Below are 70452 nucleotides of genomic sequence, written 5' to 3' on the forward strand. Positions count from 1 at the left end.
TCCCGGCCCCCTCACACCAGGCGACACGCACGTCATTCGGGTCAAGGCGCTGTCAGGAGGCGCGAGTGGCCGCACTCGTCTTCCCGTCACCGCCAGGATTGGGGCCAGGATTGGGCGGCCGCACCGTGGGCAACCGGTCCACCTACCGAGAAATTTCACGTCTTCGTAGCACGCTAGTGAAAATATTTCAAGGTCATGGTTTTGGCAAAAGATGAAGTACAGGTCTCGCGGGTTGTAGCGGTAGGTTTTGCACCTAGAAAATTTAGTGTACTTCAGGCTATACCTTCGTCGTCTTAAGCCTCAAGTGTTGAAGATGCGATCGACTGGTTGGGTAACAAGCCGGCTATGATCGTGTGAAATGGCTTCATCGTAGATCGATTAGTTTCTGAGATATAGCCGGAAATGTAAAAGTGCAAAACCTACCGCTTAATCTCGCGAGACCTGTACCTGTAACCCCACGATGGAGCATCAAAGTAAACATGTAGCCAATAGGTATAATATAATGATAAACAAACGTCTGCATTTTGTTAAACGGTTACCAATATAAGTCTTAACATTTTGACATTAATACATTATGTTACAACCGTCTTGTGAAACACTCACACAATAGCGAGAAAGCTTCAAAAATCCACGTACGTTCTATAAACTCTTGCAGTGGGACACGACCCGCGGGCGACAGCAGCCAAACAGTAAACAAACAAACAAACAGCACATCAAAGATTTTAGAGACAATCCGTGGGCGAATAACTGCAGGACTCGTCCAAGGATCGAGCCTTGGGGCACTCCGCAATCCAAGCATTGTGAACAGCGACAGTCCGCCTGCTATCACAGCCAACTCTATCGCTCTATCATAAGATTATATATGCTCCTCGATGATATTAAACTCTGAACTAGGAGAAGGTACTGATAGACTTAGAAGATACACTTTTTTGGCATAATGCCATGATCTAAGCAGGCAATAAATTATCGGGAAATAATCATGGAATTTTTTTGTTTGGGTGATTTGTTTAAATTATTTTATGTTTGAAACGCAGGTATTCATTGATAAAAAGCTGTTATATTTCGGCATCCAAAAGGTGTTGTGTTTCACATACCACAGCAATGCGCAATGCGACATAGCTATCCACTTGGGGAGCCGTTGTGCGCCATTTCGTCAATCCATCATTCTGAAATTACTCGGACACTTGGAATCTTCCAAATGACGGCTATCGTTAAGGATCCGTGCCCAGTTCCACTGTGGCAGTGACCATTGCCTACCTTCATTGAAACGCTTCACGCATGCCATCTACCGCTAACACAGCGAAGCTTTGCAGTGCCCTCTGCACCGTGTGCATGCGTTGCAAGTTAGCCCACATGTGTTCTCAGTTACAATATAATTCCGAGACCTCTGCGCCATAAAAAGTGAACGGGTCATTTGTACTTGAGCCGGATATCAGGTAGAGGGATAAACGTTTCATCGGAGTTAAATTGGTGAGCACTTAATCGAAATGTCGAGTGTTATGCATAATTGGCTTTCGAAAATAATAAAAGGAACTACCTAATTGAATGGTGGCATTTACTCCTTTAATCGATTAGTGTTATAATCTTTTGATCGCCAAGAATCGAGACGGCGTAGATCTAAGATGAGGATAAGTTGAATTATAAGCATATAGGTACATAGGACATTTACGCATTTACATACATGCATCAAGTGACGGAGCCAATATCCTCACATCAACAAACTTTTATTTTTGAAACGTGTATGTTCATTAGTGTTGTCAATTTCAGAAAACGTATGTCCAAAGTCCGTCCAATGTCCAATGCTTACGTCGATTGTCCGTCCAAAAATGTCCAAGCCAGCCATTTGTCCAAAGATGTCCGACACCTACGCAATAGTTTACACTCAACACTGTTATTTAATTTACTTTTCATGTACCGTTACAAGCTCAAAAGTGTTAATCATATCGAAAGCTGAGCTTTCTAATAGCCAATCAATGTTAACACGACTACTTTTTAAAAATGTTGAGGTGTAGCAAGCGATTGTCCAAAGTTGTCCAAAGCCTGCTGCCATTGTCCAACCGAATTCCGAATTGGACATTGGACAAAATCGGAATTCCGAAGATTCAAGTTCCGATTGACACCACTAATGTTCATTGTTCCGAAAAAAAAACGAAGCTTCAACGGTGGCAAACGGGCTAAACAGTGTTTTTATAGGCGAGTGTGCAGCGAGCAGTGATGGAGCTCGAAGTAAACTTCATTGAATCCCTTTGGCTTTTGCAGCCTGCAATGGTCGAAGTCGACTCTAGCGAGGCCTTCACGATTGACGGCTGACCGACAGGCCCACAGTGCAGGACACGATGGACAAACCCGCCGGTATTTGGCTCCAGCCTGGATTACACCTACTCTGTTAGTCAGAGATTCGACAGGCCAACCACACGGCCATTCATCAGCTCATGTATGCCTAATGGCTTCGTGCACTTGCGGGTTTCGCTTGGAGGTCAGCAGGCAACAGCCACCAAGGTCGTCTCAAGAAATACTCAATGAAAACTTAGGTATCACGCATCCATGAATGTAAATGGAATGATGATTCAATTCGTGAGAAAATTCAATTCTTACACAGTGTGTCCAAATTGGTTTAGCGTTAGGGGGAGGATGTATAAAAAAGTCCTATGAGGATGTCGCTATTTTCAAAAAAACTCGTCTTCAGTGTCATTTTAGGTGCAGTTTTTACAAGTTATGTGGAAAAACTATACCTGACGTCAAGGCGTCAAGCTCTGGTGGAAAGTAAAAAAAAAAAAAATCAAATATTGTCATCAAAGATGTTTTTAAAAAAAACATTGCATGCGCGACAGTACGAGTATGACGGTGCGAATCGTACATTGGAACATTTTTAGTCTTTATTGCTACACTAGGTATGCACTTTCACAACAAAAACGTTGTGATGATGTAATTTCTAAATTTCTAAGGATGTCATTATACTTTTCATTGGGGGTGACTTTTCCCGCAACATTACCAATTTGGCCACACTGTTCTTATACTGTTTAATTGTTTTTAGCTTGACTTCGCCTGTCAGTGGGGCTTGACCCTGTTGGTGATTTTGGTAGATAAACAAATAAACAAATAAACAAAATTGGTGGGATGGCTTTGTTGAAAGCTGGATCTGTTGTCCCGTAGAAACGTTAAGTGAGTGCTAAGAGCATTTTCCGGACAGCATATTTCTTCCCAGATTTACACACTGCCATCCGTAATCAAACAATGCTATCTGCTATCTAGTTAATCGTTATCCTCCTCAGTCCTCAGGATCTCCTCACCGCGCACACACCGGCTCCTCGGAGGTGACATACATGCTACATGAAATCTCTCCACTGATAAGCATTGGACATCAAGCGGTACCAGCCACTGCACTTGAACAGGACGACCTCACAGACGTCCTTACACCGACCATGCCAAGGGTGGCAATGTAGCAGACCGGCTAATTTGACCAGACAATGTCAGCATTACTTTTCTAGCTACCTGGGTCAGACGTTTCTTAACTTTGCTGGCTACCTGAACCGGACAACGTCCCCTCACCAATTACCCGCGCGAGCTCCTACCACTATCACGACAGCTACGCTCGCTGCGTCTGCTGCCATTGTCCACCGTGACGACCACCGGTCACGGTTCCGTAAACCCGTGCCTCCCCGTGACCCGTGCCGTGACGCGCCGGTCCGGCAGGCTGCGAACCCGTGTCCTCGGACTATCAGTCGGTATCTAATCAGCGCCGTGTCGCTGACAGCTCGTCGACAATGGCCGACGTTCGTTCGGCTCGCCGCGATACGACCCAGCTCTGCTGCTAGTGTTGCGAAGTTTAGGGGCGAACTGACGGGTGGGCGGAAGCCACGCCTTTCCCTGGTGTTCATAGACGACCCGTGAACTTCAGCTGTGAGTGTTATAATTGATTGTGGTGAATATAAAGAGGAAATAGCTCGAAGGTATTCCGATATTGGATTGCGCAGCGTGGCGGCTGGCGGCGCACGACAAGTGAAGTTGGTGATTGACGTCGGTCCATACTGATGATGCTCCCGTGTGGTCACTTGTGAAAATCTTCAGTGGTGGTCTCGTGCGGCAGATTGAAAATGAGCCAGTGAAGTGACAGAGTGTGTTTCTAACTCATAGACAAGCGGTTCAGACCTATGGTGAGCCAGTGAATTTCGTTAACCTGAGACGGAGCAAAATCGTCTGACAACAGCCCCAGATGGGCGAACGCCGAGCGTTCTAGACAAATCGGTCCTGTAGTGAAGTGCAGCCTGAAGTGACGTTCCGTTCATATGTGGAGCTGCCTGGATGCCCTAGTGGGCCCAGGATTATACAATAGTGTGGTGCGTTTGCAAGTCGCGAACCCCAGGTCCTGAACATTACACCGGAACCAGGGCGGTCCTTGCGGCCTCACACAGCAACTAGATGTGGTCCCTCTCCAAACGGTTCCGCAAAATGTCGCCTTCCGCCGTCGAATCAGAGGAAAAGGAGGTAAGAGACGGAATGAGAAAGAGAGAGAGAGAGAGAAAGTGTGAGATACATAGAGAGAGAGAGAGAGAGAGAGAGAGAGAGAGAGAGAGAGAGAGAGAAAGAAAGAGAGAGAGAGAGAGAGAGAGACAGAGAGAGAGACAGAGAGAGAGACAGAGAGAGACAGAGAGAGACAGAGAGAGACAGAGAGAGACAGAGAGAGAGAGAGAGAGAGAGAGAGAGAGACAGAGAGAGACAGAGAGAGAGAGAGAGAGACAGAGGGAGACAGAGAGAGACAGAGAGAGAGAGAGAGAGAGAGACAGAGAGAGACAGAGAGAGAGAGAGAGAGAAAGAGAAAGAGAGAGAGAGAAGAGAGAGAGAGAGAGAGAGAGAGAGAGAGAGAGAGAGAGAGAGAGAGAGAGAGAGAGAGAGAGAGAGAGAGAGAGAGAGAGATCGTTCTGACCAGGTACCGAGGTCTGCATGTGTATTAAGTTTCAATGACTTGCGTTTCTTCTCTAGGATGCGCGTCGCTTCCTCTAATCTGTGGTGATATGACACCTTCACACACGTCATGTTTCTGTTTCAGTGTAGTCGTCTGCGAGCAATCTGGATTACTTAAAATGATAAGATATTTGGCCATCCCAAAGCATTGCACATCATTGTAGATTGTGGTATGTATTTGAACCGTCAAAATGTCTGCGCGTCAAAACGAATCTCCTACTCACCCACTGTCATTTTTCGCTTCAGAATCTCGACCCTGAAGTGATCTTCACCAGAGAGCGCAAGATCGGCAAGGGGGCGTTCGGAGAGGTGTTTAAAGGCATTGACAACCGAACTGGCCGGGTGAGTGCGGAAACTACTGAATTTGAGCTCAACTACAGACATCTAATACGAATTCGAGGTAAAGAGAGGAATCTGAGCCTCAGCAGGTCCCTTCCCTGCTCTCCCTCCGCCGGGTTGTGACCATCTACCAATAAATCCTCATCTCCATGTCACGAGAACTGTGAAAACGAACTATTGTTTGTTACCAAGGCTGCATTCATCGGTCGGGCACAAGACACTATCTCCATTATCTTCTGCCTTTTAAGTCCAATCGATATAAGTAATTTAGGGTGTGTCGATAGTCGCAGATTCGCGTTAGACAAAGATATAAAGTGGCGCGAGCATGCCAAAACACTAGCACTGCAGTTGGTTTTGCGTAAAAATGCGATTTGACGAGGCTCGGGCAGGTCAAAGTTACAGCGAAGAAGTCGCAGTCGACGGTGCTGCCACCTACATTGCCAATAACGGGCACTATCATATCGTGATAATTGGGGTAGTTTCAAATGAGAAATGACTTCTATTTTTGTTCAAACTGCTTAAGAAGAAATAAAACAACTCGGAAACATACATTTTCCCAAATATCGCGTTCCATTTTTTCCTGTTGAGTTGTTAGGAAAGTGGTAAATTTCAAGGTTGACGGCTAAAAAACGAAACAGGAGGAACAAAGCAGGAATCACCAAGACGTGTACCGCGCCGATGCTGTAGATAAGGGGTGAGCAACAGAACCAGCATACCTAACGATTTTGATTAGTGATAGATATTTTTCTCTAAATGTAAGACTATTAGTAACTCAGGCAAGCCTTCTAATATAGGTATCGACAGGGTTACGGTAAAAGGTACAATCGATGGCACATTACAATTATTCTGAGTTGGGTAACAACATTCTTCAGATACCTACCATCAACAACCTCACTATCTCCTATATGGGAGCTATATCATCTGATTCCAGCGCCCTGAAAACAAACAGGTTATTACCAAAAATCTCTGTATTAGCGCCTACCGACATATGCTGAATGACGCTATCAATACCAGACATTTGTAAAAAAAAAGGCGATTCGCCACACAGCCCGCCGGCGTCTGAGGCCGCATAGACCCGGGAACAGGGGGGGGGGGCAGCGGGGGCGCTTGCCCCCCCCCCCAACTTGGGAGCCGAGGGGGCGGCGCCCCCTCAACATTGAGGCAGCGAGAAAAGGTCTTTCCTCCCTTTTCCGGACTTCTTTCCTTCTTGTTTCCTTTATACATCTAAACATCAACACGCGGCATTTTCCTTGCCATCTGAATGGTTTCTGCTGATAAAGTATCGATTTGACAACATCTGCTATTGTCATCCCGCTTTGATTTGGGCCTGACCTTGGCCATAAGCTTGGCAGGCCAGTTTTATACTGGACCATTTTGAGTCAACTTTGAGAAATGCATAACGTACAACGGTGATAAAATCGTTGCTATAGGTATAACACAGTTTACCCGCTCCGGGTGTGAGGGAGGGGTGTTGGGCAATGAGTGCACTGACGTGGCGCCCTCGGTATGGGATGGGATGCACGGGATACATTAGAGGGCCGGTATGGGATTAAGGCTCAGCGACACTAAGGGCTTATGTGGTGCCTTCGGTTATCGGCAGCACCCTCAGAATCACCGGCATAGGGCGCTCAGAGCCGCCGGTAAGGGGCCTTTAGAGGCACCGGTGTGGGGCCGTCATGCAGGTGCCGGTGTGGGCGCTCAGAGGTGCTAGTGTGATTCTCTCAGAGGCGCCGATGAGGGTCCTTACAGGCGTTGCTGTGGGCCCTCATAGACGCTGGTGTGGAGCCGTTACAGACGGGTGTGGGGGCTTTAGAGCTGCTGACGCGAACTCTCTACAAGCCGGCAGGCGGTCTCAGTGACCGGCAAGGGGTCCTTAGGCCGCCAGAAGAAGTCCTGTGGGGTCCTTAGAGACCGGCATGGTACTGTCAGACGCCGGTGGGGCCCTCAGACTCACCGGTGTGGGACCCTCAAAAGTCACCAGTGGGTGGCCTTCAGATGCACAGGTGTTGGTTGGGTCCTCAGAGCCGCCGATACAGGGCTTAATTTTAATAGGCACTGGTGTAGGCACTCAGAGTTGGGGGTGTGAAACCCTCAGACACCGGTGTGGGCCCTCATAGGCGCCGATGAGGGCCCCACAGTTGCCGTTATGGGGCCCTCAGAAAAATAAGTGTGGGACCATCACACCTGCGGGAAATGCCCCTAGAACTGGCCCCTCATAGGCCGGTAAGGACTCTCAGAGGCCAGTAACGGGCCTTTGGAGACCACCGAGGTGCCCTGAAAAGGCGCAAGAGGCGCTCAGAAGCCGGCGTGGGCCCTTATGGAGATCTTAGTGTGGCTATTTAGGGCCCATGAGGTGCTCTAACGAGCCCCATGGGGCGTCAGCGGTTTGACCTTCAGCGGTCAAATGGCGCCGCAGGGCCCCTCGGACCCGAAGGTCCCTTTGAACCCGATGGGGGGGGGGGTACGTATCCCCTTAGACCCCTAGCTACGCCACTGTTTCATATGCATCATGTCAGGTATTTTAGGCTCGCCCCCCCCCCACTTGAAAATCGTTCCCGGGCCCCTGTCTGAGGGGTTGAATCAGTGAGCCAGATTGCCAGCGACTCACCGCTGAACTACCGGGCATAACAAAACGGACGATGCGACATGACTCAGAGATCATCACAGACGCAACGACAAATGTAACCGAAGGCCATCTGAGCTCGTGCGGAACCCTCGTTCAGATACGTAATATCGCTATCTGCCACCTCGCAGTTCCCTTGTCAAGCCGAACTCATAGGCGGCGGAACGGGGAGGGCACCGCGGCACCGTGCCCCCTTTGATTGACATTTTAACATTAGCCCTATGGGCGTTGCATGGAAAGAATGGGAACTGATTCAACCCCTCAGACGCCGGCGGGCTGTGAGGCGAATCACCTTTTACAAATGTGGGGTATTAATAGCGTCATTCAGCATATGTCGGTAGGCGCTAATACAGAGATTTTTGGTGATAACCTGTTTGTTTTCAAGGCGCTGGAATCAGATGATATAGCTCCCATATAGGAGATAGTGAGGTTGTTGATGGTAGGTATCTGAAGAGTGTTGTTTCCCAACTCAGAATAATTGTAATGTGCCATCGATTGTACCTTTTACCGCAACCCTGTCGATACCTATATTAGAAGGCTTGCCTGAGCTAATGGTCTTTCATTTAGAGAAAAAAGTCCTTCACTTATTAAAATCGTTAGGCATGCTGGTTCTGTTGCTCACCCCTTATCTACAGGCTACAGCATCGGCGCGGCACACGTCTTGGTGATTCCTGCTCTGTTCCTCCTGTTTCGTTTTTTAGCCGTCAACCTTGAAATTTACCACTTTCCAAACAACTCAACAGGAAAAAATGGAACGCGATATTTGGGAAAAATGTATGTTTCCGAATTGTTTTATTTCTTCTTAAGCAGTTTGAACAAAAATAGAAGTCATTTCTCATTTGAAACTACCCCAATTATCACGATATGATAGTGCCCGTTATTGGCAATGTAGGTGGCAGCACCGTCGACTGCGACTTTTTCGCTGTAACTTCGACCTGCCCGAGCCTCGTCAAATCGCATTTTTACGCAAAACCAACTGCAGGGCTAGTGTTTTGGCATGCTCGCGCCACTGTATATCTTTGTCTAACGCGAATCTGTGAGAAAAACCCCTCTGTCGACACACCCTAATAAGTATGAAAAGCAAAGGGGTTTAGACATGAGTGGGGGTCTTTCCAACTGAGGACGTCGAATTTGATGCCGCGCTGAAAAAAAATAGATACCTACCTATGTGTGACAGTGGCAACTATCGATATTATATTCACGGTACACTATACAAAACGTTTCTTTTTATCGGGACACTAAACCACAACCCATATCTCAATGGCTCATGTCCTACGTAACTTCTGTATTGTTTTATGGCGTTACTTCATGATAAAAGTCAGTGTTATGACGCCTTTCAATAGTGCCGCGTTCGTTACAAGTCAATACTTGGAGAATACAGTAAACTTAGTAGGTACGATACATATTGCAAAACGAATTATAGCTTTAGAATGCTTGATAGGAAAACGTTTGATGTATAGGTTATTATCTTCCCAAACTGGCCTGGCATCGATGCGACTGGTTTGTTCTGAACATTGTTGCAAATTACAAGAGAAAATAAAAGTTATTTCCTGGACTTTTTGGAGGGTCAATTAATAAGTTGCGAAAGGATGCTTATAACACCATACATGGCGGTTGAAACAATATGACCATGGGACTTGAACTAAAACCCGCATGGGGTGTAGGTATGTCGGTTATTGAGCTCAGATAAATGATACTTTGGATCTTGTTGCTGCTCGTTTCTACACTCTTATTGTGCGTTTTCTCGACGAACGTTCTTTGCATCATTTTAGACGATTTTTTTTAAGACGATCGTCTTACATGTAGGGCTAGTTAAATCCTATCAGACGCATGCATAGGAAAACTGGGAAAATGTGTTATTGTAAGGAAAATTTACATTTTAGCGATGATTCATGATTTCGTGTTATGGATAGTAGACATTCTGTCCGTTCGTATGTTTTTGTTTGTTTGTTATGTGACATATGACAACATTGTCGAAACACATAGACATTCGTGACCATTAGTTTACGTCGTTATAGTGACTCTGTAGGTGACGCTGGCCCTCCAATCTCTCAGGTTGTTGCCATCAAGATCATGGACCTGGAGGAGGCGGAGGACGAGATCGACGACATCCAGCAGGAGATCACGGTGTTGTCACAGTGCGACTCGCCGTACGTCACCAAATACTTCGGTTCCTACCTGAAGGTCAGACCGGCGACAGCCCTTACTTCAATTGTGCGATATGTACTGAGCTGTTTGCTTACATGGGATTAAAACCTGACTTTTTTGGGCAGGTATATGTGGCTAGAAAGTAATAACAAAGGTTCAAATTTGAACAATTCTTTTGAAATAATAAATATGATTGATAATGTTTCCGTTGTACGACACGAGTATAAGTGAGATGCAAAAGAGATAAAAAACGATGATTACTTTACAGGTTATTTCGCTAACTTTAAATTCCATATTTAGTCAGGCCTATGATCTCACTTTCAGAGGATACATAGCATGATTAATGGATAATGTTTGCACAAGAGTAATGAACTATTCAAAATAAGAGGTAAATATCAAATAACTATATACCAAATATACCAATAACGATAAGCATTTAATTTGCCTGGTATACAAAGCGACTATACAAGGAGGAAAGGCCTACTTCTGGACTTGCAGAAAAAAAGAAACATATTGAGCATCCTTGACCGTTTATCCTGCTGTCTAAGATGCGATAAAGATAATTCCTATCTATGCTCGTCTGCAGGGCACCAAGCTATGGATCATTATGGAGTATCTCGGGGGTGGATCTGCCCATGACCTAATGAAGCCGGGAGTTTTGGAAGAAACGTATATCGCCATTATTCTGAGAGAGGTCATCAAGGGGCTGGAATACCTCGACTCGGAACGGATACTTCACCGAGATATTAAAGGTGTGTACTGTGTAGTTTATGTAGGTTTTGGTTGCCATTATATTTTTCAGCCGTAGCCGGTCAGTCGTAGCGGGTTGGTTACTGTGTGGGCGGTTATGTCGAGTCTCAACTGCTGCAAGTACAGTAAATAATTTAAATTATTTAATTTTAACTGCTAAATCATTCCAATGCTAACTAATATTTTCTGCGAGCAATTTATTCAACCTATTGTCTAAAATAATGGCTTCATGCTTTAACCTGTATTTACGCCCATTTTGTATGGCGGTATGATGTGACATCGGATTTCATAGATGGCGGATTTTGTTAAGCTTCGTTCTGTGCCACGAATCTTTCCTCCCCAGCGGCCAACATCCTGCTGTCGGAGTCGGGCGACGTGAAGCTGGCCGATTTCGGCGTGGCTGGTCAGCTGAGCAGCGATACCGTGAAGCGGCACACCTTCGTGGGCACCCCCTTCTGGATGGCGCCCGAGGTCATCCAGCAGGCCGCCTACGACTCCAAGGTGGGCATAGAATGTAGTGGTTCGAAGGATACAGAGAATATTGTCATGTAGAACGCTCTGTACTGTATAGGTACACATATGACATTTGCGAGGTACGCGTATAGGTGAAAATAGCCACATTCCATATTCCAAAGGCCTGGTAAATTTTGACGGCGCTTACGTTCTCACAGGCGGATATCTGGTCGCTAGGGATCACAGCCATCGAGCTGGCCAACGGCGAGCCACCCTTCTCCGACCTCCACCCGATGCGGGCGCTCTTCCTGATCCCCAAGAGCCCGGCGCCGCAGCTGCAGGGCGACTTCACCAGGCCCTTCAAGGAGTTCGTCGAGGCGTGCCTCAATAAGGACCCCGAACACGTGAGTTAATTATCAGCCTGCTAGGGATGTGATGCTTGGCCTTTATTTTCACGGTGCGGGTGTTATGTATCCAAAACTGTAATTTGTGCTGTAATGTTATGTCAATTATAGCAGACCTAGATATCCATAGTTGATTGTTATTTCATACCCTGATTCGTCATAATAAAGAAAAGATCTTGTTACTGCCGTTTTACGTGCAAAAAAAAAATCAACAATCCTAGTTCAGCGACGCAGAGTGAGTACTTAGGTACCCCGCCCTGCGTAACTGAGCGACATTACTGTCGATAGATGGCAGCACTATAGAACGCCTGAACGATGCTGTGCCGCAAGACATTAAATCCAGATCGCCGCACTAACGCGTAGCATTCGGAAGGGAGAGAGAGAGAGAAAAAAAAGAATGTTGGCATAACACGAGTTATAAAGGGGAGTAGAAGCTTGCCGTTCGATTGGAAAATATATCTTTGTATGCTATTTGGTGGTGGAAATATTTGAAAGCAAAAACTCGGAGCGTATGTACAGCCCTCAGCAGACTGCGTGGTAGGTATTCTTTTTTCGACAAAACCGGTAATAACTCAAAGATCATGTTATCAGTCGGTCGGAACTCACTGCAAGTAGAGGCACCATGCTCCACTCCTTCGATTGGGTCTATCACTAAACAAACTATATGCCTTGTGTGGCAACAAAATGCAAAAGTTTGTTTTCGGGGCAAATATAAACTTTTGGATTTTGTTGCCAAATTGCATGGAAAAGGAGTACGATGGTAATGCCAATCTAAGGTGCGGAGTCTCGCACGTTTTGCTGTTACGATTTCGGAGTGACCGATAGCATAGTATCCGCGTTATTCTCGGTTTTGTGGAAAAAAGAATACCTACCACGCAGTTTGCAGAGGGCTGTACCTAGAACTCGGGACTAATCCACGCGGGCTCAGGATTAATCCATTCCCTTCCGTTGTCACATATCCCTGTTTCGGCTTACGGGATCAATGTCATCCTGACCGGCAACCATGGTGAAAGTCCGGTTTGATAGAAGCGCATCCCACTGCTTCTGGATGACCCAGCGTGGCTGGGTGACCCGTCTCAGGAGTCAGGCAACGGGCTCAGCCGCGGAGCACCAACCGACGGTCGACTCAGCTCAATGTCACTGCTTTGTCATTTTATTACAATGCCCTGCATTGGTCTCAAAACACCAAAAGGAACCTAGATAGATTACAAAACAAACAAGCAAATAAATAAATAAATAAATAGATAAAAAAATAAATAATCAACAGATGAACAAACAAAAAGCTATCAGGGGCTGCAGGGGTCGGCCAAAATCAGAAAACACGAATATTTCTACATCATTTCATTAAACATGCATACAGCATAACATTCAGACTTTCAGAGATGCTTTCCAAACCAAATTTTATTAGATTCTATGTTGTTTGTGCTCGACCAGTGACAATATCTTGTATCGTGTGTTCCCAGCGCCCGTCGGCTTCTGAGCTGCTCCGCCACCCGTTCATCAAGAAGGCTCGGCGGACGGTGTGTCTGACAGAACTGGTGGATCGGTACAGACAGTGGAAACAGACGGCGCCCGACTCCGACAGCGAGGCCGACACCCAGTCCATCGGCCAGTCAGAGTGAGTGCCGAGTGGGTTAGAGAGTCTGTGAGTCGGCCAATCAGAGTGGGTCAGAGTCAGAATGAGTCACGGCGCTACAAGTCAGAGCTGAGACGAACCGCAGCTAATTAATACACATAATTAAATGTCAGTGCGGCTCAGACGAAAGTCAGCGTTCGACTTATGTGCTTATCTGAGTTGGAGAGACTTGGGGGGGGGGGGGGGGGTAACGAGGCATTGATTGGTGATGCCAGACCAAAGTTTTATTTTCCCGGGAAGCTGTACCCTCGCGACCTGACTCTGTCCAACACAAACATTCATTCAATGACATCAGTCAGGTCAGTCATTTGATGTCCAATGACCTGTTTCAGGGACGAGCTGTCGATTGACCTGGACCTGGACGAGCCGTGGTGTCACACGGTGGTCGGACCGGCGCCCCACCGCCCCGCTCCGCCTCCGCCGCCGCCCAGGGAGCACACCCGCAGCCAGGTGCTGCAGAGCGCCATCTATCCGCTGCTGGCTGAGGTTAGTGCTGCCAGTAGCGTGCAAGTGAACAAACTTGTCTAAATAGCATAGCAAAGCACTTCTCCGGTCGGTAGGATCGCGATAATGACTGATGAGACGCCGTAATCGTCTCTTTTATTGATGACGATTTTTGACAGCCCCTTTTATGTCGGAGTCTACCGGTTCACCTGTCCACGTGTCAGTGGCTGATGGATCTTTCCCAAACCTGCCGCGCCCCTCTCACCGCCCTCAGGGCTCTCTCTAACCCTCAAGGCCCCTCTCGCCGGCCCCAGGGACCTCTCTGTGACCCCTCACACCGCTCTCTCTCCGTTCCCAGCTGCAGCGTCGCCACCGGAGCCGCCTGCCGCCGCCGGGACGCACCTCCTTCTCCGGCCGCGGGGACGAGGTCGAGGAACTTCGCACCGCCTTCGAGCAGGCCGAGCGCGAGTCAGCCGGAGTGTCGGACCGGTTGGTGCAGCGGCTGCTACAGAAGCTGGTGCCCTCCGCCAGTCAGCAGCAGCTGCGCGCCAGCTTCCAGCGGCTGGTGCGGTGAGCGACGCAGCTGTTGGTGCTTGAAGCTGTTGGTGTTGGTCTCTCGGTGGCTGATCACAGCACCGTCTGGACTCCTGACAGTGCTGTCTTGCCCGGGAAGCACAGCGTACGGTGAGCACGGTATCCGAGTTTGCAGCCATGGTGGACCTCAGGTCTAGCCTCCCCCGCGGGACTGCGGAGTGCGCAGTCATTCTTGAGAATGAGCCTTTGGATGTAAGGTAACGCTACTGAGTGAAAATGAGCCGGGACCAGTGCATATGGCTGAGTTCAATAGCACGGCCTTACGGTGACAAGAGGCCGAAGCCTGTCAGGCCGTCTGGCACCGACAAATGTAGCTAGCAGGACGCCAATGGCCAAGTTGTTGAGTTCTCTATCCTTAGTTGATGCCTTGATAACTTGTGCATCGAATATTCATACCACATAACATTTGCTTTCCTTAGCGTGGTCATGATAAGGAATATTGATTGATCCTGATGAGATCGTGGCATGCTTGATCATAAACTAGTCCGCTTTTAATTCGATGTATTCAGCTATTGCTATTGTTCCCTCGCCGCGTTGTGCTGTTGCGTTCAGGCGTCAGCGGCTAGCACTTGTGCTTCGGCAGAGGTGTTGTGAATGTGTACTATGTACTGGGCTTCTCCCTTCCATACAAAGATGCACGAGGAAGGGTTGGTCTGTGATTACTCGGTGTCTTGTAGCACAAGTTTACGGTTGAAACCGAGCAGCACGAATGGCGTCTACTGCTTTGCCCAACTTTGGACTTTTGATTAGTCCCATACTGGTGACCATAGCGCTTAGCCGCTTAGGGTGGGTCATGAGCCACCCGCCACACACGGTTTTGTGCTCAGTTTGTCCGAATTCGATGACAAGCATCTGTTGATTTTACAGTCGTGACTATCCAGATTATATCACGGAGGTTGGTACCCGATGCGAGGTATGATTGTATGTAAATGGGCCATTGTCCGGCGCTTTCTGCATTGTTACGCATTAAAGTCAGCAGGAGCTTTTCGACGTGCAAACGTCGCTCACTGTGCAGTGCACAGCCATTGCTGAGATGTCAATAAACGTTCACTGTTCAATGCTGTTCTGACTGCCGCTGCTGTAGATCCATTCCTAACTGGGCTGATTGACTTCACAATAATAACGCTCATAGAAACGTGATGAAAGCCAGACTTAAAATAACCAATTTTGTCAATCACTTCCGTCCAAGCCAACAAGTTCAGTGGTTTTGTTGAAGGGTTTTCGTTCAAAACAACAAATCATTGTTCGTGAGTTAGTCACGGAATTCCGACGAGACGGTACACGGAATATAGTCATTCTCCATACCACGCCACGAATGCCAGTGTGTGACAGTGTATGTATATTGGATGCTCCGTCATCACACTAGGTATGTTCGGAATAGCACAATCAGAAGAACAAGCGAGTCGGCAACAACATGCACATAGCGCACAGCAGGCGGTCTCTTCAGTACAAACGGCTCCAAGCGGTACATTGCCGGGGGCGCCCCGTCTCAGTTACAAGCGTACGCGCACGTGCAACACACTTAACCACAGTGTCTACGGCTAAATTATCAAAAGGCGGCTCGGACAGGCGACCCACACGAAGCCGAACTAACGAATACAAAATAGTGCTGTGTCGTCCGTCCGTCCCGGCCAGGCAGCGGAGTGCTGCCTTCGAGCGGGCGGCCGACCATCGGAAAACCAGTCCCGTACGAAAAATAATCCATACTAGCCATGCGCCGCGCGGTTCGTAGGCCCACTGAGTGGTGAGCAGGCTGGCGGTACGGCCGACGGCGGCTGGCGGGCCGCACCGACCCCGGAGGGTCTCAGACGCACACAGACACGCACACACGCGGAGCGCCCGCATGTTGACACCCTCCTGCGGCTGTCGGATCGGCGCCGTGTCACCGAGCGGGTGACACCCGACACCGTCTCAGCCGCCGGCGGGCGCCGATAGACTCCGGGCATCCGACCCGTGCCGCCGCCACAGACCGGCCACACGGCGGGCAGAAGCGCCGCCGGCCGCCGCACGGCGGTCCCGTCCGACTCTGACGTCACCTCACGTCACATTCTGACGTCATACCCCGTGCGCGTCCGCCACTACAACAGCTGGCACTTGCACTTCCAGCACTTGGTGGGCTCCTTGACCTCTTCGTGGTTACCCCGTGTCAGTTCCGCCTTTCTTGCCGATATCTTCCGCATCAGGTCGAAGAAACACTGCAAAAAGGCGGCGTTAGACATCTCGAGAATCACGAGACAGCACAATCCCAAACAAAGACAGCACGGTACGTTATTTGAGAGCACGCAGACAGTCATGTGTTTATCTGCAGCTTGTCTCAGTGGAGTGTTGCGGGTGTTGGACCCTAGTCTCAAAATCATTTACTCAGTGGCATAGATCGAGTAAGTGATCTTTGATTTTGGGCCGTGTTCCATGTGAACCGACGATGCCAATTCGATTAGAAATAATTCATCGGGTCTAAGTCCTGCTGTTTAAAAGAGCTTAGTGATTAACATGTCCTCTATAAATTTCCTACAAGTGACCTTCCTCTCGGTACTCACCTTGTCCACGTTGTGGCGAGTCTTTGCCGAGGTCTCCACATAGGGTACGCCCCACTGGGAGGCGCGAGCGCCGGCTTCCGCGTGTGCCACGCGCCGCCGCTCCTCCAGGTCACACTTGTTACCGACCAGTAGCAGAGGGATGGTCTCGTCGTCTTTGACACGTAAAATCTGCTCCCTGTGCGGTCACCGGCCGGTAGAATGGTTATAGAGGGGCGACACAGCGGCTATTAGTGGTCTGCACCACAGGAGGCCGGTAGGAATACAGTAGCCAGTGTGGCAGTCACGTCACTAACCAGAGCACAACATTGGATGCATTGTATAAGGTACAGGTATATTTGGATTCCTTGTGTTGAGACTTGAGGATGGCATTGTGTGCAGTTAATACATGGGAATTACAAATACACGGATGCTCGTGCCGAGAAACAGCCGTTATGAAGCCGCACCTACAACTGGAGGGCGGCATCACCCGGGCTAACGTATTCGTCCCGCACCGCCTCATATGCTAATACGGGTAGGCGCGTCTCCATTGTAAAACGGCGACACGCGGGATCCTGGGCTGGCCCGAAGCTGGTATCGAGCGTGTAAAAGGCGGCCTCTAAACAGGTAGCTGGGCTGTGGGATTCCATTCAAGTTCGGGCTTTGGTCAGCTAAATAATGCGGAGTTCATTTCATTAAAAAAATGTGTGATAACTTAAGACTTCTCCACCTGTGAAACAAAACGATGAATCCCTCAGACAAAAAACAAGGGCAGGGCGCGACAAATGAATGTGACAAGTGAAAGTGCACTTCAGGCGGTAATATGATCACCATAACTGAATAATTATGCCAGATCAGCGGCGTCATACATGAGGTGTTTGGCATGAAGTGGGAAGACCGGAACGCAGAACGAAATATGCATTAGCGTAGAAATTCTATAAATACCCTATGTCTGACAGGAAGCCACTCGAATTGAGCTAGATACCCATAATAAGCAGCATTTGCTAGACGACGCATAAAGCTTGTGTAAAAAATGGGTGATGTAACAAGAAAACAATGGATAGAAAAGATAATTAGAAACCGTGGCACAAGTGCACGAAACATTCAGTAAACGGACAGGAAAGCGTCCAGCGTGTGACTTTGGATTGAACGAATAACAAATGAGAAATAGAATCGCAAGATGTACACCATTAGGACATAAACAGATAGCAAAAACCCGGGACTTTCTTAAAGATTGCGTTGCCGGCCGGGGGATCGATGAGCCACCAGTATCGGACAACAAACGGCAGCGTCGGGCTACTTTCCCGTTCTGTCGGCCGCCAGTTCCCAGAAGCTCTGAGTCAGTTCGGCACCGCCCGCCGGAGCCGCCGCGTCACCACAGCGGCTCACAGAGCAGCACCAGCTCACAGTGACGTAACAGAGCGAGCTGCACAGTGCACAACAGCGGCCAGCCTGCCCTTGAGCCGCACATAGGCACCCGGAAACTGTCCAACTCGGGAAGGAGCCTGCGCTCTGCTGTCTTCCACGGCGTCTCTACGGCGGCCGATTTTCCCGGTCACGGTGCATGGATCAGCTGTGAGCCGGATACCGCAGCATTCAGCGGCCGTGCCAGACCGGATGGGCCGAGATCGGACGATAGAAATTATGCAATTTACAATAAAATGGGTGAAGGGCAATGCATTTGACGAAGCCAATGCATTGCATATCAAATGCCAATTTTTGAAAACTAACACTTATAAAACAGTTTCACAATACTCTTTCTAAACCAAACGCTGCACATTTACCTTTTACTCTTCAACGCTAGGCATTCAGTCTGCATGAGATTTCAACGTCGGCGTTGCTGACATATTTCGTGTTATGCAAGGTGTCCACAATGCACGAAACGGTACCTGGCTACACGTTATGAACAAAATTAAGCCCGGAAGTAGATGCATACCTGAACTTCGCGGTGGCCAGAATAAAAAACAATAGGGAGAGGATGGTAGGCTGCAGTAGGCAGTAGGTACAGTCCACAGCAGAAGTAATGTGTGGTTTCAGTCATGGGTATGTTCTGCTTCTGAAGCCTAGGAACGATTAGCCAGACTGCAACGAGACTTTAAATGTAGCTTACATGTAATTTCACCCTTTCAGCTACAACTTTATCTATTGACGTCTTCTTTTCAATCAGTCCGCATTTAAAAATCGTCGGTCAAAGCCATCCGTTGAGATTGGTAAAACCACACATTACTTTAGCGGTGGGCTGTACGTCCTTGAACCCCTCCGTGGAATGGAAAAGTCAGAAGGCAGCAATCAGTACGCAGCAGGCGTTAGGCACGTACCTGAACTCCTGCGTAGCCTGGAAGCTCTCGTCCTCCGTTATAGAGAAGACGCAGAGGAAGCCCTCGCCACTCCGGAAGTAATTGTCCCTGGAAACGACAAAACGGTACGATTAGCTAACAACTCCATTTAAACACACGGGTCTTGAGCTATACCGTCCACACGCACTCAGACTAGCGCTGCACAAACACTGACTCAAAGCAGTGCTGTGGACGAATTACTGGCGAGGTTGGGAACACAATCATACCCCTCCCCTACCCTCCCGTCTAACGGGCTGGCGAACGCCGCCGGAAGTGAAACAGGCTTTTCAAATGATAATCCAGTTGGGGGACAGGGTAATAATGGCCAAAAGAGGTGCACGTTCTTTGGAACCGATGGTGGACATCAGATATCCGAAACGTCAGTACGTTCCCACTCATGTGCTTTATTACTCCAGTGTATCTAAGCATGCATCGTCTGAAGCTCCGGTGCACCATCGGGCCTCTGACCTCTACATGATATAAGATCTCTTGGCTTCTTGTAAAATTTCGACCAAATATTTCTTGAACTGAGGTCAGATGTCCACTGTGAGCTACAATTATAGCGTAAATTAGGCGTCGTACGTTCCAAACACCCGTCATAGTAATGTACCGTTTGAAACACTCGTAGCTCCAAAACTATCCCACGACTAATGACCCCAACGATGCTCGACGTTACAGATCGTCCCAGGGCTCTGACGTAACCCCAAACTCCCGTCGTTCGTTCACGTAATGTTGCAATGCAGCTCACTGCAATGTTCTCGAGTTAGCGGCGGGTAAGGTGACGGCACCGTTTAGGACCCAGGGCGGGCGGTGCCGTCAGCAGCAGCGCCGGATGTCGCCATCGCCGGTCCGCGTGTCGCGATCGGCTCAATTGTTGGACGGAATATTGGTGATGCATGACCGAGCTGCGGTCAGCCGAGGCCAGGGCGGGCGGCCCGATCGCACCGGCCGTACCGAGGTCCGTATCAGGAGCCCAGATATCCGACCAACGTATCGCCGATTGGCGGCGATAAGAGAGCCTTCGTGGGTGACCCCACGCAGTCGCGCAATCCACAGAGAGCAGTCGGAACGAGATATAACTGGTGGTTTAGATTAGGTACAGCCGTGATTTGGTCAGTATCAAATACAGACGGTAGTTTTGTCACGGCGCATGACCGGCGCGTGTCTAAACAGGGACGTCGGCTGGTAGCTTCCAGTCTAAACACTGTCGGTAGTTGTGAGCTGACAGATTCATCAACGATCAGTTAAACTGCTCGCGGGCACAGCTCATCTTCAGTCACATGATAAATAGTAGATGCAATAAGGTAATGATATACTACAGGCATTACGTAAGTTTTCACCGATTAGGTATGGAAGCGTAGGTGAGGAGCGTGTACGCACACCAAAAACTGAGGCGAACTAGTGAAGGACAATCAATACCGAAAAGTTACTTTGACACGGTACCACACAGCATGCATATGCATACCTTCTCAGATAATCTGTCCTGAGGTGGCCTTTAGGCCCACTGACAACGGTGTGGGTCGGTAGAAAAGCTGCATCTCTGCTCCATTGCCTCAAGATGGCTTTGCTGCCAGATTCGTTCGCTGTCTGATCGCCATTCTCATACCGTGATTCACGGAATCTTTGTCAGAATCAGTCACGTGATCCAGCCTGAAAATTGCTCTCCGTCACGTGATTCACAGCCTGATCACTACTCCCTGTCACGTGATTCTCAGCCCGAACGCTGTTTCAGTCACGTAGCTTAAACGCAACGTAATCCTCGTCTCAGTCATGTGATTTGTCAGTCAAGTGACTCGTAGTCACTGCACCGTTTTCAGTCGCTGTTTCGACTTAACATCAACGACCTCTTTCACGTGCATGGCCCGCGAACGGGTACCGAGCACCGACTTTAAAGAAGTTATTTGTGGTCCACCGATCTCATCTGCGCTCTCGGTCATGTGATTTGTGATCTCATCGCCGCTCAGCTATTTGTGAGCTGATAGTCAGCCATAGCTCAGCCAACAAAAAAAAAAAAAAAAAAAACAGTCCGATTGCGAGCAGCTGACGTGAGATAGCATCTTTGCGCCACACTAGGCATGCAAACAAACCAACAAACCAACCCGCAAATATACAAATAAGCGGACATCACTCTCAGAGCTTTCCTTGTTTTCATCATCGAATGCTACGCCAATGAAACCGACTCAGACGGCATGAAGCCGAAACCCCCACTGCCGGGTGGAGGATAGCCAAAAACAACACACAGGCAGACGACATAGGTCAGGCAGCCGTCCTAATGACTCCCGATGCCTGGAGCAGATCGGTAACAGAGCTTCACTGGAAATTCGGCTGAGCGGCGCCGGCTGGCTGGGATTTGTAGATTTAGATACCGCTGCTCAGGGGCAGGCACCGCGGACAAAGGCGGACGGAGGGGCGATGGGCGGGACTCGGGAGAGCAAGGAGGCAGGTGGAGGCCAGGGTTAGAGGAGTGAAACTTAACATTCCAGAGCTGAATTGGGTGCAGCAGGATGTGAAAACCAAACAGAATATATGGGTGTCCGTCAAAATTCGTGGAGATATGCTGTCCCACGATTTCAATAATGCCTCACGTCAATAAATGAGCTTATTTCAGCGTAACACGGGTCCGTACGCGAGATTTGGACATTTGATTGAAGAAAAAAAAATCATTGAAAAGGCAACAGCAAAGTGGCAAAAAAAAAATGGACATCTTTCCAAAACCATGCTTTTGTGTGCCTATGTATTTTAGCTTGTCCCACAACCTGCGAAAAAAATCTACAGAGCTGCTGTGTAGTTATTTTTAGAGATAATTGAGCGCGAGGGAGCGTTGTGAATAGCAAATACATTGAAATTTCTCTTCATGGTTCTTATTTTTTGGTTATACAATTTAGCAAGACTGCACAACGCAAAAACGTCTGTCCCACGGTTTTTGGCAAACTTTTTTCTGGGTCACGTTTTTTTCTGGGTCACGGTACTTAGCTCCTCATTCAAAACATTACGGACCGGGTAAGCAGGGTCTGCAGACTTGCATATGGTCCTATCCCGCGAAGGCGCAGAGAGCGGGGGCGGAAACTGAAAACTGTCAGTTGGGCTGGGCGAACCCAGGGGAAATCATCTCCTGCGTGCCATAAGATTTCTTTATTCTGGGTCACACGCCCTTGTGGCTTGTGACTGGTAAGTGTCGAAAAGAATCATAGCGTCGTGTTGCTGCGTGCTCAGGTACTCCAGATAAGATGTACTTGGAGATTAGTATTCGATAACAAACTTGCCATATTCGGAAAACTGTAAAAACCATTCCCCTGGGTCACGCATTTTTTTCTTCTGGGTCACGAATTTTAGCGTGACCCAGGAAAAAAATCGTGACCCAGAAGATAAATTCTGCCCACCTACATCATCTAGACATACAAGTCTTTCCGCCTACGTGAGGAGAAGGTCATTGCCGATAACGGGGTTATATCGCGCATGAGGCGAGTGAACGTATCTGGTTTGATAATGCGTGACCCAGAATATTTTTTTTGTTTTCTGGGTCACGGACCATTTTACGCGCATGCGCAATGGCATTTTTTGAACAATTTCAACTGTGAACAGCCTAGGGTGCATGGTTTATGAAAAGGTAATGATTTCTAGGAAATCAGTTGTGGGACAAATATCGACCCAAATCTCCACGAATTTTGACGGGTACCCATATACCAGAATAAACATCCGAGCAGAACAAAGAATGGTAAGCAAGGCAAGGAAGGTCTACATTAAATATTTTATCAGATGTATACACTGTACATTGTACAAGCCCTCTCCCTGCCTCTATCACACAATATCTGACTCAATGACACAGGTTTCAGAGTAATAAGGAAGCTGCCCTTTGGTCATCTCTGCTTTTGACTCCTTTCGCTACACACTCTGGCTCACCTGATGGCAGCGTAGTCCTCCTGTCCCGCTGTGTCCAGGATGTCTATCTGCACTTCCTCACCATCCAGCACCACCTTCTTACGGTACGAGTCAGCCTTGGTTGGCTCATAGTCTTCCACGAACTGGCAAACAAGCAGTGGTGTTGGTGGTTCAGTGGTCAACGGATTGGTGAGCACAAAACAGCGTTAGAAGTGGCATGGTCTACAAAGCACATTGAAATATGCCCACATAGTAGAATACAGCTTTTAGTCTGAGAACTCAGAACATCAGTGTGGACAAACATTAAAAATATGACATTTAGCATGTAGCAATACTAAAAAGCTGAAATCGAACATGAGAAATCCATTTTTCATAATATAAACAACTTTTGAAAATGCTTGTGACATTTTTCGTTTTTCAATTTTATTCCTTTTAATTTTTATTCCATTATTCCTAATATATTCATAGCAGTGCTGGATTTTGAACCTTATAACAGAACACACAGAACTTACAGCTAGCTGCTGAATCAAACATACCTCATCATACATGAACTGTAGGGTCAGTGCTGATTTTCCCACTCCACCACTGCCGACCATAATAACCTTGTGTAATGCAGGCTGAGTTACGCCCTTCTTGCCACTCATTTTGGCCTGAAAACAAACATCCATCTTTTGTTTTGCATCACTTATCCCCATGACATGCATCAATAACCAGAAAGTTGGCTTGAAAATAATCCAGAACCAGGGAAAGATATATTTCAGCCAGGACTCAGGAGGGACCTAATTAAAATTAGGTATACATTTCAAGCTGAAAATTATTTCAGGGTGATACTGAAAAAATAACTTGAAATGTTGAATATGCTGAAGAAGTTGACTACAAGACTAAGGTAGGTAGGTAGGTAGGTATACATTTGGACTATTTGGTCAAAACGTGGTTTATTTTCAGCAGCTTTTTCACCATGCATACAAATAAGAAACTCCCTCAATGGAGCCATGGCCCATGGCAATGACTGACATCACGGCCCATGGTCAATGGCCATGACTCTGACCCCTGGCAGACCGCACTTGACTGCTGGCAAATGACTGATGGCATGTCATCAACATAACCTGAGTGCCTTGACCTAAGCCTTCCAAGTTCCATGCAGATTACAGATAGACAGCACGCTTCAATGACATCACAGGCTTTTGGGCCAAACATCTACTTGACATTATCATTCAAAGTTACATACACAAATTAAAATGTTGATGACTGATGTGATGTGCGGATAGCTCCATTTACCAAATAACAATAATGTAACAAAACTTATAGCACGTACCTTCATATAGAAAAATTAGGAAAATGGCAGTGCTCAAATTGACAGTTATTATGCAAGATGAATTGTAACGTATTGTACCCTATTTGATTAATTACTCAAACTCGTCTTATAGGTGCTTACTTACCGAATCAGGACGACTGAATCAGAATGTGATGGCAGGGAAAGAAGTCCAAAGAATCTCACTAATAAAGCAGTGCAGATGAAGGATTAAATTATCGCTACCCCTAAGCCACGAATATTTATTTTTGTAGCAACTTTATCTAAGAAAGTCCCAACCCAATCTCAAAACTCCGCCAACACCCTCTTCTGAATCACACAACGGAACAGAAAGGAGCTATGACAACTAATGCTGGGTTCACACTGCTAGGAGTGGTCGAACGGATGAGTATTGAAGCATCCAAGAGCGCAGCGGGTCGAACCGAAAAGTGCATTCGTTTCATTATTCGCCGTAGAAAGAGATAAGCATCGTAACATTTAAGAGTTCAGTGCATCGTAAGCAGCTAGATCAGCTATTTTTATGGTCACTTTCAATTTAATGAAATTATGCCATGCCCATATAAATTTGAGTTGCTTCATTCGTTCTTGCAATATAGATGAAAATGCATATTATTTCCACAGATTCAAACACATCATGATGTCAACTATTTCACCAAAGTACTATAATTACTTGATGGCTTTTAGAAAAAGATCTCATCCCTGATATTTTTCTCTTGATGCCATTGTTCTTCTTCCACGTTAAAGCCTAAGTTTTCTTCTCCTTGGTGCGAAGAGATAAGACAGAATATTGTAAAAGACTATTTTGCTGTATGAGGGATTATAGTGATTGTTCAGGATTTTGTGAAGTGAAATGAAAGTGACGACGTCATAAAGCCCTGTCTGAACTGACCCTTAAAACACCACTCAAGTTTCAAAAACGGCGCACATTATGTTCAAAACTAGTTCAAGTAGCCTGCGCTCGCAATAGTTGCCAAATTTAGTCCAATAGTTTCTCGGTAGAGTATCAGTCAACGTCATCCATTATCCGTTATTGAACACGTTTTTCAAGTGATTTGTTAGTGGGAAATGGAAGCGCCAATTCTAATTTGCTTATTTGTGTTGAAGGTCGAATATAGAGTCGTTATAATGAAAATATAGAGTAATTGTGGGTGGGCTGCGACGGAAAGGGAAAAGGTAGGTGAAAATATTATTATATTTGCGTTTGCTGTCTCCTGGTTATTATGAATGGTAGGGTTGGTTGTTGCGATCAAATCATCATGATCAGTCAGGGGAAATCAGTGAAATCGGCTACCTCGTGGCCAACAATAGCAGAATTGTCATTTTTGACATGTGTGCCAAAAATAGCATGTGCTAATGTCAATGATTGACCAAACCTTTCCCGACTGTCATAGCGAGATCTCAGCTCCCCAGACCATTTTCCTTCTGAATAACTTACTCTTTTTACTCTTTTTTTTGTAGGTCTTTGCTAAACCAAAATCCTTAGACATAACCATGGCGACCAAGGCAGCTCTTGGTATGGAACTGAACCTGTCAGCGATGAAGAAGGACCTGCAGACTATTCGGACCCTCTGTAGGCAACGTTACCTTCGGCACTGCAGCAAATGGTGTGGGGAGATGCTGATGGCACTACAAGATGTCAATGAAGACCCACAAGAGGTGTGTAGTCACTGATGGCTTCTTAATAATTTATTTGTACAATTTTAACTTATCAGGAGGGCTATTCTTAAACAAGTTAATGCTTCTTGGCAATTTATTATGTAATTAATCATTAGCGTTATGTTTATTGTTGCGTTGATATTGATCTAATGCCACCTGGTTGTTTTTCTTGCTTTCATGCCTTTCTTATTTCTCTGAAAATGATATGATGCTTTATTAAATGCTCTTCTTAATGAGACTACAGTGCCGTACCAACAGTGTTTGAGCCGACACTGCCAGTTAGCAGTAGGTGCAAATACCAAAATCATATACAGAATTTGGTTTTGGTCAGGAAGGCTAATAGCTGGAAAACAGAATGAAGTCAGGCTAGAATAGAATGTATGTGCTTTCTCATGCTTGTCTGTTCCATGTGGTGTCCTCCAATGCAATTGCCATTTGAGCTGTCTTGAATCACGTTCCCCTTTTATTGCCATCACTCTCCTTCCTGTATGCACTCAGTGTGGTATTCCTCTGACGACGCTGTTCCCGCAGCCGGTCGGAGCGGCTCCCCCGCCAGAGCCGGCGGAGGCCGCCGAACTGGAGACTGTGGAGCTGGCACACGACTACCTCACCCTGGGCGAGCTGGACCGGGCCGCCCACCAGAGCCGCCACTGCACCGGCGGCCGCGGACGCTTCCTGCACCTGTACTCGCGGTACCTGGCGGCCGAGCGGCGCCGGGCCGAGGACGCGCCCGAGCCGTTGGCGCCGGCGCCGCGCACCAAGTGTGTGGAACTCACCGAGCTGCGCGCCGAGCTCCAGCCGCTCTGCGAGTCGCCGGCCGGTGGAGACGGAGACGGCTTCATCAGCTACCTGTACGGCGTGGTGCTGCGGCGGCTGGAGCTGCGCGCGCCGGCCGTGCGCGCGCTGACCGACGCCGTGCGCCGGCAGCCGCTACTCTGGCAGGCGTGGCTCGAGCTGGCCGCGCTCGTCACCGACCGGGAGATGCTGGCGCGCCTCCAGCTGCCTGACAACTGGATGTGCCAGCTGTTCTTCGCGCAGGTGTTTCTGGACCTGCAGCTGAACTCGGAGGCACTGGCCATCTACCGGGCGTTTCAGGAGGCCGGGCTGCAGCGGTCCTCCTACCTCAGTGCGCAGATCGCCATCGGATATCAGAACATGCGAGAGGTCGACCAGGCCATCGAGCTCTTCCAGGTGGGTGATAGTGACGGCGGTGGCGGTAGCCTGGGAACGGTGGCAGGTAGTACGAAGGGCGATGTCGAGTTGGGCGGGCAGGTAGTGTCGGATGAGGGGTAGTTACTGTTCAGCTCTGAGTAGCTTTGGCCTGACAGACTTAACACAATCGTTGTAGAAATAAGATATCTGTTTCATCAGAATTATCGAAATATTATTAGGCTCGCTCCAGGTAAAGTAATTCTCAGACGCTTTTTAAGAAGTTTGAACGTCGATGTCGTCAAATCTTGTTTCGCTGATCCTCAGAATCTGCTGAAGGAGGACCCGTGCCGACTGGAGAACATGGATTCCTACAGCAACCTGCTCTACGTCAAGGGCATGCAGGTGGAGCTGTGCAGCCTGGCGCACAACCTCTCCAACATCAACAAGTACAGTGTCGAGACGTGCTGCGTCATCGGCAACTACTACAGCCTCAAGAACCACCACGAGAAGGCCATCCTGTACTTCCAGCGGGCGCTGCGGCTGAACGCCAACTATCTCTCTGCCTGGACGCTGCTCGGCCACGAGTACCTCGAGCTGAAGAACACAAACGCGGCGATCCAGTGCTACCGGCAGGCGATCGACGTGAACCGTCTCGACTACCGGGCCTGGTATGGCCTCGGTCAGATGTACGAGATCCTGAAGATGCCGCTCTATTGTCAGTACTACTACAAGCAGGCGCACCAGCTGCGGCCCAACGACAGCCGAATGCTGATGGCCATGGGAGAGTCGTATGAGAAGCTGGATAAACTGCAGGAGGCCAAACGCTGCTACTGGAAGGCGCACAGCATCGGCGACATCGAAGGTGAGGCGGGAAAGCAGCTGTGATATGGGAATGATAGAGGTTTAGGCAGTAATAGAGAGATGTCGCACTTATCAATCTTTCAGTTGTGTAGGTGGTCCTTGAAGACCATGAACACAGAGCCTTTCGGACGAGTTATTTCACTCTCAAAGCGCTGCGTAGTAATTAACGTAATGTGAATTTTAAAACTGAGCTTTTCTCGGACTGGTCTAAGTATCAATTCGCTTCTGTACTTGCCAATGTTATGGCTAGCAAAGCAGTTGTTATTTCATACCAATTTATCATTACCCTTTCACCCGCACCCACACCAATGCCCACTCCGATATGCTAGCTATACCCAAATCTCTACCCCGCGCTCTAACCCCCAGCCGCCTCATGCAGAACTCGCTCACATTATAACTCTTCCCCGTCCGTTACTGATCTCACTGCTTCTTTCGTCGCCAGGTGTCGCCCTGCTGCGGCTCGCCAAACTATTCGAGCGTCTCTGCGAGCCGATGCGCGCGGCGGCTGCCTATGCCGACTACATCCGCGACTCAGAGGGCCAGGACATCTGGGACCGGGACGAGCAGGCGCAGGCCTACCGCTTCATGGCCAACCACTTCCTACTGCGGGGGCAGCTAGACGAGACGGCTCACCATGCGGCGCGGTGTACCGAGTTCCCCGAGACCCGCGAGGAGGGCAAGGCCATACTGCGTGAGGTGGCCCAGCGGCGGGCAGAGGAGGCGGCCGCGAGGGGCGGGGAGGCAGCCGGAGCGACCGGTGCGACCTCCGCGACGGCCACGGCCGCGGGAACGGCGGCGACGGCCGGGCCCAGCGAGACGCCGCTCGGTATGTCACCCCTACCGCCCTATAGGCTACTGTTCAGTCCGTGATCTAAATGGTGCTGATGGGGGGGGGGGGGGATGTGACCAGAAAGTGACACGTTCCGTGACTTGACAATGAGCGTCCTGACAAGGTGACGCGCTTTCTCCGAGAAATATATGTTAGGATATTTCGTACATAAGCTGTCGTTTTGCCCTAGAGGTCATGCTTGGAACGAGGCAAGCTTTGAAACAGACTGACCAACGATAAATCGTTATATTATTGTGATACCACGACATCTTTTGCCCTCGGTCCGCACAGAGTACAAGCGGAGACGACATTTTTCTGACAAGCAGGGACGTAATTTACTCTGTGGTCGTGCGACGGCACGTACTGAGAACGTCTACCTTACCGAGTCTTGTAGCGTTACTTGGGGCTACGGTGGCCGTAAATCCGCACGCTTTTTGTTTCGTTTTATATGGAAGTTCTTTGTTGGCGCTTCTTGGACTCTCGGCTCTTGCCGGTGTGACCTTAATTGACCCTTGCACCTGATTGGCGAATCGGCACCCATTGGGGACTCGGCCGTAACCGAGCAGCAATATTACGTAATGTAATTTCCCAGTAGCTGCGGTTGATCGTGTGCCAGTCATTCAGCATTCATGTGCTGCATTCTGTGAATCAGAATGGCGCCAATCCCTCTTCCATTGCACTTTTGTCAGTGTGTTGACTGATGAATGAATTTGGACGGTCACCGGTCACGTCCAGGTCAACTGTCATCAGCCGGTATGTACCCTCACCTAAATGGGAACAAAAGTATGCATAATGCGCCTGGCGGCATCCAAGGTGTCTGATCCATTTTAACACTCATTTATACAGCTCGGAAAGATATGGGCGTTAAAAAGAGCTTGACACAAAGCCGGCCGAATAAGATACAAAGAGCGCAGCACAAAGCCGGCTGAGTAAGATACATCGGCTGGTGTCCAGTGTCCACCCCGTTTATCATTCTGGAAGCTGTGGCATGTACGGTACCGCCCCCGGGTTACTCCTGGGTGATGCACTCAGTTTATTCCTGTGGAGCCAGCAAAGCGTAGCTCGGAACTTCACGGAGGCTGGGTGTAAGGTGAAGGACCCGCTCGAGGATGATAACGCAAGAGAGTAGATCGAACACCGTAAACCCTTACTAAACTTGAGTACAAATCGATTGATAACGAGGGCGTTAGTATAAATATCGACTTTTTCAAAAGACCAATCACAAGCACAGCCTCGCATTGAAGGCCATTTCAGTGAACTGGTACCAAAATTGGTTCACCGTTCACTGCGCTATTTACCGGTGGCCAAAGATGATGTTTGTGTTGGAGATCGTTTATTACAAGAATGTTCACAGATGATGTATAATGGTCGCCAGTAAAGAACACTGTGGCGTAGCTATATCGGGAAGAACGGTCCGAAACACACCCGGCGCAGCGCCACACTCGGGGGGGGGGGGGAGGGGGCGAGAGAGCACGAAGGTACGAGATGAGGGAAGCTTGCGGGAGTTTGCAAGGGAGGTTGGATGAAGGGATGTACTGGATAGGGGAGGATAATGCAGGGAAAATAGAAACAGGAGGGTGTCGTAGTGTGATATAGAACACAGGTATAAGCAGGATATATCCAATGAGGGATATTGGATACAGGACGGGCGTAGGACGTGATATAGACCCTCAGGGTCACGAGAGGCGGGACTAGGGACGAGGGGATGCGCCGGGCGCGCGCGGAGTATCAGTGGACAGTGGACCGGCCACACACTGAAGTGGAGTTCCACCGCGGGTGGACAGACCTGTGTCGGTGGAGCGGAGCGGACGGCCGCCACCGGTCGAACGCAGCTCCCTCTGCCGGTACCGGCCCGCTACAGACAGTGTGGACCGGCGCAGCTGGACACGAGTGTCGCAAACGCAGGACATTCACTACTTTCGCACAGAGAAGGTCCAGTTGTACAAGAAAATGAAAGAGCACCGCGGCGCAGCAGCGAAACATCACGCTCGCAAAATGAAAAGACGTCTGAACCTGAGTCGCCTTCCGCCCTGTCACTCACGCTGGCACTCACAAACGGCGTACCCAATCTCTGATCGGCACGGCACTCTGACTCGGGCATTCAGAGTGGATCTCAGCAGTCAGCGCACACACATTTAACACGGAACAAGTGACATGCATACGCTACGCTCAAGTGTTGACGTATTTTCTACAACACTCAATAAATTACGGTTGAAATATTGGCGTGTATGTGAGCACAAACACTGTGCCCACCAATGCTCGCGCCGTCATTAACCTAAAATAAACCGGCCACTTTTCTCGCTCTTAGCGAGCAGGCTCGCGCACACGCACACACAAGCGGCTTCAGCTCGAAGCGCCGCCATCCTTTCTCCAAACGCGCTAACACACACACACATACAACACACAGTACGGGAGCCGGTAGAAAGACGCCGCGACGCCCTCCGTTCCACGTTTCACTCTGGCAAGAACACGCGTCGACCCCGATGGCCGACGACCGTCGACCCCGCTGGCCGACGACTACCCTTCCCGCGTCGGCCGAAGGTCCTTCCCGGGTCGACAGACACCTAGCTCGCACCGTTCCCTCCCCAGTGTCGGCAAAGACTGAGACAGGACGGCTCCCTTTCCACATCAGCAGACACTGAGACAGTTTATCTCCTCCCGGGGATCAGCACTGACCGCGCGGCTCTCTCCCTGTCCTCCCGCTGCCGCCGGTCCCACCTCACGGTGTTCCCTGGCGTTCGGCCGGCCGGGCCGCGGCAGATACCAGCCTATATAACACATTGGCCAGTTCGACTATCCAGTCACCGGCCGACGCCGCACAAACATCGAGCTGGCCGCACTTATGTGCATAATATTTGGGCGTCGGTGTGTCCGGGCGTCGCGCGCCGGCCACGCGCCACGTGCCACGCGCGAGCCAGTGTGTGTATGTGTGTGTATATGTCTGCTGGCAGGTGTGGTCAGTGTGTGTGCGCAGTTTGGGGGGACCTTGACCGGCCGGCCGGCGCGCTGCAGGGCGCGGCGCGGCGGCAGACGGCTCCCGGCGACCTATCACAGCAATGGGGTCGGCGCGCGGCCGTGGCGGCCGGGCGCCCCGTGCCGTCGGCAGCGCGCGCCCCTTTGTACATGGCACGAGGCCGCGGCGCCCGCCGGGGCAGGACCGCGGCTGGCTCTCTGACCGGGCGCCGCCGGCTAGTGGCAGCCGCAGCTATCCACTATCATGTTGGGCAGCTTGTCGAACCTGGCGGACGGAGAGCGGGACACCGTCAGTAAAGGGACGACAGATAGGTCACATAAAACAGCAGAACACACATTTCTGCCTAAACATTCGACCTCAAAAGACAGCCAACGGTCTACGAAACGTCGATAACTTTTATTGTCGCGTTACTTTTATTGTCGAGAACAAACAATAAATTAATTTTATTGTAGTGTGCATCATATAAAACTATAGGTATGAAGCTTAACAGAAGGCTAACAATTGGGACGTTAGGACAGTGAGGTCAGTGCTAAGGTGGGATTTTCTGTCACTCCTTAATTAGCTCACATAAGCGCAATGCTTTCTGAGGGTCAATATCCCTAACCGTTTACATTTGGGAGTTTCGTTAGCGACGTGGGGACAGCAATTCGAACACCGGAAGTCGCTTTCACCCACCCCAAATTTACCCAAATAGCTGGTGCAATGCAAGCAGCAACCGTCGTGAGGAAGTCGGAAGACCATTATTTTCTGCCGGCCTCTACTTCCAAATTGAACAGCCGGCTGACATGCTGTCCCGTCGTGACCGAAAGCTGTGCCTCGGCGTCGTAAAACTGTGGCCTGCAGCTGCTGGTCGGCTCCGTCGTTCCGTCGCATTTCGGTACCTACGCTCCAAGGACCGGGCGAATTTCGTTTGAGGGCTTTAAAATGCGTCCGAGACCGGGGCAGACTGACCGGGAGCGTTGACGACCTTTTTATAGGTGCCAATTAGGGGCCAAGCCGCCGGGTGGCCGCGACCTGGCGGAGACAGGCGCGGGGTGGACTGGGAAATCGGACGGTCGACGGGCCGCCACCTGGCCGGAGCTGCCGACAGGGAACGCCACTGTCACGGGGGGGGGGGGGGCAAGGAGGAAAGGATAAGCACTGAGCAGAACGAGAGCCTAGAAGTAATTTCATCGAGTGAGCTAGTGAGTGAGTGAGTGGCAAATGAATGAAGGAGATGAAGGAAGATTTGGGACGGTAAGAAATATTGTAATTAGAAAAGTAGAAAGGAAATAAGATGAAGAAAACACGGGAAGAGCGAAGAATTAAAGACAGGCAAATATTTCTCAAGGATGGATGCGCCTCTCCGTTTAACTTCCCACAGCTGATGCTCGTTACATAACCCACCTGATGTGGCTGAAGGTGTCCCAGTAGAGCATGTGGATGGGCGACAGTTTGCGCGGTCCGCAGCACGGTCCGCTGGTGCCGCCCACCTGCTGTACGATATGCGTGTGCGGGTATTTCTGCAGGTACACGTACGGACAGTTGCCCGAGCAGTAGTTGGCGTGGTAGGAGCTCGGCGCGATGATCCAATCCCAGCCGAACGCGTGGAAGTCGACCACTAGCGGGAAGCGGCAGCAGTTGGTCTCGGTGCTGTTGTCCGTGCAGAAGTTGCCGCCCGTGGTGCGCTTGGTGCGCCGCCGGTCAGAGCTGACATGCACCTCCAGCACGGGCAGCTGATGACGAGAGGGGCGGCACAGTGGTCAGGACGTGTCAAATCAATGGGTCAATGGGTCAAGGTCAGGGTCATATCTGTTTCGACTCACAGCACCTTCAATTAATTACCATATCCAGTACCCACACCGTGCTGTTGTCTGTTGCTGGTCTTACCGACCACCAAAAACCCAATTAATTACCATACCCACACCGTGGGGCTGTCTGCTGCTGCTTCTACCGACTACAATAAACCCAATCACCTGCTGCTGAGCAATTGGATACTCTACTAAAATACTTTGGTCGATACTTAACTTCTGGTCTGCTCAGGAGATTGCTCCTTCCTTCCTGCGTCTCCCTCACTTACCAGGTCAATATCGTCGCCATCGACGTCCAGGAAGCTGTTGACTGACAGGCCCCGGGTGGTGCCATTCGACGACGTCTCGATGCGGATGCCGAAGTTCTGCTGCGGGTCCCTAAACCAGTCCAGCACCAGGTTCTTCACGTCTATCGTCTCGTAGCCGGACGCCTGGCCATGCCGCCGTTTGATGTAGGTGCGCATCGCCTCCTTTTGGATGTAGTTACCGCGCTCGTCCGAGACGAGCTGCAACAAGAGAGGTGTTTGTGAGTGGAGCTCAGAGAGCGGACCGGGAGCCGAGGAAAACTCGGTAAAGTAATGCTAAGAAGTGCGAATGAAAAGAAATATTAGTTATTTAGGTGTACACATGGTGGAGGAAAATATTTTCTCGTAACTAGCCTATCATGTCCCGTGATTTCTTTAGAACAATACACCTCTTACAATTCGTCAGCTGCGTCAAAGTTGCTGCGTCATGGCCTCCGAACATAGGTGTAACTCATTCACCGTCGATATTCTGTCGATATGCCAAAGGCTGAGGTCGATAAATTAATTCAGCGATCCCTGTTCATTGGTTCAGGTGCGCACTACGCAGCCGTCGTCCGCACAACGGGACGGTCCGGTTTCTATTTTTGGTGGCGGTCAGACTGTTTTACTTTCCATCCGCTCGTCCCGAACGTCACTATCCATGGGTGTACTCTTTTATCATGATTCATGAGTAACCCGCACACTTTCCTGCACAAATGGTGGAGTTTGGCCGGACAATCAAACAATGTTCCGGTAGCTGGAACCACTCGAAACAAACTATAAACGACAGGCAAAACTCGCATACGATATATGCATAAAGGTAAATTGGTGATGCAAATCAGGCATCTGTAGGCCCGACAGCGCGAAGTTTATATCGAGTCCAACAAATGCGCCCCATTCAGTCGCGGTACAATGAACTTCCCCGCATAGCCGTACCTACATACCTACTGCCGGCCTCAGATCGGACTATCCGGAAATTGGTGCATTTCCAGTCAATGAACGCATTACAGCGCCTATCATAGAACTTTCCATCATTGACCGACAGTCCTGTCGAACGTCCCAATGACGAGGATTCCGTCGGCACCTGTCACCTGGCCTCCTGACTCGCTCTTCTTCCAGCAATCACCATGGCAACGTGCCTGCGGCGCGGCGGCGGCCGTCCAGACGCTGTCATTGACCGACCAACCGCTAATATCGGCCAGTGGGCAGACGGCCGCGCTGATTGCCGGCTGCTTTATAGAGGCCTGACACGGAGGTGGGCCGGTCCCGGCCGGCGCGGCCGCCGTCACCCCAACACGCCGGCCCCGGCCGCCCGGGCCGCTGTTATGCAATGTTACCCACTCATGAGACGGTGCTGCAACGCCACCGCCTGCGACTAACCGTACGGGAAGGCTGGAGAGCCGTTAAGGAAACGGTAACGATTCACGCGTGCAGTAGTCATAGGAGCGTTAGTCGCTTACGGAATGGTGTGGTCTGGTTGTAATTATAACAAGTGTTGTGCCACATAGGTCAAACTGACGTTTCGCATCATACGTCAATTATTTTCATTTCACATTATCAATTGAACCGCAAATCACTGCACCCAATAGGTACCTTTTTATACATAGATTGCGAAGGAAAATGATGGCTTCAGGGCAGTTGGTGTAAAGGCACTTGTTGAAGATAACTTTTTGTTTTATCGATACCGTTCATCCAACACAAACACCAATAAAAATATAGGCACGGAACAGTGAACACATAAATGTTATGCTGTCTGATCCATGCCATCTCCGATTTCGCAGGGGGAAATGCAAAATGTTATAACATTTTAGACTCCTTATGTATAAGCAGCGAAATTGCTAGAACATCGCCAATTACGCAACTCCTGATGCCGTATGCATCCCAGATGCATAAACTGCGGAACACTTTAATTAGTTACCATTATTTCGTCGGTATTTCCAGCAACAACGCGACATATACCAGCGACAAAACTGCTTCTGTATCCATCCACAAACATAAACACAGAGTCTATCTTTACTTGTCCCCACTTCTTGCCCTAGCGATCTTCCATGTTCATTAGGTATGCCGTTTTTGCCGCGGACGGACAGGGGTCGGTGACGGAGCAGTGACGCGCGTCGTGCTAGTTCTTGCGTGGTGGAATGCGGACAAATATAGCGACCGCAGAGCGCACCCTTCCAAGGACAAACACTTGCTTCGGGCCGAGCTGTTGCTAGGCAAATCGAAACCATCAGCAGCACGCTATTGGGCGCGATAGGTGTCACAAACAAAGGAAAAACACATTTTGAGCGAGTTTTTCGGCACCCAACTCGTACAGAAAGGTTGTGATTTTATCTCTGGATCTCTGTAAGCGTTTAACTCGTCGTTAATTAGGATAAGACAAACAAGCGGGAGGCCCGGCCAAGCCATTAAAATAAACGGACAGTGTGTCGCCTCTGGATCGGGGAGTCGCTCGCTTGCCTTTTGAAAGGCATTCTTAATAGGATATCTATCCGCTTTGTTACGATTCCAAGAATTGGGATGATCGAACACTATCCGATCGGGGCGTAACCAACCAACACTAATGTAATGCACTAATGCACAAAAAAGAACACTAATGTAATGCACTAAATATGTCACAGTTCTTATGCACATCCAGGAAGGAGCAGTGATCAAGCAGTTTGAAGCAGCAAGCCTCTGGGAAGGCGAAGAAGAATTGACTCCTCTCTTACCTTGTGGATTTTGACTTTTATGTCGCGATGCCGCTTGCGAACAAAGAGCCAGAGGGTGGCGTTCTGCAGGTCCATTTCTGTGATGCTGGGAGAGAGGTCAAAGTAGAGCAGCTGGTCTCGCAGCTCGTCCTGGGCCAGAGCGCCGTTACCCACCGCCAGCGGGGCTGTAACAGGGAACAGGTGCAGGTTAGTGGTCGGCGATCAGGGGTCAGGGGTCACTGCAGTCAGTAGTGGTCAGTAGTCAGTGGGTATAAGTAAGTGGACAGTGGTCAGAAGTCAGTGGGCAGAGGTCTCTGGTTATTGGCCAGAGGTCAACATGTAATCAATGGACGGTAGTCAATGACCAGTGACCCAGCGGTCTGCTGTGCCGTGGTCAGTGGTCAGAGGTCGGTGGTCACTGGTCTCCTGTCGTGGTGTTGTGGTCAGTGGCCCCAGACCACTCTGTGGGTCCCACATCTCTGACTCACAGCGCGGCCGTATCTCAAGGTGTGTGTACTCTGGTATACAGTACGGATGCACCGAGTGTGGGTCGGCACGGGTCCGTCTGACAAACGGACAGACAAACGGCCCAGCTGGCGCCACCCCCGATCTTCCCTCCCGCCCCGTCCAGGCCGGCTGTTTGGGAGTGACCGATCGGCCGGCTGTGTAGGTCAAAGGTCGCCGCCGCGGTCATTAACCTGACCGTAACCTTTGGTGCACGGCAGGCCGGCCGTCCGGCTGTCCTTGACGCGGCCTTGTCGCCACCAGGACCGTCCCTGCCCCCGACTGGTCAGCACCTTCCTCCAGGTGTGGTCACCTCGTCCCACCCCTTTACCGTTCGTCAACAGATCACCTTGGTTATTTGATGGGACACGAGGAGCTATATTGTCAACCTCCATCCGCTATGGCAATCGGAACAACAGACTCGACCTGTAATTGTGATCACCTGACACGGCCATTGAAGCACTTGAACACCACGTATAGTGTCGGAGCACACCTCCGGTATTCTGACGCCGTTCGGGTATTTGAGGATTCCAGCAGCTACTGTTTACCCTGCCTGGCGACGCGTCGTCGACGGACGAGTCAGTCATGCTAGTCGCGCACGTAATTAATGCCCAAACTGCCCACCTCGGGACGTATAAACACAGTCGTGATGAGTCCGTGTCCGGCCGCTGCACTGCGCCCGGCGCCGTCCGACAGCACAGGCAGCTCCCTAGCGTCCGGTGATCTCTGATAGCGCCGTGGTGGCCCAGAATGCCGCATATACGGAGCTGCGGCCGACAGCGCGCGGGAGCACCACCGTGCCGGGGGTGGCCGGCGGGTCAGCTCGCCCAGAGAGGCGCCGACACGGGCCGAGCGCCGTCCGATTTGGACCGAGCCGCGCGGCGCGCAGCTCTCGCAGCGCCGGACTCGGCGATGACAGCTCTGATAGCGCCCAGATCGGTCTCTCCAACCTCCCCCGCCGCCCTTCTGGATGGACCCGGTGACCAGACCCGGTCTGACCTCTCCACGCAGTCCAAGAAGGTGCATGCTTGCTCTTAGTGGTGCATTCATCTTAGCTACCCTATCGACGTCGACAGCTGGGCATGATTGACGTGATGAGGGTAGCTAGTAGCTACCCCTATCGTTGGCAGAGTTAAAGATTGCTGTGCCGTCGGCAGTGCTACGCTGGCGAATCGAGCCTCGAGGCTTTTCGTCTTGTGCCGGACAAGAGATAAGAGGAGAGGCGACTATTTCTCTGTTGTCCGGCAAGAAAGGAAGCCGGGAGGCGATCCACGGATTCCAGCCGTCAGACAGCAGCCAGCAGCGTTAGTGAATCCTCCTCTGCTGTCGGACAAGAAAGGAAAGCTCCTCCTCTCCCGTCAGCAGGGGTGGCAGCTCGTCAGTCTCCAATCAGGGTGACTGGGCACGCCAGCCGGTTGCAGCGCGCGGCCTTGTGAGACCTTGATGCGGCTCCGATAGAGGCCAGCCCGCGACACCGAGGCGCCAGCCTGGCCGGCCGGCCCAGCCGCTCGGGCAGGCGCGGGCGGAGGGCACTCGCCACTGGTCACCGGTCACAGGCGCCCTCCCGGCCGCCTATCAGCTGGGCACATCGGCACCGTCCTTCGCAAGGTCGCGCGGCCGCCACCCTGCGCTCGCGAGGTGACGCTTTTTGCCGGCGGCACCGGCCGATGGCAGGACCCGTGGCGACGGCTCGGACGCGCCGGTCACTCAGGCGTCCATGCATTATTGAGGCCGGAGCGGCGCCGGCCGGCCGGCGGCCGCTCGTCTGTACTGATCGGTGCCGGTGATCGGAGGCGCCGACACACAGCCGGTCGGACATCAGGAGCGCCGCCCGGGTGACGCCCCCGCGCCAACATGTGCACGGTATGTCAGCTGACGCCCCGCGGTGGCATGTGCACGGCAGTGTCGCATCAGACGCCACAGCGCGGCGCCCGCTTCAGAGAGAGGCACGGGTCAGGCCCAGTGGCGGCAGAACAAAGCGCAGTAGGTAGCTGCATTGCGAAAGGCTGACGAATCATGGTTCGGGTGCCAACCCATGACAAGACGGCAACATTTACCTATTGAAAGAACGATAAAGCCATGATAAGTCGGACTTGGACAGCCAAGAACTAAGCTAGCACACACGAAAAGGAAGTTACTTTTTAAAATAACATGTTTAGGTACTATAGGGCCCGATAAAAAACGAGCCCATGTAGAGTTATGATGCAAGCGGGGCATTGTAGACGGCAACAAATGTATTTTCACCATCTGTTAGCGTGAAATTCTTACGAAGAAACTGGTCCTCTACTTCTTCCATGTATCATTTTGCGGCGCATTTTCTCCAACAGTACTACTCGTATTTTTGGAAACTGTTATATTTATTTAATATAAATGAAAACGCTTCTGTAAGCGCTGAACACCGACAGTTGTAGCTCAGAGGGAAGCCACGCGTCCCGAGTCCATTGTGATGTCTGCGTATTTGATGAGTTTGACCAAAACCAGCGGCGCCATGTCAGAGCCCTGTGGAACTCCGTTCCCATTGTTCCGTCAGTAGGCGGGAGAGCAGCGGAGGTGATAAGTGGAGCGAGCTGCCGTTTATGAGGCGCCTGTTCGCCCCGCGGGGTCCCCGACGGTCTACCTCAGCTAGGGACCGCTCCGTGTGGGGAAAGCACCGGTTCCGTATTCGAGAGGGCGCCCATCGGAGTGAGGGTTGAACAGGACCCACCCGCCCGGTCTCCAGCCGCCGCCGAGCGACGCTCCTCTCCTAACCGCACTGCGCATTGCACGCATCAATGGGTGGGTGGCCGCTGGCAAACCGTTAGACAGAAACGCCTCGTCTGAAAACGACGTCTTGCCACGCGCACATTGTAGTCCACGTGCCAGACATCGGCCGGCCGGCCCGCAGGCATCAGTCGCTCAGAAGTCGGGCACGAGATAAGGGGTGTTGATGCAGAGCTTCCCCGGGGCTCGGCGGCGTACTCCGAGCGACCGATCCTCCACCAGGAACAGCTGGAAGCTGGAGAGAGGGGGAGAGAGGGAGGAGGAGGGAGAGAGCTGGTGTTCAGCGAACAGTGACGACACGTGTTGCTAGTTGAAGCAGTGTTGACTTTCCAGGCCACATCTCGCACGGTAGCAATACTTCTTCGAAAGTTTGGAAGAAACGATAACATCAAGATACTTTGAATCGCCAAGCTTTGATCGGCATTACCATCGTCATTCCTATACTGAAGTCCTACACTTCGCGAGGTAACAACAGTCCAGTGCTTCAAGCTGTCCAGCTTTGGCGTGAGAATTTTGCTTGTTCGTAGCTGCTGGCCGTGTGTATCCGCGTCCAATGTTACATGTCCAAAGCTGCCATGAGGGCTCCTGATTTGCGTCCGGTTGGCGCCTCGCGGCGTGCCATCATCGCACCCGGGATCTAAGCCGGAACTTGACGAGCTCAGCGCGTCACTCAGTCCCTGAACAATGTGAAAGCATCGCAAAAAAGCTCAGCGGCCGCACCGGTTCCCGCGGCAGTGGCTGTCGCCGCGGGTAGCTGGCTGGAGCCCCGCTGTCACCCGGGTAGAACGTTCCCGGAATCGGGGCCGCCGTTCCCGAAAGTCCCGACCGGTTAGCCGTGCGCGGCAGGCTTGTCGTCCGATCGCGGAGGACACGACCGCTGATCGGGCGAGACACGACCGCCGACCGACCGGCAGCATGCAATACGCCGACGTAGTGCTGTAAAGCATGCAGGGAGCGCTGAGGATGAATCGCTTTCAGACACGACATGACATTCAGAAGTGATTAAGTTGCAGATATGTTTTCAAACGCGCCGCATTCTCGCAAATCTGGCAGAGTGACCCCCTGAATTCAACCACAAGGTGTCTAAGTAGGTGCCTCGTTCTACCTACTTGAGAAATGCGGCGCATGGTTTTCGTCGAAGAGCCATTAATTGCTCCAATCGGGCTTCTTGTTGAGTCTTGATCCCTGCGACTTCACAACTACAAGTTTCCCGGACCCGGAAGAAGCTGACCGGCATGGTTTGGCAGTAAAAAACATCTTACCGACCTTTCCAACCCTTCCTTCATTTGCCAGAACGGAAAAAAGCTCGAAGGACCTTAAAGTTCTTCGAGCACGCCCATCCCAGGCGTCCCACCTATTGAATGGAGCTGGGATGGGCTCATACCTATTGAATGGAGCTGGGATGGGTTTATATGTATTATCTGGGAGGTTGGAAAGAGAAGACGCCGCAGCTAAATATCAAGCAACAGGCAGCATACCCTAGAGTGGACTCATGATATTCCCACACATATTACCTTCTTACCTACATGTCTAGTGCGCGGGTAACTAAAAATCATCCTATAAATACGGATTTTGTAAAAAAAAACAAAAACAAGAGACTTGTATGTAGGTGATGTGGGAAATAGGAATCCTTGAAAGGCATCGGCTTAACATTCCATGCAGAGTTGGACACTGAGTCCGCTTTTCAACTACAAAGTAGCACAAAGCACGGCATGAGTTGTTAATTTTACGAACCGTCTGTCGGTTCACATTTTTGTTGGGGTTTTCACATATAAGCTTTGCATTTTGATGATAGTACCGTAACTCTGGAAAGACATAATGCACGATTTTTAATAAAGTCATTTAGTAATCTGACAACGGTGCATATGAAATTACAATATTACAGAGAAGGCTGACCACAAATGCGCATTTACACCAGAATCAACGGGCCACTCGGATCTGGGCAGCAACAATCTGGCTACCGCTCTGACCGCAGCCGTATGTAATCTGATGGGCCTCTCGGAGCAGAGCGGCTGCACCGGGCGGGTCACGAGGACTGAAGCACCGACCCGGCGGTGGCAGGGTCAGATCCGAGCCCAAATTCCAGGATAGATTTAAACAGCTGTGGCTGATTAGTTGGCAAATTAGTGGGTCACTGAGAAGTTTTTGTGCATTAGTGGCTTCTCGCTTTTCATGTTCACAAGGAAGCTGAGAAGAATTCCCTGTGAAGATACTTGTAGAAAGTGTATAATTCTTCGTCTGGGAATGATGAGTTGAAGAACGTTCGCCAAACCAAGCAGTAGGATTTACATAGAAACAATTATGTGCAAGCAAATCCTGACACATCCTGCCTCATTCGCTTACTTGAGTCACGAGTTTCGATGAAAATACCAGAGGTCATCTAATGGAAAAGCGAATAGCGAACACCGGAGCGTCTCGAAGTGAGTGCTTGCCGCCAATCGCTCAAAACCTACACATATGGAACGGTAGGTACAGACGTGGATTTTCTCAACAGAGTTACAGCGTTCTTCATCGAATTGCAATAAAATGCCGTTCATCGGGCGATAAATTACTGGGAGCTTGGGTGGGATTCGAGTGTCGTAAATTTGTCGTATAATTAGCTATTTTTGCGCTTTTGCACATACCCAGTGACGCTGCCAAGAAACCCTTAAAGGGACTATCCCACCTTTAACATGGGGTTTGAGTTGAGATAGCCAAGTTTGCGGCGAGGTTCAGAAACCACTATCTATCTAGGTTGCAACCCCCGCAGCCTCTTGGTGTTAAAGAAATTCGTTCCCTTCATTTGAAAATGGGCCTTGTACAAGGCCCTATCTTCAACATGGAGCGACCGTTAGTGTGACGTCACCTCGTTCAGTCATTCTGATTTAAATGGGTTTGTTCGTTGAAAAATCGCTTAAAACTTGGTCTGAACTTTGTTGTGGTGCCTTCAGAGTAAAAAGAATCAGCTTTATGACAGTTATGTGGCCTGGGGAAGGAGGTAATTTTGGGCTGTGACGTCACATATTTGAAAGTTTGTGTTTGGAATATGGGAAGCCTAAGATGTTTAATGAAAAATAAATGCCAGAACCGTGTTCCTGGTCATCCAATCTATAAAGTCGGGCACAATTTAACTGGTTTTAACAACATTTTTGAAGGTGGGATAGTCCCTTTAATTGGTGCGAATGTCCGTTTCGCAAAACCACTGCAACAGCAGTAGGCACCATATAATGAAGATGAGACTAAAAGCAGTTGGTGCTTTGTAGTCATTGGTGTGATTAAGTTAGCTCGGCGTGAAGGTGACCCTTTAATGCATAGAGCCCCAGCCCGATTGATTCCAGAATGGCCTACAGGTCGGGTCATTAGGTTTGGTTGGCTACCTGGGGTCACCTGTCCACCGATCGGGTTACGCCAGGCCGGCTTAGCGAAGCCGGTTCAATCAAAGGACGATCTTGTCCACTAATCGCCGCCGGCCCCGGCGCCCCTGTTGTTATGTGGAAGTTACCGGGCCTCAGCCGAGAGCCGACTGTCACCTTTTTGTCCTAATGACTTTTTACCTGGAGCGAACGCTGACGGCCGGTGCGACCGGTTGGAACGGCAGCAGCCCCAGCGTCCCGCGCGGCGTCCCCGAGCGGCCGAGATCGGCCCCGAGCAGCGCCCGAGGAGCTGAGAGTTCCCGAGCAGCTGCGGTCTGACCCCAGCAGCTGCGGTCTGACCCGAGCAGCTGCGGTCTGACCCAGCAGCCGGCAGCCCGACCCGAGCAGCCGGCGTCCGATCTGAGCCCCGCAGCCCGACCAAAGCCCGGCGGCCGCTGACCGAGTGATGCAAACCGAGAGAGGGGAGAGAGCGAAGGAAACGGCGTGATTTAGGGCCGATACGCTACCGAGCAGGTGCCGTGACCCCGCCACGATATATCGGCCAACTGCCGCCCCTCGACGTCTCTAACACGTTACCTCGCTGCAAGACAGAAGTCAGACCAATCACCCCTGCAGGACAGGGCGGCCAGCGCATAACCCTGCCACGACAGACAGACGTCTCTGCAGAGCCAGGGCTCAGACCGGTGTAGACAGCGCCCCCGGGTATGAACGTGCTGATGGACGGCCGTACTCGCCAGTCATTGATTAGTGGTTCAGACGCCACTAACCGCCCGTGATCCTGTCTGCGGCACGTGAGCCCACTTAGCCGCCGACCCGGGCTGGGAACAGTAGCCCGGCTCGACTGCGGGCCAGTGTTTACAGGCGGCTGATGCACGGCCGATCCGAACACGCCGTGACATCCTCCATCGGACGGGATGTTCGTAAACACGGAGATCCCGACTAAATGGTCGCACCAGTGGCGCAATTCGTCAATTAGGCGGCTCACCACAGCACTCTACCCGTGACTCGGTAAATATTTATACGACACATCACTTGCCAGTTGTAAGAAATAGGCCTTGAATATCTCACATTCCTTCTTGTCACAACAAATGGGTCAGCTGATACGTTTCATGGAAGACCATATACATACATTAGGGTGACCGGTTTTGCAAAAAGTTTCGAAACGTTTTGCTCCCCAGGTCTAATCTAACGTATTTGGGGGTGCTGATCACGAATCCGGCGGAAAAAATATAAAATTCGATTTTTTTTTGACCGCCCCGGCTCTTTGATTATTTCCGGTTTTCTCAATGTTTGCATGTTTTTGAATAATATGATGAATGTAATGAAAAATATTAAAAATGTATCGCTAAATGCATGTACCAGTCGATTCGGCATACAGCGGCGTCGAAATCGGCACGCCGCCTGCTTCACCGGCCTCGCAGGAAAGCATAAGGCTCGGAAGGTTTGCGTTAGTTACCCGATTCTCTCCATAGATGGCGCTGGCGTAGCCGCCCGCCGGCCGGTCGTTGCCGTGCCGTTCACAGCCCCGGCGGTCACTTGCGACCGTCGTGGTCGTTATGCTACGTCTATCAAAGCACGACAGAAATGTTCACTTCATTTTTATGTTACTTCAGACATATTTTAGACCTAATGTTGAATTGGATAAATGACTATCGTGAATTGGCGAAATGGTGGAGTGCGCTCGGGAGCCATTTACAATAGCGAGGAACGTAGGTGGATTGATCTGAGTAACATATGACTCTGCGTTCACTGTTGATATGAAGTTTATTCACACTATGTAGTATGTAGTCGGGTGACATGAGAACAAAGTGACTAACATACCTTGTGTACGACACATGGATGAAGCTAATGCTACTTTTTCATTTTGTTTCGGTAGGCCCGTTTGTTCAGAGCGTAGCCGTCCTGTCGGTCTGCGCCTGTTACAGCTGTGACTGATTCGGTGGTCAGCTTTACAGCCCTTTCGGTGGATTGGGTATGGCAGGGGACCCCCGTTTTGGAGTCTGTAGAAAGTCGCGCAACTCATCTTCGCTCATGTGTCGTACACAAGGGGGCTCAATGTCTCGGCCCTCGTCAACCGCTCGCTGCACGTTAACCAGTTCCATATAGTTGTTCGCTTGAACGTTAATTTCCGGCAGCCGGAAGTGCCGAATGGGCTGCTGCTGTGGCGGTGGGGGTGGCAGCTTTGGCGGCGGTCGTGGCGGCGGTGCCGGCGGTGGTGGTGGTGGTGGTGGTGGTGGTGATGGCCGCCGCCGTTTCAGACGCCGCTGCTGCTGTTGTGGCGGCGGCGGCGGCGGCGGCGCCGGCGGCGGCGGCGGCGGCGGTGGCGGTGGTGGTGGTGGCGATGGCCGCCGCCTCTGTCGCCGCTGCTTCTGCTGTGGCGGGGGCGGGATCGGCGGCTGCTCCTGTCGCTGCCTTTTTTGACGAATGCTTTGGATTAATAATCCAAAACGAATGCTCTGGAACGAATGCTCCAAAACGAATGCTCCAAAACGAATGCAAAACGAATTAATAATCCAAAACGAATGCTCTGGATTAATAATCCAGAGCATTCGTCAAAAAAGGCAGCGACAGGAGCAGCCGCCGTTCCCGCCCCCGCCACAGCAGAAGCAGCGGCGACAGAGGCGGCGGCCATCGCCACCACCACCACCGCCACCGCCGCCGCCGCCGCCGCCGGCGCCGCCCCCGCCGCCGCCGCCATAACAGCAGCAGCGGCGTCTGAAACGGCGGCGGCCATCACCACCACCACCACCACCACCACCACCACCGCCGGCACCGCCGCCACGACCGCCGCCAAAGCTGCCACCCCCACCGCCACAGCAGCAGCCCATTCGGCACTTCCGGCTGCCGGAAATTAACGTTCAAGCGAACAACTATATGGAACTGGTTAACGTGCAGCGAGCGGTTGACGAGGGCCGAGACATTGAGCCCCCTTGTGTACGACACATGAGCGAAGATGAGTTGCGCGACTTTCTACAGACTCCAAAACGGGGGTCCCCTGCCATACCCAATCCACCGAAAGGGCTGTAAAGCTGACCACCGAATCAGTCACAGCTGTAACAGGCGCAGACCGACAGGACGGCTACGCTCTGAACAAACGGGCCTACCGAAACAAAATGAAAAAGTAGCATTAGCTTCATCCATGTGTCGTACACAAGGTATGTTAGTCACTTTGTTCTCATGTCACCCGACTACATACTACATAGTGTGAATAAACTTCATATCAACAGTGAACGCAGAGTCATATGTTACTCAGATCAATCCACCTACGTTCCTCGCTATTGTAAATGGCTCCCGAGCGCACTCCACCATTTCGCCAATTCACGATAGTCATTTATCCAATTCAACATTAGGTCTAAAATATGTCTGAAGTAACATAAAAATGAAGTGAACATTTCTGTCGTGCTTTGATAGACGTAGCATAACGACCACGACGGTCGCAAGTGACCGCCGGGGCTGTGAACGGCACGGCAACGACCGGCCGGCGGGCGGCTACGCCAGCGCCATCTATGGAGAGAATCGGGTAACTAACGCAAACCTTCCGAGCCTTATGCTTTCCTGCGAGGCCGGTGAAGCAGGCGGCGTGCCGATTTCGACGCCGCTGTATGCCGAATCGACTGGTACATGCATTTAGCGATACATTTTTAATATGTTTCATTACATTCATCATATTATTCAAAAACATGCAAAAATTGAGAAAACCGGAAATAATCAAAGAGCCGGGGCGGTCAAAAAAAAATCGAATTTTATATTTTTTCCGCCGGATTCGTGATCAGCACCCCCAAATACGTTAGATTAGACCTGGGGAGCAAAACTTTTCGAAACTTTTTGCAAAACCGGTCACCCTAAATTATACATATACCCAGTCACATAATGTGCGTTGAAACGGTCAAAGAACTTTGCGTTTGGTAAGGGGGTGAGATCTATTGAGTGGGCTGCGCCATGTCACCAAGCAAAGCTGGCAAAATAGCGCAATATTTCCCTGAGTCAAGTCTTCTATGTAGAAGGCGACCTTTTGTTCGTGCATCTAGCATTATTCATTCTAAAGGCCGCCCCACACTGGACCTCGCATGCGGGTTGCGAGTTTTTGGGTTTTCGGGTTTCTTCAAAGTTAAATAATACAATCTAAGCAGAGTGACCCACACTACCATCTAATAGGCGAGTCTGCATGTTTTGAGCTTGCGAGCGACCTTGCATCGCCCAAAAGTTGGTTCTGAGTCAACTTTCGAATTTCCTCGCTGCGAGGTCTATGAGCTCTGCGAGGTTTGCGGGTTTTTTAGAGTCGAATTTTGGTTCGTTGCGCTGGTATTGCGACTTTATGTAAGTTTCTGAAGGTGCACCGGCTTCACTGAATTCATGAAGTTACCATAAGGGAGCGATCTAATCACTCTATGAATTAGTATTATGCCCGCAAACTCAAAACCCGCAAACTCGCAACCCGCATGCGAGTTCCAGTGTGGGGCGGCCTTAACCTACAAACGTGTGACATTGATATATTGCATGTCACAGCTCAGCACCATGTATGCTGTACCATTAACTCGATGTTTTACTTTTTTTGCATATGGTCATCCATATATTTCAAGAGATAATCATCCACGTGACCAGTTAGTTGCAAGAGCCAAGAATCACGTGATCTCACACTGTTTTAAAAGTCATCAAAATTAAATAGCATTATGATGTGACGCAAGACAACATAAGACCTTCATTCAGCCCTCTGAATCATTCTAAATATGTCGTAAAACATCTGACAGTTGATTTCCTCTGTAACCTATTTTTGAGCCCGGGCCAGCCGCCACAGATCTACCATAAGCAGCTATTTTGGGAGTGGTGCCCGGTTGCATGGCCATTTAGCGCAACCTCCGCCCGGGATCAAAGCGAGCCCGTCGCTCGACAAAGGTCGGTAGCCAGCGGCGGTTCGTCTCCGCTTAATCCCGGCCGACGCTATGTAAAGCGCTGTTCCCATCGCGCACTTTTGTGGGCCTCCACATGTCCCCGCGCAAGGCTGGCCACAGCACGCCCTCACGGCTGGAGCCCAGCCAAGCCCAGTTTCCTTTCCCCGCAGCATTCCGGTGAATATTATCACTCCGGAGACACACGTAATGCCGGCTTATTAAGTCGTCCACATGTCGCGCACAGGTGACTTCAGAGTGTGGCGTTTACCTGCGTCCTGAAACTCGAGATCGGCACTCAGTTTCCGGCTGACGTCAACGGCTACACGAACGCTCTCTCCACTTATCGAGATAATGAGCTGACCGGCAGATACAGTAACGGCTGACCGGCAGATACAGTAACGGCTCAGACGCGTTTACGTAAGCGCACACAGCGCACTTGTTTTTCAGTGGTTTCGCCGTGACGTGGAGTAGAGGACTGGCATTGAGAACCGGCATTGAATGACGATTAACGTGCTAATTTAGAGGACTGGCATTGAAGTCCGGCATTGAATGACGATTAATTGCCGAAGTTCACCGTAAGCTATCGCCAATTACACCATTCATAAAATTGTAATCATATTGGTACCGAAATCAAATTTCTATTATATTTGCACCTCACCGCAAAAAAAGGAACTTCAAAACTTTTTTCCCTGAATTGTAACATTTGCTTGTTTTGCTCTATGACTACTGCGACCTTGTCAGACATTTGCATGCAAAAGGTTCTTCACCGCTTTGTACGCAGGCTAATTGCTTGATGCAATTAATACCTTGTTAATATTAATTCTTAACGATTTTAACCCTCGCCGGCACAGGGGGGGGGGGGTTGATGCAACCCCCCCCCCTAAGGTTTTTCGCGAATAACTCGCGTAAAAAGCGGCCGATCGCGACGAAACTTTCAGTACCCTCGCATTGATCAATTTTACATCTACCCTGAAAATTTCATGACCCTGACCCCAATGACCTTTGACCTGTGACCTCTTTTCTGTGACCACGTTTGGCCGAAATCGCGGTTCGGCGCATGTCGGCTCGCATTAGCCGCGCATTTGCAAGCTTTTCGTGGTTTCAAACGTTCAAACATGTGATTTGATGTTGCTCCCATGCATTAGGGTGGGTGTCAAGGTCACCTGAAGGTCAGGTCAGGTCATTGACCTTTGGTGACCTCGGGTGACCTCGGTTCACTTTTTCGAGTTTTACATGTTTCTAGGCTAGTTTTTGGAGCTGAATTCGAATTTAGCAACCATTTGAACATTTATGAAGTAGTTTTGGTGCCTTCGTAACATGTTACGAAGCTGTCCGAGGCGGTTGACACGTATTACGAATACCCGTCACAACCCCTACCGGTTGACCTGACCTGACCTGACCCGACCTGGTCTAAATGCTTAAAGACATCATCTCTGATCAAAACTAACACGCTAACACGATATTCGTGATCAGCACCCCGGAAAACCACATAGCAGCCACACTTTACCGACTTTCTAACAGGTCCCGATTTTCCCGGTTTTCGGGTCATTGACCTGACCTGGAAGGTCACCCGATGACCTAGGACCTTAAAATTGGGTATCATCGGCTTCCTCTCGTGACGGGCAACACGCTCGTTTTTTCCGCGAAGCTCTAGCTCGATCAGGGGCCAAACGCGAGGAGGTGTCATACCAACCCCCCCCCCCCTTGTGCCGTCGAAGGACTCAAAATGGCCTGTGCCGGCGAGGGTTAAAATCAAAAGCTATTATACTTAAGAACACATCAGACATCTCCATGCCGCTGCAGATAATACTGATTTATTTAAGGGGCGAACCTATCATACACATTGCACAGGTTTTGATTTGAATATCAATTTATTGAGATTCTTCATTATAATCAGACAAATCCTGGATCAAAATTAGGGCATTTCTCGTGTGAGACTAGCCTACACTTTCACAAGTTTCACACCTACTGATTATCAAGGAAAGATGTAATAATCTTACATGATTCATGTCAATGATATTCCACAAAAATCCAAATGCATATGGTCTTAGCTAAAAAAACATTAGAAAAAAAAATGGGAGGAACATGATAACCCGCACCATCTCTACACTTAATTTCTCTTTTATAGGGTAGGTGTAGGGGAGAGATGTCATATTGCACCCTGTTCTTAAATGCGCCACACCTTCCTCCTGCCCAAAATACGATTCGAACGAATACTCGAATATGTGCATTTACTTCACCACCAATACCGCTCTTCTTCCGGTCCACGGGGGCAGGTGAGATGTCTCAGCTTTCTCACAGACCATTTTTTTGTGATTTTCTCTATTTTCTTACGCGAAACAGTCTATTTCGACCTTTGCTAGTGTCATGGTTTATCTTAGAGATACTGATTCAACTAATTATCATTGCTAATTGTTCGTTTGATGGCAGTTTTGAAAGCTTATCACCACTGTGGCTTTTCTGTCGCCGCCATATTTCAAGCTCATGAAAAAAAGTGTTCCATTCGTAATTTCGCCCACCCTATTTGCGCCCTATTCTTCAACCCAGAGAAACAGCATCTGATGGTTGGGAGACATTTCATTGAACACTTTGATCATTAGAGCGCTCACCTCACCATTACCTTAGCCTTCACAGCATAAATGGTTAATGGGCTGACACGTTCAAATAGGCCACTTAGTTAGGTGGCAAACCGTTGTTTTTAAAAGGGCGCTTTTACATGAGAGGCATCAGGCATGGGCGCTTTTTGATGGGGGCGTCCGTAAATGCACCCTTTGCAGGTGTGTCAGAAAACTTTTCTCTTGTTAATTTTTCTGGGTGTGATACAAATTGGGAGTTGTTATTTGATGCCAAAATAACTGAGGTACAATTTGAGATATCATCAAGCATGACAGCTGGTGAACTTTAGCCGCAATAGGTCGATATCCTTAAGGTGGCGCAATATGACTTCTCTCCCCTAAAATTGTTTCATTTAATAACTTCCTGTAAAAAAAAATAAGTTATGTGATGTTCTTTCTGTCCTATTTAGAACCATACTGCTGCTGATGCGTCATAAGGAGATATGTATACAAACGCGAGTTAAAAAATGAAATCAAACAAATATACAACGTGTCGCAACATTATCTACGTCACACCTATGTGTAACACCGACGTCCAATATCGTGGGATGAAAAAATGAAATTGATTGAAAAGAAGTAGGCCGGAATATGTCAAACATTTGGCCAGGTTTACGAGAACAAACGTGTCATTTTGCTCAGTACAGCGCCGTAAATAAACACGCATAGCTAAAGTGACTTGACACAGTTTACAAGTTCATTCCCCTCTCCCAAAGTGAGAATTCCTATGACAATCTGTCAACACTGACAACCAGCCTGGTGACAGACATTCTCAGGCCAGTCGAGGCGGGAATTGGGGGTCGGGGAGAGGCAGGGGCGCCTGGGGCACGTCTCTTGGACCCTGTGACCCCCCCCCCCCCGTCGAGTGGTGGAGGTACGGCACACGGGTCAACACGGTCCAGGACCGTGAATCAGCCACCGACAAACCAGACTCCCCACTCAGGAGACAGACATTCACGACAGTCTGGTCGGCGCTTACGGCATAATTCCAGATGCTGCAGCGACGGACCGTCGCGCCTCGATACTCGGAGTGGACACATGATTGATGTTGACATGACCTGTCATGATACAGAAGTCTCCATTTGTGTGTAACTTGGGACTCATATAGCCGTGCACATGAGTGGCATTTACCCGGACATTTGTGAATAAATTATGAAATCTATTAGTATTGGGTTACTAGTCAAAGTAAAGTTAGCGTAAGTCGGTGGTAGCATGCAATGCGGTTATAAGTCACTAAGCACGGGGTCAGTGGGATTTAAAATATAAATGAACGAGAAATAAGAACGAAACCATTTCGCAAGCAACAGTGGTCCAATTCAGCAGCACTAACTAAATCTGAAATCAAAGTGGCCACACCTAATTGCACAATAAATGTATATTTACATGCAAACAATAGCAACATTGGAGTAGCAATAGAATACCTTTAGCCTGGCGTGACTCATTCCCACCGTCACATCATCAGTTCTAGTCCCTAGCAGCGGTAAATAAAAGGAGCGCCTGCTAAGACACGGCGCGGCGTTAGCCAAAGCAGCAAACCCAAGCGTACTCGTAACTAAGGTCTCTTTACTCGTACATACCATTAGGAAGTGAAATAAGGTGTAAAGAATGGCTCAGCAGGGAAGTGAAATTAATTGGATAAGAAATAAATCGAAGCATAAAGGCTTCTCTTTAGACAAAATTTGAAGCCGACGATGCTCAAACAGAAAAGACCGATGGAAAAACCAGCTAAGTGATAAATGTATATCAATGCAAACGTTTCCCCGAACCAATTACAGCTCCTCTGGCCACTCGGGAATAAATTCTGAAGTGTTTGGACAATGTTGTAAACCAACCAAGTGCCATGTCGTATAAGTACGGTCCACAGCAGAAGTAATGTGGGGTTTCAGTCATGGGTATGTTCTGCTTCTGAAGCTTAGGAACGATTAGCCAGACTACAATGAAACTTTGAATGTGGCTTATATGTATCGTCACCCTTGCAGTTGCAACTTTAGCTATTGACATCTTCTTTTCGATCACTCCGCATTAAACAATCCCCAGTCAAAGCCAACCGTTGAGATTGGTTAAACCCTACATTACTTTAGCGGTGGGCTGTACCTATGAGAAAATAAACTTCAGTGAGGTAAAAAGCCGGGATGAAGCTGCGTTCATTCCATTGCTGGCTTGAAAGATTATTTTCTTACTAATTTCCATATACCCGCCTACCACAAAAGCCTATCCCACCAATTTGTCCTTCCGCAAGAAGCAGAGCGCCAATGACCCTCTTGATTTATCTCTTGTTGCTTAGGCGCGGTTTCTTTACAAGAGATGTTAATTTAATATGGTAAAATGACTTGACATGAGTTAGCTGTTCAGTGGATTAACAATATTGTAGTTGTAAAACGAGTAAGTAATTCAATGAATGAAATAAAGGGCAAAATGTTGGGAGGCTATTGTTGTTGAGAGTATCTAAGGCTTCAAAGAACAACCCAACAGGACAATGACTCCCATTACTATGTAGATACTGCCGCCGGTGTATGCGCTTGTGTCTCGACAGCGTACATTGGCGTGCGTGTCAAACCACCGCAAGAATGCGAAGTCGGCAAACACGCGGCCCATCACCAACTCTAGTATCGCCGGGCGTGAAGTTCATATACGCGCCCGTAAATCTCGTCCACACGTCCCTAGCCAGCGTCCACCGGCGACCCTTCCACCCGCCCTCTTCCCGGTGTACTCACATCGCGACGAGAAGGTCCACATCTTCTCCAGCTGCGAGTGGTCGTCGTCGCTCTCGTAGGCCATGAACTCCTGGTCGTGCTGGCTGCCGTCGCCGGCGACGTCGTCGCGCGGCTGCATGTACGCCTGAATCAGCGCCTCCGACACCACCGGCAGCTTGCGGCCCGTCATGTTGGGCGCCTGCTCCATGCCCAGCTTCTGCAGGATCTGCGCCTTGATGGATTCCACTTGGAGCTGCTTCTGGGCCTCGCGAACGTGGCAGTGCTGGCAGCTGGCCGGGGAGGTGCCTTGGTCCGCCTGCACCGGCCGCGGCACCTTGGCCCGCACCGTCGGCGTCAGGGCGAGCAGCAGGGCGGCCAGCAGCAGCGGCGGCGCCGGCAGACAGCGGCGGGACGGAGCCATGCTCGCGGGGACGGCCGACCGACGGCGGCGGAGAGTGGCGCGTGCACCGAACGCGCCGCAGCACTGGCTCCGCGGCCGGCACCCGCGTGGCCTTATGAAACGGGCGCGCCGCCAGCGTCCGCCGATTGGCCGAGCGCGGGCCCCGTGCCGCCCGTGCACGCCTCAACCCTTCCCGGCGGCGGCTGGCGAGCCCCCGGCCGGCGCGGCGGGGGCGGGGCCAGCGCAGCCGGACGCCGCGCGACGCAGCTAGCGCGCGCCAGCGAGCGGCGACGGACGCGCGACGCCACCGGCCGCCGCGCCGAACGGCGACCGATATCGGCAGGTGACCAGTCAAAGGACCGCCCCAGGTCACAGCCAGTGGCCCTCGGTCACCGGAGCTAGGTAGTAGGTAATCGCCTCCGGGCGTAATAGGTCCACAGACCACAATTGTGGCCAACTCGCGCCGTGCCAACCGTTCGACATATCTCTCGATCCGTACCACTGAGACCAGTTCGCGCTGCCCAGTCGTCCTACGCAACCATAGCCAGAGCCACATCAAGTTGTCTCTCCGATCAACAGTCCCATCGGCTCAGAAGTGCGACATCCGATCATATTCGACGAATTTCATGGATATCTTAGAAGAAAAAAGGTCATTATGATGGGGGGAAAATAAGGAATAATGTCACCTTTTCGACAACATTGAAATAAGGCAGAAAAAGTTTACGAACTTGTTCTTGCATAGAACTCTCCGCTTCTCGAAAATCACCATTCTTCCGATATCACCGTTCTGTTAACGAAAAAATTATTACCTTCTACTCGGCGGTTTCACTCATCGCTTCAGGCAAAAACTATTTAATATAATTAGATAAATAAAAGAAGTTGACCTTTTCCTCGACATCAAAAATGTAAAAAGCCGAATAATATATTTAAAAAAAAAACGGTGAGCTTTCGGCCACTGGCCTTTATCAAACCAACGTGATAACAATGTTATCACGTTGTTCCTCGCTCGTGATAACAATGTTATCAATATGTTCCTCGCTCGAGCACTTAGTAATATTACCAAAAACTATTTAACGTTATTTTGAAACAACTGACAGTCCACAAGAAAGGTAAGTATGTGATAATCATTTGGATTTCCACGTTTTAGGAACGATCAGGTTTCAAGCAGTTATGTGCAAGCATCTTATTTACCTACACACAATAAATATCAGAATCCAAGCATCGTAGGAACTAAAATATTACCAAACAAATGATCCGTATTAACATTATGCTACCATGCAGGGTACGCTACGTGTACGGTTGGATTTGCAGGGAAGATGTGAGCCTTCCGCGCATTCCGCCAACTGAAATATAAATAGTTTTAGACAGTGCTGTAGACCTTTGTTATGAGTCGCATTGTAAACAATAACAGGGCCTGTTTGCACCCACAGCACTCGGCGAAAGACGAAGATATGAGGGCGTTGGACACTTCGGAATGTTGTCGACTGAGCAGAGGTGATTTGTCACACAGTCGAGTCGTGATCGGCTCTCCCTCCCTCCCTCTCTCTCTCTCTCTTCCTCTCTCTCGCTCTCTCGGCCCTCCCTCCCTCCCTCTCTCTCTCTCTCTCTCTCTCTCTCTCTCTCTCTCTCTCTCTCTCTCTCTCTCTCTCTCTCTCCCTCCCTCTCGCTCTCTCGGTCTCTCCCCCCTTCTCTCTCTCTCGCTCTCTCGCTCCCTCTCTCTCTCTCTCTCTCTCTCTCTCTCTCTCTCTCTCTCTCTCTCTCTCTCTCTCTCTCTCTCTCTCTCGCACACTTCCAACACTTAAATCAAAATACCGGAATACAGGTTAGTCGCAATAAAAATGCTTGATATGATGCAAAATAGCTACACCTATCAGACCACAAAATTCGAACACGGGCGAAAATCGTTGAAGACAAGTAGGTAGGTATTGCTGAGCAGGCCAGCATACGCTGGGCTGCTCACGAGTTGGTTGAAGGCGTTTGCATGGTTGCATTATGCGCATGAGCTGGTGGCATGACAAGTAATAAGCTGCAAGAACTGTGCGTTGGGGGAGCGACGGAATCTGCAAGCAGCTAAAAATGCTATTACAACCCTACACATATTTCATTTAATCCAAATATTTATTGTAATATTGTCCAGGTGAGCCTAACAATCTCCATTTTTCTGTAATTCAGCAGGCAAAGGAAAAGAATCATCCCATTTCACGCCCTCGGTTTATCACCCCCTAGGTAGCCTGGTGACCGGACTCGGGGTCGTTGAGATCGAAGGAGCATTGAAAAACAGCATATCAAGCTATGGAACACACGGCAGCCGAGTGTGCCAGCGACTCTGAGAGGACACTAGCTCGGATCGAAGCATGACAGCGTACACTGCGTTGGACAGGCAGAACCGTCGCCTCTGGGCTCGATGACTCCGACTCTGAGGGCAATCATCTGCAGACCGTTCCTCCGCGACCTGAGTCTATCGACAGCACCGACCGCTGCCTGCGCCTGGGTCAGCGGCTTCAGCTGCCTCTCCGAACGCTCCGCGGCCCGGTCTGGAGCCTCCCCGGGCCGCATTGACAGCTTTTGCAGCTTTTGAACGGTGAATGGAACGCCCATCAGGTGCCCGCTATCAGCTAGAGCCAAAAACAGAACCACATCTCTGCATACACCACGATACTGTTACTCGACCAGTGGGTATAAGCTTCTCAGCAGCCCAGGAAGTGACCGATGATTTGAGATATATCTGCGCTATCACCAATCGGAGCAGATATAATATAATGTAGCTAACCATGGAACATCTGGATCTGGAACATCCTGAACTGGAACAGGGAATCACATCTTTGCATACACCACGATACTGCTACTCGGCCAGTAGGTATAGGCTTCCCGGTAATCCAGGAAGTGACATGACTTGGATACATCTACGCTATCACCAATGAGAGCAGCAGACATAATGCAACACAGGATAACTGGAACATCAGTCCGGTCCGTGCACGGACGGGTACCTATCTGAACCAGCGGAACGGACGGACGGGGTGGCGGATACCCGCCATCATCTTGGAAACTACACGCAAAGCACTTAGGAGATATATTGATTCAAAAGCTGAAAGAAAATACTCATTGAAAGCATCTTGGCTAGTATTTTTTTTTTCTTCAAAATATATAAGTCGCTAAGAGAGACAAGGCCGCTTAGGGCTGTTTGCAGAGAAGTAACAAGGGTGAGCTAAATGTTGTTAAAAGTCAGTGCCTCATATGGGTAGCGAATTCAAATCAAGAATTGGTGACCTCAGGAAATCAAAAAAGAAAAGAAAAAAGTGAAGATACAGGACATCAGAGATCGCCCTACCGCCCTGGTCACTCAAATGGTCCTAGCGAAAACAGAAAAGTGTATGGTGATGACATCTGGGTTAACAACTAACTTACTTTAATTTTTATCATAGATAACATAAATCATGTTATCTATGTCTTTATTTATTTTTTACTATATATTTTGGGGGGAAAGAGATCGTGATTTGCAGAGCCTGCAGATTGTAATTTTGGCAAATCTGGTTTGCATTTGGTCTTTGTTGGCAATTCCAATATGACCGTTCATTTATTAATCAGAAGATCGGCAAAACATGCCAGTATTGCCCATGACAACTGCACAGAAAATTGGCAAACGCTAAACGGTGCGGCATTCTGACAATAAAAATACATATAAGGGGGATGCAGCAGCCCTCGCTTCGTTAGCCATGGTTTACATAACTACGTGTTTACGAGCCGAGACCATAAATAGAAAAGCTCACAAGCATGATTATCTTCATCCAGCTTCATGATGACCAAAAGACAGCGTATTTCAAACAGCTTTTACAAGTGACAATTTTAGCTGCTAGTTGCCACTGAAAGAAGCATTAATTATGTGCATACAAAACAGCATTATCGGGTTTAACATGCCGTGCTGGCGGCGCGGGAGCCGAGTCGCGGAGCTTTCTATCCGGTTGCGGTTCGGAGTAGCTTGCCATGGATACCGCAGCTACTTGGTGTCAGGCATGGGTGGAGAATGTTTGAAAAAGTTACCCCGGCCAGCGACCGCAAGTCGGAAAGACTATATGCTCAAATATATAATTATACATATTTGTCAACGGTGATCAACAAACATCTATCCTGTCGCATGGAAAAATGCACGTTGTGTATTTATGTTCATTGTTCAGGGATGAGCATTATCATTTAATCATTCATAACGTTTTTGACATGATTGACAAGACGACCTTTCGACGGCACAACCCCTGATGGAGCTAGAGCTTCGCGGAAAAACGAGCGTGTTGCCCGTCACGAGAGGAAGCCAATGATACCCAATTTTAAGGTCCTAGGTCATCGGTTGACCTTACAGGTCAGGTCAATGACCCAAAAATCGGGAATATCGGGACCTGTTAGAAAGTCGTAAAGCGTGGCTGCTAAGGGGTTTTCCGGGGTGGTGATCACGAATATCGTGTTAGTTTTGATCACAGATGATGTCGTTAAGCGTTTAGACCAGGTCGGGTCCGATCAGGTCAGGTCAGCCGGTGGGGGTCGTGACGGGTATTCGTAGTACCTGTCATCCGCCTCTGACAGCTTCGTAACATGTTACGAAGGCTCCAAAACGACTTCGTAAAAGTTCAAATGGCTGCTAAATTCGAATTCAGCTCCAAAAACTAGCCTAGAAACATGTAAAACTCGAAAAAGTGAGCCGAGGTCACCAAAGGTCAATGACCTGACCTGACCTGCAGGTGACCTTGACACCCACCCTAATGCATGGGAGCAACATCAAATCACACGTTTGAACGTTTGAAACCACGAAAAGCTTGCAAACGCGCGACTAATGCGAGCCGACATACGCCGAATCGCGATTCCGGCCAAACACGGTCAAGGAAAAGAGGTCACAGGTCAAAGGTCATTTGGGTCAGGGTCATGAAATTTTCAGAGTAGGTGTAAAATTGATCAATGCGAGGGTACTGAAAGTTTCGTCGCGATCGGCCGCTTTTTACGTGAGTTATTCGCGAAAAACCTTAAGGGGGGGGGGTTGACAACTTAACCCCGCCGCTACTGAAGCTCAAGGGGGAGCCTTGAGCTTCAGTAGCCCTCTCTTGATGCTCTACATATATCACTGATATTACCCTAGATCTGCCTTGTAATGTTATCACTGTAGTGCCGTCTCACGGTAACGGCCCTTGATTTGCATTTAATTCTGTTTGATCAGGCTTGTCGGACTCGCGATGAAAAGTTTTGAGTAGAAGCTTCAAAATCAAAATAGAAAATTTGAAAGGTAGATAAGAGGCACACTTTCATAGGAGGCACTTGTTTCTTTCTTTTCTCTCATGTAGATATAGCTTTTGGAATTTACAGAAGTGGAAAAAGTTACCCCGGCCGCGCCGGGGTAAGCTGAAAGTTACCCCGGCCACGGCCGGGGTGGCCGGGGTAGGTTCTCCACCCATGGTGTCAGGTATTTGTGGCTGGCGTGTCCGGGTGGCGAGGAACAGCAGAGCCGTTCTTCAGCGAAAAACTGGCCGAAAGGAGTTGGGAGAGAGAAAATAGCGATGTGGAAGATCCGCCAAACATCTTACGGATGTTTCTCTGTAGGCTTCTAAGCCACTGGCGAGGGGCAGGTTTCAAATGCAGTGTTTTAGGCTCGGGTAACGGATATAGTTAGTTCCACACGAGGCATGTCGGTAGGTAGCAGACCGTTTGGCACGTTGGTGGTTCGCGTGGATGCCATCTGCACATCTCTGGGGGTGTTTTTAGCGCGGTCGCGGCCCCGTTTGAAGTCGTTTCGGCCCCACTTCCTCGATCCGATGCACCCGTGTCCACTGTCGACCTCGGTAGGAGACGCCATCCTTCGCCAGCGTGGCGCGATCACTTGGGATCAGACAGAATTTGCGACGCCGCTGGCACGCAAACGCGGCGAAGGCCTACGTTTCGCCATACCTGCCGTGGCTATCAGTCATGACTGGATTCAAAATGGTATTGATGACTAAAAATGAGCGTTGTTAGGCAAAGGAGGAACGAAGAAGCACAGTTCAATATCATTTAGAAAGAGATCTTCAATTTCGTCACCAAATTTTGAAGCACATCGATATCCAGCGCTCAGTGTATGCCAACGAATTTAAAATCTTCGCACCTGTGTTATGCGTCAATTGTGAATATGTTCACAATGGTCATACCGCCCACGCCAGCATCTATCGTTTATACGAGCATGTGACCAAAAACACCGTGCACGCGGCTGCCCGGCGCTCGCTCCTAATGATCACCAATCCCGGCGCGCGCTACCACCGGATCGTGTCGATGTCGCTCGCCGTCGGCGGCCGTTTCGGTGACGCCGTCGCCTCCGTGGCCGGGCCGATCAGCTCCACACGAGGATGACGATCGACCATGCTCACGGCGCCACCGAAATAGCTGGCCGACCCGTGCAGGCTTCCCGGTAGCCGGCGGGGGGTGGTCGCGCCGCGCCCCACAATACTAACCCACCCGTCTCCCAGTCTAGACAGATAATTGCCGACAGCGGTTAAGCCGCATCAGAGCGCGCTGGGCCGTTGCAGGCGGCCCAACATCAATGGCCTGGGCCACGGCTTAGTGCCGGGCCGGCCTCGCCGGGGCTTGCACCCGTTTTAACTGGCATCAGGCGGGGCCCTGGCCATGACCAGCTTCGCTGTGCTACTGCTGCATTGTGCAAACCGCGCCAGTACCGAATGCACCAGCCCGGATAAAGCCGCTTAGCGACTTGCATAAAAACGTCGAAGACGCGACAGAATACCGAAAACCATGCTATCCGGGAAAGTACTGCTACGGTACTGCTAACGGGATCAAGTAAGCAGCCGAATTAGGTTTTATGATAATAACAATTAGTTTTCGAGACTTAACAAGGGTTTAGCATGAGACCAAAAGTAGAGTCTTGTATGACACAGTATCTAAGCTGCTAAGCCACAGTAGGTAAGCAATTTCTTATCAGTACGCTAGTATCTCTGGAAGGTGTAGGACATAAAAGGCGTTATGAAGGCCTTGTAAAAAATGTCGAAGGGAACTAATTGCAGAGTGATTCTGTCAGCTGAATGCGCTTCCGTATAAAAAGAACTGTAGGTACTAGCAAACTTGAGGTTAATAAAAAATATGGGATATTTTCATGAATATTCATAAAGACGTTAGATCTCTAAGCTGCATATTTTTGCAACCTGCGACATGAGATAAATTTTCCACTCGAAGCGATTGTCACCGAGTCTGCAAAATACCGATAAGTTGTCGAATGATGTCCGGTTGTGTGCCGAATTTTATTGGCAGCTTAATTGGCAGATTTTCTATAATATCCGGCTTCTGAACATTACCCCATCTGATAAAGTTTCCTGCGCCGCAGTTGCTAATTTTGAACTCATTCCTAGCCGGCGCAGTAACGGTGTATTGCCCAGTGCCCACATTGCGTTTATCAAGGTAGGTACGGCTAGCTGGCCTTTATCTAATTGCTCCTCTTTTTGGCGAAAAACGAATTCGTTCACTAAAGGGAGTGAAGTAGAAGATAAAAAGTAGAAATACACGAACACATAGAGCGACAGTCGCTGTTGTCCGTAGTCAACCCCATGGCCAATGGGGGCTCCTCAGGGTGTTCAGGCTGCTTTGGCCGGCTTTGGAGAGGGGGCCAGAAGCGGTGTAGGGTGCAATGACACTCGCGAGGGCACGCAGCTGCTACCGGGCGGCCCCCGCCGGCGCACAATGCGCCGAGCCGTCTCCAAGGCTGCAGGTCGTGCCCTCGGCACAGGTCAAAGTACGTGGCCGCGCGCCCAGCTGCCGCCGGGTGAGGGCCACTGCCCCGGCCGCCGCCGTCCGGTTGAACAGCCCCCTCCGCAGCAGCAGCCCGGTTGAACAACCCCTGAATACCGCCGCGCACCGGAAGCAGGTGTCACTGGACGTGATTTTTTACCGAACAGCTTTTCTTTCACTAACCGTTATGTCAAGCTCTTCATTCAATTAAACATTTAAAATTCCTTTGAACTTCCTGGAAACAGCTCCTGTATTGTGGGAATGTTATCAGTAAATCTGCTGTCACCAACCAAGTGCGTTCGCGGGCGGCAGATCATCCCGCAGCGTCTTGGACAAGGTCATCTCCGCCCGGCTCGGGGCTCGAGCGCGTCTTCCCTCGGGCCGAAATCGCTCTCTGGAGTAGTAGTAACCTTGAAACGGGACCGATCTGAGGGCGTGCTGCCGCGCGCCTCTGACCCAAATCCTTTGTGTGCCACGGGCCAGGTGCTGTGCGGTGGGGTCACAGAGCGGCGCGCTCCTCGGGCACACTCGGCCAGGAGGCGGCACTCCCGCCGCTTCTCCCGGACGTTGATCCCCGCAGGCCTTGAAAATGAGCCGCTTTCCGATTGCTCGAGTTTGGTGTCTTTTAAAAGATGGAGGTTCAGAGACCTTCCGGCGTGTCGGCGAGTGCGCCAGGTGGCCCACCAGGGCCGAGGAAGGGTTGTCGCTCAAGGTTTGCGGCCGCGGGGCGCGGGGCGCGGGTTTGGGGGCGTGCCCGCGCGCCTCCACTGGGGGCCGCCGTGGCCCACTTCTGTCCGGGACCGGTATACTCTGTGGAGCACGCATTCAGCCGACCACTACCGGGCCGCGCGGCCGCATTGTATTCAGATCGGAGGTGGGGCCTGGGCGGACCGAGCTGCCCGCGTGTCCGACCGCGTGGCGACCGAGGGCCCGCCTGTCGTCAGGTCACCGGTGCTGTGCCATACTGGGCCCGGTCATCGCCCCAGCACCACCTGGGCCCTGTTCGAGGTCACAGTATTGACAGCTCCAGTCCTGTCAACGACTGGCAGTGCTGCCAACCGCGCCAGCATTACTACCAGCGCCTACTTGCTCCGTTAGCGCTTACAGCCATAGTAACTGAGCCTGACGACACACAGTTTGTGACAAAGTGGCTTCATAGCCCAAGCTAATTAAAAGACAGTCAATAAACACCGGCGTCACCTACCAAACGCATGGCGTTTGTCACCCAGCTTTTGAAATGCGCTGTCATTACAAAAGTTAGCCATCGAGCAAGATCTAGGCCAAAAAAGAGGCCCACCAACGTACCCCAACACCCAGGTCAGGTCAGAGGACCGCCTCCGCCCCACCTACCTCGGTCATTGCGGTCACTCAGGTGCCACGTGTTGCTCCGAGTATCACCCATCGGAATTCAGTCCTTGGGCCCCGATAGCGCTCGGCACGGCCACCACTATGGGCTATCGACGGCAGCGTCGCGGCATCGTGCCCATCGCCGCACGGGGCGGAAGCGAGTGGAGCCAGTCAGTGAGCTGGCGTGACCGGCGGCCGCCACTTACCCCTCACCTGCCAAAGGCCTCTACTGGGAATACACACGGATCTTCTGTGAAGGCCGCCCGCGCCCCGGGCCGCCGCCGAATACGGTGCGCTGCCCGGTTACTAGCCGGGCCTCGTGATTTGGAAATATGGAGCGGCCGCCAAATGGGGCACCGTAGCGCTATTATTGTAATGGCGAATAACATGCACGGCTTGTACTCAACTTTACTTTCGCCGTAGGAACGTGGCCGGCGCTGGACGAGCCCGTCAGAAAGGATAGTAAAGTTGTAAAGTCTGGAAAACTATGTCAGGTAAGCTTGCAATACATAAGAACGATCCAGCATGCCGGTTGGCAGCAGGCATGTTGCTACCGGAACGGAAAGACATGAGACGCCTTTTGGCATCGAATGGGAGCAGGAGCGTTGGACTTTAATGCTGGCCATTTTATGAGCGAACTTATGTATGTATATGTATGAATGTGACCAAGAGAACTAAGCCAACTTCAAACAAGGACGGTCTCCAGCAGGGCTGCGGAGTCGATGAATTTTCGGCGACTACTACTCCGACTTTCAAAAACTAACTCCGACTCCGACTCCGGACAGAACTGTCGACTCCGACCGACTCCAACTCCGACTCCGCAGCACAGCCAGGTCTGCGGAATCGATGGATTTTAGATAACTCTGACTCCGACTCAGGTTCCAAAATTGACTCCGACTCTGGTCAGAACTGTCAACTCCGACCAACTCCGACTCCGACTCCGAAGCCGTAGTCTGCAGTGCAGCCCTGTCGGTCCGAATGAGGGTAATGAGAATGAACAAATCAGCGACTGAAACTCAACTGGGACCGAGGCTTGCTCAAAAATGTTACATAATGATAAGAATTAAGAACTACAATAATAAGTCACAGTAAAATATACATCTGATGTTTTGTACTATAAAAAGCGCTTCACTATACATATAGTGCTCCTTGAGTCGGGTTTTTCTTCAAGACGTTCTTTGGGTACCTACTTACTCCCATTACAAATTGGCAACAAATGGGTGCACAATAGCCAGCGTGTCCCGATATAGCCGACTGGACATGTTTTGCTTGCGTGAATTGATAGTCAATTGTCCAACTGTCAGGCTTCGAAAGGTCAGCCCAGTTTTGGAAAGGCGTAATTGAATCATTATCAATAACACAGCACCCTTTCCGACTATTTCAGAATGCCCAACAAAGTTGTGCGAGCGAGCGTACATTGTAGGGTGCTCTAATAATGGGTGTGATAGACAGTTGTTGGGCCACAACAACCTGACAACATGTGTTTATTTATTCAGGGACCACATCTCAGCTTAAAGGGACCCTCCCACCTTAACATTAGTTTTGAGTTGAGATAGCCAAGTTTGCGGCCAGGCTCAGAAACCACCATTTATCCTGGTCGCAACCCCCGCAGCTTTATGGTGTTCAAGAAATTTCTTCCCTTTACTTGCAGGGTGGGACCAGCGTGGTCCCTATCTCTTAACCATTACCGGAATCTGATGACGTCATCAGGCTTTCGAACGTCCGTCATTAACCCGCGCCCTGCTGGGGGGGTGTTTGAACAGCCCCCCTTAAGGTTTTTCGCGAATATCTCAAAAACGGCGGCGCGGAGCGCCGCCGTTTTGGGTACACCTTATCATACATCAATTCTACACATGTTTTGAAAATTTCAGACCAAGGTCATTCAAGGTCAGGTTACCAGGTCACTTGAAGTGACCTCACCTCATAAAAACTTTCAATGTCTGTCATAGCTACACCGAGTGACCGATCGCTTTGAAACTTTCAGCGATTGCTAAGAGCAATAGCATGTACAAAATGCATATCTCAGAATTTTGATATCGATGACCTAAGGTCAGGTCAATTTTGCGACCTCCCCATTATAAGTCAATGGGAGAAAATTGAAATGCGCCTCTTTTGGATGAAAGACATTATAAACACTCCCAAACACCGAATTACAAGTGGTTTAGACACACTGGACTTGAAAATGGTGTCCGTGACCCTTGTTTATGCCCTGAGGTCATATAAGGTCACGAATGGTATCTAACAGTTTTTCGCAAATAACTTTTGATAGAGGCATGCTAGAGCGATGAAAACGCCTTAGATGTGTTCAGCTCGACCATACGGATCGACTGATATGCAACATGACCCTTTCCGGTCAGGTCATGACCTTGACCTGAGGTCAAATTTTCAAGTTGACCTTTCAAGGTCAAGTTATAGTTCATTCGATGCGTCTTGACGAGAGGAACACGATGCCGGTAAAAGTAAGCTCGTACAAGGCTTGGGTCAAAAGTTATTGCAGAAAAACTGTTTTCGAAAAAATCGGCTATTTTTGCAGTTTTTGCCCCCTGCAGGCAAAACCGTTGACGTTAGGTCAAATCTGAGAGAATTACTCAGAAAGGGCGTTAATAGGGCTATCGAATGCGCTTTTTCCGCGGCGCTGTAGCTCTATTGGTTCCCGAGTTATGCGTTGGCTTCTTGGAAATTTTCGACATTCGACCTGGAAATCGGCGAAATTTTGCCTTCAATGACCTCTGGTGACCTGACCTTTGACCTGACCAAAAAATTGACTGAAGTGATTTCGTCATTATTTTTTACGCTCTTTCGAACGCCGCCTTCCGCGTATCGCTACGTGGCCCAGGAGCCGAGTTACAAGGGGGGGGTGTTCAAACACCCCCCCAGCAGGGCGTGGAAATCCAGGACCCCCAGCAGGGCGCGGGTTAAGTTTGACTAAAACGTTTTGTAGCACGCGGTGGTATATGCTATTTGCGCGCAACATCTGCCGCAAACGCCGCACTTCTAAAATAAAGTCGCTAGAAACAGCGGAGATCCCAAAAAAGTAAACAAAAGTAAAAGTCGAATATCTTGAAAACCGGTGAATATTTTTCGGTGAAATTTGGTAGATATTCGTTTTCGCTCTTTCTGAACCGAGCGACATCACTTTCATGCCAATTCATAAACTTTTTTGAAGGTGGGAGGGTCCCTTTAAGCAATAAACCAGTATGAATAAGGCAGGCGTTCCCCATTGCAATAGCACACCAACATCTCATAAAGCAAACCTCGCAAGGCACTTCAATAATCAAAGTAACGCACTGTTAAAGCTTAAATGCATGAAAATCGTGAAAAAAGTGCCAAATGTTATATAGGTTTAATAATCATGCCAGATGGAGTCAAGATAAAGTTCACTACACGTTTTAGGGACTAAAGCTGCACCTTAGTCTTTTTCAGAACTTATTAGACGCACGTTTTGCGACGATGAAGCTCTACCGTCTATGGAAAGTCATAAAAGTGATCATATGCACTACGCAGTCCGTTTATCAGCGAGCATGCCGTGCTACGTGAATATGAAAAAAAAAATATCGGTATAGGATATTTCGCTGAAAAAGCATGCGCACTCCATAGCTGATCAGAGTTTATAAAAAGAGAAACGCCCGCCAACCATAGCGCATGATACGCTTTTTACCGACTATCTCCGAGTTAAATGCGCGAGCCTTTCCAACCAAAAGAAGCTACACTGCGTCGTGGTGATGCACTGATTGGCTGTTGGCCACCTCGACTGACGTCAGAGCGTTATTATGACGTCAGCTGGTGCGCCGTGCACGTTCGCACGTCAGCTCGTGCCACCTCACGGCAAGACGTCAGCTACGACGCAGGTGCGGACCGACGGGAACGAGTTCGTGACCCGGTCCCAGCGCGGCCTCCTGTGGGCAGCTTTGGTACCACGCTATACCGGGCCATCCGCCCACACACCTGACACAGAGGGTCAACAGGGGTACCTACAGGCGGCAAACAGCTCCCGAACGGGTAACAGTTGAGATCACCTCGCTGTCGCCACAACCAACGCCACTGACTGAGGGTGGCACCTTTTCAGTCATCTCTGAGGTTATATCACTGAATGTTTACCAATCACTGGCCAAAGAAAGAACACTGAACCTTTGCACCTAGGTCTCCGGTTAGGAGAGCACTTGGTGACAATCTCCGTCGTGGGACAGAATAACACAAGGTCAATATTCCTTGTGACGATTAACCGGGTGAATATCCTCCATTTCCAGAAAGAATAAGGTCAATTATCGCGTCCCGAATACTTCCCATGGGGCAGTGCCAGATTAGTTGTCCCCGGATATGCTTGACCATTCTCAAAACTGCGTCAATCTGCAGTAACCACAACCGATCAGCCTCGGACCGAGCCATGCCAACCGACCTCACGACAGCACAAGGACAGGTTATCTGATGTCCAGTGCACACGATTGTATTACTAATACGGAGGGGTTAGCGCGGCTTCTCACTGGCATATCGTTTCCACCATCAGCGCGGAAATATGGAGCGGTCGGATCGCGCGCCTCCTCCCTCCGCCGACAGGGCACCCCTGTGACGCCTCCTTCTCTGGAAGTGGCCGCCGTTTTACTGCGAACGTGAGCCGTGCTGCGCGCCGCGCCGGCGACCGGCCGCGACACGGGACAATGCGACCACGTTCGGCTGTGCAGTTGCAAGCGACACGGAGCTGTCACGATAAGAAGTGCCTGGAAATAGTGACGGCATACTTCATCTCACATATTCACAGCTAGCATATTCATATATTTTCACAGATTTGCCGATTGGATTTGGAGTATTTTTCTTCCATCAAAATGTCAAGTTCAATTCCACTCTAATTTCTTAAAAGCCAATCCTAATTTCTCATATTTTCACTATGAGAGAGATCAAATATCACGAAGCGTATAATGCATAAAAGCGTAGTATCTATAGTTCCAAAGCATTGTCGAGACGTTCGACAAAAGTGTACGACAATGCCGTGAAGAAATAGCAAGAATGAACCGACTGATATCACAGACAGTGAGGCTCGACTGTAAATGCTAGATGGTGGCGTGGGAGAGCTTCAAAGGACCTTCAATATCTGCGCCTGTCGGGGACATTTCCTCTCCCATATCGACTGCGGGGGTGGCTTCTATTTCTGCTGTCTCGAGAACACGCGTGGTCACAATGGATCTGCCAGGTGACATTCGAATCGACTTACATGTTAAATGCATACTAGTTCTATCACTCGCGAATCCGCTCTGTCGGGCTTGGAGTTAGACCGATATGTTCTTGCTTCTTCGGTTACTAAGACGTCAATATGCCATGGTAAATACCGATCCCTGCACAGCTCACATGCCGATGCGACATGTTACTGGCCTGCGTCTGAACGCTTATACCCAACTCCTTCTCGTAAGGGCGCCAAGGGACTCAATACAAGAAAACATTTATCGCCAATGAAGAACTAAATGGCCTCAAAATAATCTCTTATTTCTGTTACCCTTCATCTGATCGCTTATTGTTGTGCTGTTTTTGTGCGCAGCAAAATGGAAGCAGCTTACGCAGGAGCAAAACTACATGAATAAAACTGAAATATCAATTTTCAAGAAGTGTGCAAGCATTTAAGCTCCACGAAAAAAAAATATGGTAAAATATGAAGATAACAAAGCCGAAAAATAAAGCTAATGCATTTTCGTTGCAAACTGAGCAGAGCTTAATGAAGAAGGAAAATCCTTATGAAGGTCATAAATAAGTGTACACGCCATAAATCATAGCTGAACAATGGATCACCCTTCATTAGAACTTGTAATTGTATTCCTATAAGACCGTAAACTTGTTGATGTGACATACCAAGCATCCTCAATCGTGCGACGTTGTTTCGAAGGGTCATTTCGAACGCGCTGGCCTCAAACATCACTGGATCCCATTTTTCTCTTACAGCATACCGGTCATGCGATTGCGTGCCAATGGTATGCGCGCCCGGAACATTCCCCCGTGTATGTAAACACGATCACACAGCTGATAGGCCACTAACCACTTGGGCTCTCAACCGCACCACTTGGGATCTCAACTGACTGCGAGGCAAACTTCATCATAGCATGCGATCCTTGTAGCTTGCAACATGCCACAGCGTCGCGCCCAGTAAGTCACGAAAGGTGAAGAAATCGTTACAAGTCGTAACCCACATGCAAGTCTCGAAATACATATTCAACAGCATATGTTTCCCATTCGGAATGAAGGAAATCTTAGACATATTGTCATACCTACATGTCATATATTTTTTAACCGTTCGTCACGTGGCCCGTGGCCGTGTGAGCGAGCCCGTCGCGCGGGGCTGCCGGAGCCGCGGCGCCGAGGTGCTATAGAGTCGCACCCGATCGCTGCCTGGTGGGGCCGGCGTCGGCGGTGTCGCCCACGACGCGGCGAGACGCTCGTCCTCTGCCCGACGACCGGTGCACTATCACGGGCCGCGCGTCCATACAGACGTCGTTAGGGCACTTCCGGACGATTGTTCCGGGTACTGGCCGCAGCCGAATGTCGGGCGGGGGCGACTGGAGTCCGGGCGGTGGCGGCTGGAGCCCGGCTGGAGGGGGCGGCTAACCACAGGCGATTCAGAACCAGGGCAATACAACTTGGGTACTGTCACTGGGTTGCTATAATGTCCACCCAAGACTGTCCTCGGAATTAAATAATGTTCTAGATGACACCAAGTTGCGCCAAACGCGCCAGAACGCTTCATACAATTACTCACGATGATCCAAACCACTGCACCGTTCCGTGCTTCTATCCTCAGGATACTGAAATCATTCTCCTCCACGCCGCAACCCTCCTCCGGGCTGGACAGGCAACTTTATCTCATGCGGGCTGCTCCCTTGGAGCGGCACCGCTGCTCCCGAGGGAGCGCACCCCGTAGCCGGGTGCAGTGAGTGCCTTAGGGCTGGGTGGCCTGTCCTCTGGACGGGTTCAGCCCCGGCGACTCACTAGGGTGCCTGCCCAGACCAATGTCTCCCCCTATATCCTATCATCCTCCCGGCTCTGAAATGGTCCAGTTGGACCGAAAGGGCCTAACCCCCCCCCCAAAAAAAAAGACACTGCAGTCTGCCTAAACAGTTGCGAGTTATGTCAAGCCGCGTCAGGTTCTCCTGATCTCTCCCAGGCTAGGTCAGTGGCGACGTTACTCGTTTGTAACTGGGTGTCGTGGGGCGCCACGTACAACATTACAGTCCACTGAGCTCCCAGAATCCGAATGCGGGGCAGCACAGACCTCTACTGCGGAGCAACAAACACGGGCGCATCCAGGAAGCTCCACCCACACACCAGTGCAATGTCCGACACATCACACCCACACCGCGACCGTTTATGGGGCATTAGTGCCGCCCCTGCGAGTGTCAAATGACCGCGAGCTGTCCATGTATGCCTGGTGAGCAGAACCATTTCAGGGTACGCGGCTTCATGGGAGAGCGCCTCACTTGTCCGACCGGACACTCCGAGAGGAGAAGCGTGCCATATTCTGTCCGAGGCGCGGAGTTCCGACTAACCA

The 70452-nt window shown here is 50.1% G+C and overlaps 4 protein-coding genes across 5 annotated transcripts; 2 read left to right on the forward strand and 2 right to left on the reverse strand.

The window, feature by feature from the left end:
* Positions 1-5212: 5212 nt before the first annotated feature.
* On the forward strand, positions 5213-15411 carry LOC122381682 (serine/threonine-protein kinase 25-like). The gene is made up of 8 exons (XM_043366153.1): positions 5213-5304; positions 9980-10108; positions 10659-10824; positions 11166-11323; positions 11494-11679; positions 13143-13297; positions 13648-13801; positions 14118-15411. Exons 2-8 carry the CDS (start codon positions 9998-10000, stop codon positions 14331-14333), a joined length of 1146 nt encoding a protein of 381 aa, XP_043222088.1. The 5' UTR covers positions 5213-5304; positions 9980-9997; the 3' UTR covers positions 14334-15411.
* A 266-nt stretch (positions 15412-15677) lies between these two features.
* Positions 15678-24948, reverse strand: LOC122381683 (ras-related protein Ral-a-like). The gene is made up of 6 exons (XM_043366154.1): positions 24521-24948; positions 23618-23731; positions 23103-23224; positions 19185-19271; positions 16891-17065; positions 15678-16548 (listed from the first exon to the last, which is right to left on the reverse strand). The coding sequence occupies exons 2-6, from the start codon at positions 23723-23725 to the stop codon at positions 16432-16434; spliced, it is 609 nt and encodes a 202-aa protein (XP_043222089.1). The 5' UTR covers positions 23726-23731; positions 24521-24948; the 3' UTR covers positions 15678-16431.
* A 431-nt stretch (positions 24949-25379) lies between these two features.
* Positions 25380-29063, forward strand: LOC122381715 (cell division cycle protein 23 homolog). Its single transcript, XM_043366203.1, has 5 exons — positions 25380-25566; positions 25852-26049; positions 26581-27240; positions 27526-28063; positions 28505-29063. Exons 2-5 carry the CDS (start codon positions 25885-25887, stop codon positions 28930-28932), a joined length of 1791 nt encoding a protein of 596 aa, XP_043222138.1. The 5' UTR covers positions 25380-25566; positions 25852-25884; the 3' UTR covers positions 28933-29063.
* A 1144-nt stretch (positions 29064-30207) lies between these two features.
* On the reverse strand, positions 30208-53947 carry LOC122381691 (growth/differentiation factor 8-like). Of its 2 annotated transcripts, XR_006256573.1 has the most exons (6): positions 53459-53923; positions 36648-36811; positions 33925-34161; positions 33252-33580; positions 32552-32879; positions 32057-32129 (listed from the first exon to the last, which is right to left on the reverse strand). XR_006256573.1 is itself a non-coding variant. In XM_043366171.1 (5 exons), the coding sequence occupies exons 1-5, from the start codon at positions 53856-53858 to the stop codon at positions 32081-32083; spliced, it is 1179 nt and encodes a 392-aa protein (XP_043222106.1). In that variant the 5' UTR covers positions 53859-53947; the 3' UTR covers positions 30208-32080. The 2 variants fall into 2 exon arrangements, 1 of the variants encoding a protein (XP_043222106.1); XM_043366171.1 differs by lacking the exon at positions 32552-32879 and having other exon boundaries at positions 30208-32129; positions 53459-53947.
* Between the last annotated feature and the right edge of the window lie 16505 nt (positions 53948-70452).

Source organism: Amphibalanus amphitrite, unplaced genomic scaffold, assembly GCF_019059575.1.
Source record: "Amphibalanus amphitrite isolate SeventyFive unplaced genomic scaffold, NRLGWU_Aamphi_draft 000125F_arrow, whole genome shotgun sequence".
In the NCBI taxonomy this organism is placed as follows: Eukaryota; Metazoa; Arthropoda; class Thecostraca; order Balanomorpha; family Balanidae; genus Amphibalanus; species Amphibalanus amphitrite.

Bases quoted from the DNA above. Each gene is read 5' to 3' on its own strand.
- LOC122381691 (XM_043366171.1), bottom strand. From the start codon at position 53,858: ATGGCTCCGTCCCGCCGCTGTCTGCCGGCGCCGCCGCTGCTGCTGGCC. The intron at 36,812-53,458 runs GTGAGTACACCG...TCCCTGTTACAG, and splicing joins GTGGACCTTCTCGTCGCGAT to CCCCGCTGGCGGTGGGTAAC. The intron at 32,130-33,251 runs GTGGGTTATGTA...TCCGTCCGCCAG, and splicing joins GACACCTTCAGCCACATCAG to GTTCGACAAGCTGCCCAACA.
- LOC122381715 (XM_043366203.1), top strand. From the start codon at position 25,885: ATGGCGACCAAGGCAGCTCTTGGTATGGAACTGAACCTGTCAGCGATG. The intron at 26,050-26,580 runs GTGTGTAGTCAC...CTGTTCCCGCAG, and splicing joins TCAATGAAGACCCACAAGAG to CCGGTCGGAGCGGCTCCCCC. The intron at 28,064-28,504 runs GTGAGGCGGGAA...TTTCGTCGCCAG, and splicing joins CAGCATCGGCGACATCGAAG to GTGTCGCCCTGCTGCGGCTC.
- LOC122381683 (XM_043366154.1), bottom strand. From the start codon at position 23,725: ATGAGTGGCAAGAAGGGCGTAACTCAGCCTGCATTACACAAGGTTATT. The intron at 23,225-23,617 runs GTATGTTTGATT...CTTGTTTGCCAG, and splicing joins TACAGTTCATGTATGATGAG to TTCGTGGAAGACTATGAGCC. The intron at 19,272-23,102 runs GTGAGCCAGAGT...TGTCGTTTCCAG, and splicing joins GAGGACTACGCTGCCATCAG to GGACAATTACTTCCGGAGTG.
- LOC122381682 (XM_043366153.1), top strand. From the start codon at position 9,998: ATGGACCTGGAGGAGGCGGAGGACGAGATCGACGACATCCAGCAGGAG. The intron at 10,825-11,165 runs GTGTGTACTGTG...TTTCCTCCCCAG, and splicing joins ACTTCACCGAGATATTAAAG to CGGCCAACATCCTGCTGTCG. The intron at 11,324-11,493 runs GTGGGCATAGAA...ACGTTCTCACAG, and splicing joins AGGCCGCCTACGACTCCAAG to GCGGATATCTGGTCGCTAGG.